This window comes from Gossypium arboreum, chromosome 2, assembly GCF_025698485.1.
Source record: "Gossypium arboreum isolate Shixiya-1 chromosome 2, ASM2569848v2, whole genome shotgun sequence".
NCBI classification, from domain to species: Eukaryota; Viridiplantae; Streptophyta; class Magnoliopsida; order Malvales; family Malvaceae; genus Gossypium; species Gossypium arboreum.
Window position 1 is genome coordinate 72,401,390 of NC_069071.1, and position 72,089 is coordinate 72,473,478.

Here is a 72,089-nt window from a genome sequence, read left to right on the forward strand (position 1 = left end):
TGTCCAATTTTTGTCCATAGACTTATAAATTGGTGAAATTGCTATTTAAGACCTCCTAATTAATATTTCAAAACAATTTCATACTAGAAACTTCTAGAATGCAAGTTTTGCAAATTATTCGATTTAGTCCCTAATTTCAATTTAAGCACTTTATGCATAAAATTTCTTCACGAAATTTTCACACAATCATGCAATCATATTATAGACCTTAAAATAATCATAAAATAATTATTTCTATCTCGGATTTTGTGGTCACGAAACCACTATTCCGACTAGGCCCAAAATCAGGATATTACAACTCTCCCCCTCTTCAGGGATTTTCGTCCCCGAAAATCTTACCAGAAAAGTGGTCTTCACTTTTAATCTCATATTCGGTGCTGAAGAACTTGCACTTAGATTGTACCTCTAATACATCTCTTCAATTTCTCATATGATCTAAAAGCTTATAGTCTCAACTCTCAACTGTTCTTAAATTTTCAACCCTTCTCAGTTTCCCATGATATCATGACATAAAACCCGGATCTTAACTTGATTTAATGGAGACCAGAATTCCAAGAAATCCAACAATCAAAGAGACCTGAAATTCCATGAATCTGATGAGTAGGAATTCATCCAATATAGATATGATTTATAGATCTCGCCTAACATTTAACAATAGGATACATCGCATTTTCCTCTTTCCGCCATAGAAATAATTCTGATATGGCCTCAAGAATAATCCTTCTCATTTCCATTCCAATATCAACACTGACAAGGATAATTTTGATAGATCCCAATGCTCGGCTTTAACCCCTTTAACAACTCTGATTTTATGTAACATCGGATGCTCAAAACTATCACATTACCTTACTGTCTTGAAACACATCACAATTCATACAACAATACATTACTGAAAGTCAGGAAGTCTTTGCTCAATGTAGACTAGTCTAGTTCTAACGCTTTGGTTACCAATATTCTCATCTATCCGAACTCTGTCAACATGTAATAAACTTTTCAGCTTTCAGAAGATGGAAACCTTATCATTCGTAGTGACTTAAACTAATATCCAACTCTTTCTAATAAATATACACTTCTCGTTCAAACTATTTACTCTTTTATCCATACAAAATGAAATTCTATTATCAGACTTGGGAAAAATAATCCTGACATAATTGTCACAAGAAATCTTTCAAATAAATAATTTACCATACCGACTGAAACTCGCTTTTATCACCTATGCCATTCTCGATGTCAAATCCTTACGAAATTAGAAAAATCCCAATACTAAAATCACCACATTACCAAGATCAAATTAGAAGTATAGGCATATTTGACATGATTATCACGAATGAAGAACCCACTTGAACATGAGTTGTAATTGAAAATTATGGAACAAAGATAACAAGAAAACCGAATAAAGAAATCCAAGATAGAGAAACCCAGAATAAAGAAATCCAGAATAAAGAGATCCAGGATAAAGAAACCCAAGATACGATACTATGCCGGAGAATCGAAAACCAAACTCATAGAGAAAATACAGAATACCCCGATAATTCTTCAAAGAAAGAAAGTCCAGAAGAAAACATCATTTAATCCCACTGAAATCAAATATAACAAGATCAATATATCTTCCCATACATATATATCAGATGAAGCATCAAGTAGAAGAAACAGAATCATAATATCATACGTATTCTCTCATCAATTCTTATCAGACGAAATGAAATAGAATACCCGATGAAATAGAGAAATAAAAAGTATAAACCAGTCAGACTACCACTGCTTTCATCCAACACCAGAATTAGAAGACATTCCCATATAACAAGAATTTTTCAGAAGATCAATAGCCATAGAAACACTTCTGAGAACGGGTAAACACATAGAACATCTCAAAAGAGACTGCTAAATCTGTCCAGTCATAACTGTCACACTCAAATAGTTCACATTTCAATTATCATTTCCCCAACTAGTTTTGCCGTCATAAATTTCATATTAAACCATTCACTAAAGAAGGCCAGTTCTGAATAAATTTCGATTTACACTTTTTTCGACCTTGCACCGAGTAATTCGGTTTACCAAGGAGAATTCCTTTTCTAACGGGACGATTGCATAACTCCAATAATTTTTACGTCAATCCGATATTTTCTGGCTCGACTTTACTTATCAGCTCATTTTCAATCTCTAATCATACTTATAATTATTCTATCTTTGTACTCTTTGGGTTCTCAACCGGAAACTTATTCAATACAAATCTCATGAAATTCCATTATAAGTACCACTTGATAAGGGGAGGGTTGTAGGACCTCGACTCGACTTTCTTATACATACACATATGACACAACTTCCATCATCATAGTAACATCATCAAAATCATGTCATTCATTCATGTTGGCTTACACCAATTTTCCTATTGTCCCATTTAGACAATATACTTATGCATACATTCTATGTTTTCTAGACAGCTTTACTTATCCATTCATTTAATTAAATTAATTCATGCTCATGACATTATATAAGGCCAAACAAACATAGATATTTGCATCACAATCACAAATTTCATTTTGTGCATCATCATATACATATCATTACAATCATATAATTCAGTCCAACAATTTAACATAGATAAGTTCATTTCATTATAATCCTTTATCTCATAAAAATTATATATCATTAACATTTATCAACATTCGACGTCCAAATCAAGACAAAGACATTTTCACTCGTATCATAATATTATGACCTTTATTCATACGTCTACTACTTTCTATTTATTCCGTTCATCTTATCAAGTAAGCCACATACTCTACATCATATGAGCATTAAGCAAATATGAACATTTATCACATATGTATAGCAAATCTTTATTCATACTTTTCTGAACCGAGACTTATCATAATCATAATTTTACTCAAATACCTTCACATAACATTGAACATGGTCGGTAGCAGCTCGGTTGGAGAGTACCTGCCTAAATAAGGCGGTACTCATACGCGTCGGAAGACATCACACTATCACGCATCGCTGGCATGTATAGCTAAACTTTTACACATGCTAGGTTAGTCGAGAACCGACTAAACCTACTCGATACCACTAAATGTAATGCCCGTGCACTGAGACCGTTTCGAGTCGAACACGAGGTGTTAACGGACTTAATTCATTACTTAAACATTTCATACAATTCATTTTAAAATTTCCGGACAAGCTGGCTAACTGCATCATAGTAGCTTTAAAATCATATCTCGAGTTTCAAAACTCGAAATCCAATTCCGTAAATTTTTCCTGAAACTAGACTCATATATCTATTTACTAATTGTTTTTTAGAATTTTTGGTTGGGTCAATTAGTACAGTTTATTAGTTAAAGTCTCCCCTATTTCAAGGTTTGACTACTCTGACCTCTGTGTATTACGAATCAGATATCTCCCTGTACAGAGCTTCAATGACTATGCCGTTTGTCTCTAATAAAACTAGACTCAATAATGAATCTGTAAATATAAATAATGACTTCTAATTATCTTTGTAAAATTTATGGTTAATTTTCAAATTTAGAACAGGGGATCTAGAAATCGCTGTGGCCCTGTTTCACAAAAATTTAACCATCTCATAAAATATAGCTCATATACCTGTTTCGCTTCTTCCATATGAAAACAGACTCATCAAGCTTCAATTCCATAACTTATTCATTATTTAATTCCATTTATACTATTTTTAGTGATTTTTCAAATTCACGTCACTACTGCTGTCTGAATCTATTTTATGGTAAATTTTACCTATTTCATGGTTTCCATGGATTAGCTAGTAATTTGACATCCATAACACCAAATATGATCATGATTAGCCATTCCAATGGCTAATCATTACCAAGCATTTCCATACCACTCAATAACCATATCATAAGACCATATATACAAAATGATTATAATGCTATACATGCTATACTCAAAATATACAAGCCATTATGCCAAGATGGTATACGGATAGTGTGAGCGTGCCTCCGACCGTTTCTAATTTTCGAGCTGGCTTGTCAACACTACAAGGAATGAAAATGAGGGAGTAAGCATAAATTCTTAGTAAGTTCACATGCAAATAGCAAGTAACATAACCATATAAGCAAACATAAAACATCATTTGCATAATCATCACCAAGACATTCATATCACATTTTCATTTATCATCTTACCATATTGTTGTTATATCGAGTTTTCAACGTGAGGGTTAAGTACATACCTGTTCAAAGTATTCATTTCACAACACTTACCAATACGTCCCTTTCATCTCGAGTATTCCTCCACTTGAGTAGAATTTTACCCGTTGAACACATCGGAATATAATTCGGATACATGGAAAGTTTGCACATAAGTGCTACATATGTAGCCAAGCTACCATGTAACCCGCCCATAAGTGAACTCGGACTCAACTCAACGACCTCAGGCGTTCGCATCCATAAGTGAACTCAGACTCAACTCAACGAGTTCGGATGCCTAGTTACATCTCACGAACTCGGACTCAACTCAACGAGTTCGAACATTCGCATCCATAAGTGAACTCGGACTCAACTCAACGAGCTCGGATGCCCAAATATCCCAGTGACATGTCACTTGTATCCTAATCCATTCCTAAGGTTCAACGGGACATTTTTTTCCTCGATCTCACATTTCCGTCTTCCATGGAATATCGAAACCGATACTCGGTAGCAATTCATATTTATCAAGTAGTAAACATAATTTGCATATTACTCAACATTAACCATAAAGCATAATATTTGACGATAAAAAAATCAACATATCATATAAATAACACCAATAACTTAAAAATAACAATTATGCTACATTATTTACACATGAACTTACCTCGTATGCGAAAATGTCTACTTTTACCATTTCGTCCACAACTTGGTATTTTCCCCATTTTAGCTCGAATTTCAGTTTTCCTTGCTCTATCAGTTAAAATATAGTCTAATTAGGACTCACATTATTCAAATTGACCCAAAATCATATTTTGGAAAAATTACAATTTTGCCCCTAAACTTTTGCATATTTACACTTTTGCCCCAAAGCTCGTAAATTAAACTTCGGCCTATTTTCTTATGTTTTATGACATGCTGATCATTTTTCCCTTCTATGGCAACATCAAATTCTCACTCTAACATGTACTTATGACTATTAGGTATTTTTACCGATTAAGCCCTTTGCTCGTTTTCACTTAAAACCGAGTAGCACAAGTTGTCTAACATAATTTAAAACCTCATATTCTATCATAAAACACCAAAATACACAAATTTCACCTATGGGTATTTTTCCAAATATAAACCCTAGGTTAAATTATTGCTAGCATAAGCTAAATCGAGCTACTTGGACTCCAAAAATGTAAAAATCATTAAAAACGAGGCTAGAACGGACTTACAATCGAGCTTGGAAGCTTGAAACCTTGCTATATTCAGCCATGGGGTTGAAGATGAGCAAAATTGGCTTTTAATTTTGTATTTTAATTCATTTTTACCCCTAAATGACCAAAATGCCCTTACTACTAAACTTTTCAAAAATTCCATCCATGTCCAATTTTTGTCCATAGACTTATAAATTGGTAAAATTGCTATTTAAGACCTCCTAATTAATATTTCAAAACAATTTCATACTAGAAACTTCTAGAATGCAAGTTTTGCAAATTATTCGATTTAGTCCCTAATTTCAATTTAAGCACTTTATGCATAAAATTTCTTCACGAAATTTTCAAACAATCATGCAATCATATTATAGACCTTAAAATAATCATAAAATAATTATTTCTATCTCGGATTTTGTGGTCACGAAACCACTATTCTGACTAGGCCCAAAATTAGGATATTACAAAGGGTATTCGGCCAAAGAGGTTTTCGGCCCCTTGAGATTTGTATGGCAAACAAAGGGTTATTCGACACCAAGGGAAAAGGAAGAAAGAATTGGCTAAACCAAAAGTGAAACAAAGAATATTGTGTAGAGGAAGGATAGAAATCAGTACAAAAAAAAAAGAAAGTAAAGCAAAGGGTTTTCGGCTTTTAGGGAAAAGGGTTTCTGGCAACAACTTGAAGGGAATTCGGCATTAGCCTGGCCACCTCCCATTCGGCACCTATTTATAGCCCCTATAGCCGAATTTCTCAAGCCCAAGTTCCCAATTCGGCCCCACCTCATCCTTACTCCTCATCTCCTTGTTTTTCTCCCTGATAACCCCTTGATCCTTTCCTCAAATTTCTCCTATTATCACTCCCTACAGAGTTCAATCCAACGCCACCTCTGTCCACCCTTTAAGAAAAAGTAAATCCATTATTTGAGCAAAGTGGGATTCGAGCCCCAGACCTCTGACACTAGCCACACGCCACTTATCCCCTGGGCCAGCAGGCTCTTTTCTGTCCAATTTTCCCTTCATTTATTCAAAAGCCCACCTACATACCATCAGGGTTCTTTTAATAATTTTTAATAATTAAACTATAATTTCTTTTACCCCAAGGTTTGAACTCAAACCTTGACCAAGACCTACCATCACATAATTAACACTTAACCGGAAATGCTAAGCACAGAAGAAAAATTCGAGATTTCAGGATTTTTGGGTTTCAGGATTTTTGGGGCGTTACACTTTTCATGTGTTCTTTAACTGTCTGAAAGTATAGGCTATTATCTTGCCTTACTGCATCAAAACATAATCTAATCCCATTCAATAATACATCACTGTAATAAAAAATTCCTTACCTGATTCAGGCTGAACATAATCAATATTTTGATCAATATAGCTTCCAACTGGTCAAAACTTTATTGATATTTATCGGTCCATTCAATTCTTACCTTTTTTCTATAATAACTGGGTTATCAATGTAGCTATTTCAATAATTAACATTGAGGCTTTAAGCTTTTCCAAACCCACAACAATTAGATAGATTTTAAACCATTGTGCAATAATATGACTGACATTTCAGCTGTATAGATAAAGCAACACTTCAACATCAATTGTAACGCCCCTTACCCGAGTCCGAAACCGGGACTGGGCACAAGGCATTACTTGACTTAAACTCATGCATACAATCATTTCAAATCATAAAATTTGATCAAATTTAAAACTTTTCAATCTAAGTCTAGAAATTCTTAATATGGGTCTACGAGGCCCAAATTGAGCTTTTGAAAATATCTAGAATTAATTCGAACACCTTTGAAAAATCTGAAAAAAAATGTCACTTAAAACAGGGCACACGCCCGTGTGCAAGGGCAACACTCTTGTGTGGCCCCGTTGACCTGGCCGTGCCAAAGGACCGTGTGGTTCACACGACCTAAGTATAAGGGGACACGCCGTGTCCCGAGCCCATGTGAATTAAATTCCAAATGCGATCCTACAGGGGTTTTCAAATTCGAGGTGCAGGGGACACATGGTCAAACAACACGCCCATGGGGTTGACTGTACATCACACATGGCCTAGACAAACGCCCATGTGTCTACCCTGTTGACGATATAAGGCTATTTACCAAGCACTTTGCCACTCTTAAACAAAATCTATCATACCTAAGTATATCACAACATGATTTTTCAACCAAGCAACCATAACTAAGGCCTATATACATTTCATACATATACAACCATGCCAACAATTTTCACATTCAAGAAAGACTTTCTTCCATTCATAAAACAACTTTCAATATTAGCCACTAAAAGTAATTCGGTATTTGAGGATAAGGCTTTCTTCCATATATACATACTGATCTTTGAGTTATACAAAACATATTTTGTCAACAGCCTAACCTATACATGCCATATCGAGACCAAAATATAATTGTACCAACAAGATCGATAATATGATGAACTACTGACGATCCCCGAGTCGGTGGTCAAAATCAACAATCTATAAAACAGAGAAATAAGAAACAGAGTAAGCTTTCGAGGCTTAGTAAGTTTTAAGCATTTCATACAATTAAAGCTTGTCATTTAAATCAAACATTGAGTATCACAAAACTCGTATTCTAATTGTAATTCACTTGGCCGAATATACACAAGTACACTAGTTATAAAACCTATTTGCCGAATATGTATATATGAATACACAAGAAAATTTCCAGCACATATTTCACTATCTACATGGCTTATACAATTACTTTTAGTCACATACTTTCATATAATGACCTACATTGACCGAATAGGTCATTGTCTTATCCTCAAATACCGAATTCATCCACACACACACACATATATATATATATCGTTCTTTGATACTAATAATTCACTTTGAAATCAATTCACATATGAGTACATAATACGTACCTTAACATGTAAAATATAAATATTACTTACTCGACGATGGTTACCACGGACATTCAATGTCGTGATCTTACTTATCTTACTGGCATCGGTCCTGTCCAGTCTTAGAACTCGAAACACATTTCTAGCACAAGCCCGCGGGTCATTTAACCCGGATTCCATTCTAGCATGTAGCTTGCGGACTTCAAGTCCGGATATATTTCTAGCATATAGCCTGCAGACCTCATGTCTGGATATATTTCCAGCATATAGCCTGCGGACCTCATGTCCGGGCATATTCCCAGCATATAGTCTGCGGACCTCATGTCCGGATATATTCCCAATATCATGCATACTTAATCATACTTCAACACATCTCATTCGACCTATCACTTTAGTAGTCATTTACTACATTCGGATATAAGCTCAATATGCACATCATCATTCATGTTTCGGCTCAAGAGTTATACTTAATATCACCCATTCATTTCATCATTCAAGCTTAAGCCCAAAGTGACCATTATACTATGAATCGTATACATGCACTATTTATTATACAACTACATTCAGTTACAACCCAAACTCGCAATTCACTAAATATATTCTTATAAAGCATCATCAATTACATACTAAAGGAAACTACTCAAAACTTACCTCGGATATACTTGAACGGTTGTGAAATGGCTACTCGGTTACTTTCTCTTTTCCCTTATCCGAAATTGCCCCCTATGCTCTTGAGCTTTAATTCAACAAATTTTAAACTAGTCATTATTCAACTATTCAAGTATTATTTTCAGAATATAATACATATATATTCGACATTCACACATACAGATTATAGTAAGCTTATAAGAAATCAATAAGCAAGTCATTAGTAAATTTTTATAAATGTTTACAATATAATCACAATTCCACTATAAGCTGACTTCCTGAGCAACAGTCACTAAATTATTTATAACTGGAGCTACGAAACTCCAAATTAATTTCCGTAAATTTTCCCCGAAAATAGACTCATTTATATTTTATCCATAAAATTTTCATAATTTTTAATTTATCCAATCAATACCAGATTTTTCCTAAACTTTCCCTTGTTTCACTGTTTGACTAATCTGACCACTCTTCACTACGAAATAAATTTCTCATTGTACAGAATTCAAAATATGTTCTTGTTTATTTCTTTTGAAACTAGACTAATTAAGGAGTTTAAGCATATAAATTTTATTATATTAATATTTTTATACATTTTATAATGATTTTATAAATACAGAACAGGGGATTTAAAAGTCATTTTGACTATGTCCCACATTACTGCAAATATCCCATTATCAGCAATTCTATTACGAAACTAGACTCATCAAGCTTTAATTACATAATTTATTCAGCTTCTAACTCAACTCCCACAATTTATGGTGATTTTCCAAAATTACCTTCTCGTCATTGTCCCAAACAGATTATTACCAATTCACTCTTTCACACATTCTTTGCATACATATTATTTAAACATGTATATCACCAATCAATTTCATCATATATATCTATAATTTCACTTAAGCATAATATCAATACAACACATTGTGCTCAAATCATTATTCAAGTTCAAATTCGGCTAACAAACCTATAAACACTAGCAACTAAATATTAACATTTGCATTTCACCATAATAGCCAATTGCCATTAAGAAATTAAGCCACAATTATTCAATTTTACGAAGCTTCAACTTAATTTAACTTATAATAGTTCATAACACATTTAAAGCACATACATTACTAAAATTTATCCAAGTCCACAATTGGCCATAGTACACCCAACATATTAGCCAATTTCCTACTTAGCATCTAATGCACATATATGCTTACTTTGTTTAGCTCAACCTCACCTATCTAACATTATTCATCAAAAGAACATGAAACAACAACCATTTCCTTCATTTCAATCAAGAACAAATGCTCACAACACAACCAAAAACCAAAATGTATTTCATGGGTTAAGGTAGATTCAAGAAAGGAACTCATAAACATCAAAATAGAAGCAAACTACCATGAATTTACCTTAGATTTTTCTTCCCCAAATGACCGAACATTCATGAGCTTCCCTTCCCCAATTTGTTTTCTTACATTCGGCTATGAAGAACAAAAGATGGACAAGCTTTGTTCTTTTCACCATTTTGTTATTTTACTATTTTTTTAATATAATGCCATTACCTATTAAAATGCTTAAATAAAATATAAATTATCTATCAACCATCACTATGGCCGGCCACTAAACTAAAATTGGTCCATTTGACATGCAAGTCCCCCATGTCACAATTCATGCATTATTTGGCACTTTAAAATTTACTTATGACATTTTCAAGTTTTATCACATGGGTCCTATCTTATAAATTTCACATACAAATGACAAAATTAAAGCATGAAACTTTCACACATGCATGTACACACACAATAAGCATAGAATATAACGGTTAATTATTTTTATGACTCGGTCTTGTGGTCTCGAAACCACTTCCTGACTAGGGTCAAAATAGGGCTGTCACAACTCTCCCCCCCTTTAGGGATTTTCGTCCCCGGAAATCTTACCAGTAAATAGATTAGGATATCGATCCTTCATAGAGTCTCCAGTTCCCAAGTAGCTTCTTCAACCCCATGCTTAAGCCACAGTACTTTCACTAATGATATTTTCTTATTTCGTAGTTCTTTTACCTCACGAGCCAAAATATGAACCGGTTCTTCTTCGTAACTCAAATCAGATCGAATCTCAACCTTTGATGGATTAATTACATGCGATGGATCAAATCTATACCGTTGAAGCATCGAAACATGAAAAACATTGTGAATCATTTCAAGTTCAGGGGGCAAAATCAATTTGTAAGCTACCAGCCTACTCGTTCGGATATTTCATACGGCCCAATGAACCTCGGACTCAATTTGCCCTTACGGCCAAATCTGAGCACCTTTTTCCAAGGTGAAACTTTAAGAAAAACTTTGTCTCCGACTTGATATTCAATATCTTTTCGTTTTAAATCCGTATATGACTTCTGACGATCTGAAGCTGCTTTCAAACTTTCACGGATTACTTTTACTTTCTGCTCAGCATCTTTAATCAAATCAACCCCGAAGATTTTACTTTTACTAAGCTCGGTCTAAAACAACGGTGTACGGCATTTACGATCGTACAAAGCCTCGTAAGGTGCCATCTTAATGCTTGATTGAAAACTATTGTTGTAAGCGAATTCAATCAAAGGCAAATATCGTTCCCATGAATCGCAAAACTCAAGGATGCAACATCTCAACATATCCTCGAGTATCTGAATTATCCGCTCGGATTGACCATCAGTCTGGGGATGAAAAGCGGTGCTAAAATGCAACTTGGTACCCAATGCTTCTTGCAATTTCTTCCAAAATCGCGATGTGAATCTCGGGTCTTTATCCGACACAATAGAAATAGGTACCTCGTGTAACCTTACAATCTGAGAAACATACAATTCAGCTAGCTTGTCAAGTGAATAATCGTACGTACGAAAATAAAATGACCCAACTTTGTCAGTCTATCAACAACAACCCATATCACATCTTTCTTGTTTGACGACAATGGCAACCCAGATACAAAATCCATCGTGACACGATCCCATTTCCATTCGGGTATCACGATTGGCTGAAGTAACCCTGAAGGCACTTGATGTTCCGCTTTCACTTATTGACATATCAAACACTTTGAAAAAAAGTCATAAATGTCTCGTTTCATACCAGGCCACCAAAACTGACGCCTCAGATCGTTGTACATTTTCGTACTACCCGGGTGGATTGACATTCGGCTACTATGAGCCTCACTCAAAATCATTGAAATAAGTTTTGAATTTCTTGGAACACACAATCGACTTCTAAACCTCAAACAATCGTTGTTGTCTATTCGAAATTCTGATTCCACATTAGAAGCACATTCAGCTTGTTTAGCAACTAGTTCATCGTCGACTTTCTAAGATTCACGTATTTGATGAATCAATAATGGTTTGGCATTCAATTCTGCTACTAACATATTATTGGATGAAACAGACAGGTGTACATTCATCGCTTGCAAAGTAAACAGTGACTTGCGACTTAAAGCATCGTCAACCACGTTAGCCTTTCCCGGGTGATAGTCAATGACAAGCTCGTAATCTTTCAACAACTCAAGCCAACGGCTTTGTCGCAGATTCAAATCTCTGTGAGTCATCAAATATTTGAGGCTTTTGTGATCCGAATATACATGACACTTCTTTCCAAACAAGTAGCGCCGCCATATTTTCAAAGCGAATACAATGGCCGCTAATTCGAGATAATGGGTCGGATAGTTTTTCTCATGTGGCTTCAATTGCCTCTACGAGTAAGCTACAACTCGACCTTCTTGCATCAATACACAACCTAGCCCAAGTAAGGATACATCACTGTAAATGACAAACTCTTTAACGGATTTAGGTTGTACTAGCACTGGAGCTTCAGTCAAGTAAGTTTTCAATTGATCGAAACTTTTCTGACATTTTTCTGACCATTCAAACTTAACATCTTTTTGAAGTAGTTTCGTCATTGGTGTGGCTATCATCGAGAAACACTTTACATGTGACAGCCCTAATGTGACCCTAGTCGGGAAGTGGTTTCGGGACCACAAAACCGAGTCATAAAAATAATTAGCTGTCATATTTGATGCTTATTATATGTATATATGCATGTGTGAAAATTTCATATTTGAATTTTGTTAATTGTAGGTGAATTTTAGTAAATAGGACTTATGTGAGAAAATTTAGAAATGTGCTAGGCAAATGTAAAGTGGCCTATTAATGCATGTTATAGAAATGATGGGTTTGCATGTCAAATTGCCCAAATTTTGAGCTAGTGGCCGGCCATGCTATGGGTCATAGCATATTTTAAGCATGGTGTGTTAATGTTTCATGTTGGAAAGAATAAAATAAAAGAGTTAGAAATAAAATAAGGGGATGAAGGGTGAAGAAAAGAAAAAAAGGGTATCAGCTTGTTCTTCTTAGCCGTACAAGAAGAAGAAAAAGAGGGGGGCATTCGGCCTTTTGAATGAAGAGAAGGTTAGTAAATTTTGTTAATCCTTCTTTTGAAATCTTAGTTTGTTCAGGTTAATCATCATGTTTTTCTTACCTAGCCATACTAAAATTTTGAATTTAGAGGGTTAGATGGAACTTTCGGTTATGGTATGTGTGAGACGAACTTGATTTTTTTTTCTTTCTTACCCTTAAGTTTTGTTGGATAAAGAAACAAAAAGATTGTTAATGAAAGAAATCAATCTTGTTAAAACTTTAAACTAATAACACCCATGTGTGTGATAGCCGAACATAGACTTTGTTTAAAGTCTTGATCAAAGGCCGGTTAAGTGTTTTGAAATGGATATCTAAGGTGTTAAATAATAAAACTCTTGATGACTTGGGTTAAATAGCATTCGGTCATCTTAGGTTGATATTAAGGTAAGGAGCTTATACAGGTGATAGCCGAATTAAAGAATGCTTGATGTCATGAGTAAATGTTGTTCATGTTATTTGGATGAGAAATGGTAGTTAGGTGAAGTAGAGTCTAGCAAATGAGCACATATGTGCATTAGTTGCTAAATGGAGAAAAATCGGCTAACAAGTGTGTACTAAGGCCGAATATGACTTGGAATATTATTGAGTGATGTATGTGTTTTGAATTGATGGAATGGAGAGGATGCTTTAATTGTGTTATGAACAATTATATGTTAAACTAAGGTTTGCTAAGCTAGCTATTAAGGTGAAGTGCAAATGTTAGTATTTGATTACTAGTGTATATATATGTGTATTCACGAGTTTTGAACTTGAAACAAAATGGTATTTAGTCAATACAAGTAACCATATTTGTGGAATGTATTAAGTAAATAATCGGCCTCAACATAGACATGCATATTCGGCCACATGAATGAATACATAGATTGATGTTGTACGTTCGGCTATAGGTAAGCATAATGATGGCCTTATCTTGACTTAAAAAATCGGCTAAAGGAGAATATTGGCTAAAATGTTGAATTTGATTCATGATTTCATACATATATGACTCTAATGCCTAATATATATATATGGGCTAAGTACCTTAAATTCCTCCTTGATGTTCAAAATGATTAAATCAATTTATTTGTTAAATTAAGCTCAAGAGCAAAGGGGGACTAAATTTGATAAAGGAAAGGAAAAGGTGATCGAATAGCCGTTAAAATCGTTCGACAGTATCCGAGGTAAGTTTTCGAGTAATGGAACTTAGATTATGACTCGATTAGATCATGTTATATAGCGAATCAAAACCATGCTCTTTGTATATGGCTATTGAGCCGAAAATGGTAATGGTAGATAAGTGCCTTGTGTCTGAGTTCTAGTAATGATAACGAAATAAAAATGTGTTATGATTTGTGGACATATGTGCATGATTATTCGGATGATAACCGGGCTAAGACCCAAGGCATTTGTGCGAAGTTGCTATATCCTGCTAAGACCCAAAGGCATTTGTGCGAGTTGCTATATCCTGCTAAGACCAAGGCATTTGTGCGAAGTTCAGATCCGGGCTAGGACCAAGGCATTTGTGCGAGTTGTTATATCCGCTAAACTCAAGATACTTGGGTTTGGAAGTGAGCGATCTTGCTGTAATAATTTCAATTAATACGCTCATAAAATCCAAACGATAAGGTATGTTTCGTACATGCATCGGAAAAGTCGATTCGTTTTAAATAGTATCTGTTAAATTGATTAACGAATTTTCGGCCTTTAGATAGGTTTGATACCTTGTGTTTGAATATATTGGTTGAAGTGTAAAGTAAGTATGATTATGAAAATGTGCATATATGAAGTTATTCATTTAGCTATATGAATGTTATACCTTAGCCGAAACTAATTTCATTATTCAAAACTTACTAAGCATTAAATGCTTATTCCGTTTCTTTGATTCTCTGTTTCATAGATTTTGGTTCGTCAGCTATCGGACTCGGGATTGTCAAAGTCGAAGTCGTCTACACTATCAAAGTCCTTGTGGTACTCTTTTAGTTGAACTCTGCTAATGGCATGTATAGGACTACCCTTTTGTTGTTAGTCAAGTACTTTGGTGTTGTATATATTTGGATAGCCATGCGAAAATGGCTTATATATTTTGAGCATAGTGTTATAATCATTTTGTATGTATATGGTTAATGAGAGGTGTGGATATGCTTGGCAATGATTTTCCATTGGAATGGTTAATCATGATCATATTTTGTGCTATATATGCTAAAGGGCTAGTTGAATCATGGAAACTATGAAATAGGTAAAGTCTACCTTAAAGGCGGATGTTGTGAGAGTGAGAAAGTAAATTTGAAAAATCACTAAAAATAGTAGGAATGGAATTAAATAGTGAATAAATTATGTAATCGAACCTTGATGAATCTACCCTAAACCCTAAGACCCGAAGGCATTTGTGCGAGTTGCTATATCCGTGCTAAGACCCGAAGGCATTTGTGCGAAGTTGTCAGATCCTGCTAGGACCAAGGCATTTGTGCGAGTTGTTATATCCGCTAAACTCAAGATACTTGGGTTTGGAAGTGAGCGATCTTGCTGTAATAATTTCAATTAATACGCTCATAAAATCCAAACGATAAGGTATGTTTCGTACATGCATCGGAAAAGTCGATTCGTTTTAAATAGTATCATTAAATTGATTAACTAATTTTCGGCCTTTAGATAGGTTTGATACCTTGTGTTTGAATATATTGGTTGAAGTGTAAAGTAAGTATGATTATGAAAATGTGCATATATGAAGTTATTCATTTAGCTATATGAATGTTATACCTTAGCGAAACTAATTTCATTATTCAAAACTTACTAAGCATTAAATGCTTATTCCGTTTCTTTGATTCTCTGTTTCATAGATTTTGGTTCGTCACCATCGGACTCGGGATTGTCAAAGTCAAGTCGTCTACACTATCAAAGTCCTTGTGGTACTCTTTTAGTTGAACTCGCTAATGGCATGTATAGGACTACCCTTTTGTTGTTAGTCAAGTACTTTGGTGTTGTATATATTTGGATAGCCATGCGAAAATGGCTTATATATTTTGAGCATAGTGTTATAATCATTTTGTATGTATATGGTTAATGAGAGGTGTGGATATGCTTGGCAATGATTTTCCATTGGAATGGTTAATCATGATCATATTTTGTGCTATATATGCTAAAGGGCTAGTTGAATCATGGAAACTATGAAATAGGTAAAGTCTACCTTAAAGGCGATGTTGTGATGAGCAGTAAAGTAAATTTGAAAAATCACTAAAAATAGTAGGAATGGAATTAAATAGTGAATAAATTATGTAATCGAACCTTGATGAATCTACTTTCATATGGAGAAACATTTGTGCGATCATATGAGTCGTATTTTAAGTGATATCTAAGTTTTCATGGAGCAGGTTATAGCAATTTCAAGATACCCCGATGTGAATTTGCTGAAATTCACTATAAATTAACCAGAGATAATTATAAGTCATTCCATATATTTATAGATTCCTTTCTGAGTCTAGTTTCCTTAGAAACAAACGGCATAAGTATTGAAGTGTAAAGTAAGGAGATATATAAGTCGTAATGCATGAAGGTATTCATTTAGCTATATGAATGTTAAACAGGGAGACTTTAACTAATAAACTGTACTAAATTAAATGACCAAAAATTCTTCATAAATTTTTTTAGATGGACTTATGGGTATAGTTTCATAAAAACTCTTTTTAGTTGAACTCGCTTATATATTTTGAGCATAGTGTTATAATCATTTTGTATGTATATGGTTAATGAGAGGTGTGGATATGCTTGGCAATGATTTTCCATTGGAATGGTTAATCATGATCATATTTTGTGCTATATATGCTAAAGGGCTAGTTGAATCATGGAAACTATGAAATAGGTAAAGTCTACCTTAAAGGCAGATGTTGACAGTAGCAGTAAAGTAAATTTGAAAAATCACTAAAAATAGTAGGAATGGAATTAAATAGTGAATAAATTATGTAATCGAACCTTGATGAATCTACTTTCATATGGAGAAACAAAACGATCATATGAGTCGTATTTTAAGTGATATCTAAGTTTTCATGGAACAGGGCCAGAGCAATTTCTGGATCCCCTGATGTGAATTTGGAAATTCACTATAAATTAACCAGAGATAATTATAAGTCATTCCATATATTTATAGATTCCTTTCTGAGTCTAGTTTCCTTAGAAACAAACGGCATAAGTATTGAAGCCCTGTACAGGGAGATATATAAGTCGTAATGCATGAAGGTCAGAGCAGTCGAACCCTGAAACAGGGGAGACTTTAACTAATAAACTGTACTAATTGGCCAGACCAAAAATTCTAGAAAAAAATTTTTAGATGGACTTATGGGTATAGTTTCATAAAAAATTTACGGAACTGGTTTTCGAGTTTTGGAACTCGAGATATGATTTTTAAGGTGACAGTGACGTAGTTAGCCAGCTTGTCTGAAAATTTTAAATGAACTGTGTTTTACAATGAAATAAGTCTGTTAACACCTCGTGTTCGACTCCGGCAACGGTCTCGGGCACGGGGCGTTACAATTTTATTGGTATCAGAGCTACGGTTTAGTCGACTCTAGGACTACCGTAATACGTTTTGGGTCTAGCTATACATGCCATTATGTGATTATTTGATAGTGTGGTGATTTCGACAATTGAAAATGTGTTTATTTATAGTAATGGATCCCGATCCCAACCGAAGCGGTAGCCGATGATCTTGAGAGTGTAGCGCTGCCCAAGACAAGGGACATGCGGCGGACTCTCAACCTATTGCTAGCAATCCGAATGATGAAGCTAGACAAGCTTTTTATAGCGTGATGAATGATTGGTTCAACCAATACATTCGAACTAATACGGCTGTTCCACAACCTCCATTCCCGACTAATACCACCCCCGCACCTACAATACCTCCGTGAATCGACCAAATAAGGTCAAATAAGCCCTAGTTGACAAAATCTGAAAACATGTACTATGAATTTAAAGCTACGGACAGCGATGATGTCGAGCAAGCTGAATTTTGGTTGACAACACTATTCGCACTGATGAACTATCTTGCACACCGATGAATGCCTAAAGTGTACTATCTCCTTGCTACATGATTACGCCTACTATTGGTGGAATACGTTGATTTCACAGCCCAGAGAGCAAGTAACTTGGGAGTTTTTCCAAACCGAAGTTTGGAAAAAGTATATCGTCGAGATTCATCGATCAAAAACGGAAGGAATTTCTTGAACTTAAACAAGGTTCCATGTCGCCATCGATTATGAACGAAAGTTTGTAAGGCTTAGCCGGTACGCTCGAGAATGCATTTCTTCAGAAGCTGTGATGTGTAAACGTTTCGAGGATGGACTGAACGATGATATAAAGCTGTATGTTGGCATTTTAGAAATCCGAGAATTTGTGGTACTTGTCGAGCGAGCTTGCAAAGCCGAGGAGCTCAGTATGGAGAAAAGAAAAGCTGATATGGGAGCAAAGGAGTTTCGTAAGAGATCTTCGGGAAAGCCCTTTCAATAGTCATCGAAGAAATTTAGAGATGATTTAGGCCGATCTAGAGACACTTCGGGCTTTTCTAGACGAGATCGTGATCGACCCCCTGTGAGTGCACGAGTCACTTCGGTCGCTAGTGTTAGAAATGATCGTCGAGACAGAACGGAGTGCCAGTATTGTGGTAAATGGCATTTGGGGAGTTGTAGATTCCCATGACCGCTCCTGTTACAAGTGTGGATCAGCTGACCACTTTATTAAAGATCGCCCGAGATTGTCCGAATGAATGTAGATCGAGTGGGAAACCGGTGCTACTACCGCCGGTAGACCATCTAGAAATACGAGCAATGCTAGTGGCGGTCAGAGAGGATCTAGAGATGCTACAACCAGATCTGAGGCTCGTGCTCCTGCTAGAGCTTATGCTATACGCGCACGCGAGGATGTTTCCTCGCCAGATGTTATTACCGTACTTTTACTTTCTTTGATACTAATGTGATTAATTTGATTGACCCTGGTTCTACTCATTCTTATATATGTGAAACCTTAGCATCCAAAGAAGACTTTACTGTTGAGTCTCATCGAGTTCGTAATTCGGGTGTCAAATCCCTTGGGTCATTATGTGCTTGTCGACAAGGTGTGTAAGAAATGCCCCTTAACAATCCGAGGCTCCTGTTTTCCGGCTGACCTGATGCTTTTACCGTTTGATGAATTTGATGTTATCCTCGGTATGGATTGGTTGACCGTACATGATGCAATTGTAAATTGCAAAAGAAAAACCATTGATTTGAGGTGTGTAAATAACGAGATAATCTGAGTTGAGTTTACTGACTTGAATGGGTTGCCAGCTGTAATATCATCGATGTTGGCTCAGAAATATGTAAGAAAGGGGTGTGAAGCATACCTTGCGTATGTACTTGATGACAAAGAGTTCGAAAAGAAACCTGAATCTGTGCTGATGGTTTGTGAATACCCGGATGTTTTTCCCGAAGAATTACCGGGTTTACCACCTGTTCGGGAAGTAGAGTTTGGTATTGAGCTTGTACCTGGGACTACACCAATTTCGATAGCTCCGTATTGTATGGCACCAACAGTAATTAAAGGAATTGAAAGCTCGCTTGCAAGAGTTGACGGATAGAGGTTTCGCTCGACCAAGTTTCTCACCTTGGGGTGCACCAAGATTGTTTGTAAAAAGAAGGACGGAACCATGAGGTTGTGCATCGACTATCGTCGGTGAATAAGGTGACAATAAAGAATAAATACCGATACCGCACATTGACAATTTGTTTGATCAACTAAAGGGAGCCTCGGTGTTTTCAAAGATAGATTTGAGATCGGGTTATTATCGATTCTAATTCGAGATTCGGATATACCCAAAACAATTTTCGAATCGAGATACGGTCACTACGAGTTCTTAGTGATGCCGTTTGGGCTCGAGAATGCCCTCGCGGTATTTATGGATCTGATGAATTGGGTCTTCAGACAGTATCTAGACCGGTTTGTAGTTGTGTTTATTGATGACGTCTTGGTCTACTCAAGAGATGAAACTGAGCATGTTGAGCACCTGAGATTAGTGTTGCAGATTTTACGAGATAAGCGTTATATGCTAAGTTCAAGAAGTGTGAGTTCGTTAAGAGAGGTGAGCTTCTTGGGTCATGTGGTATCCGTGATCGGTATTCGAGTTGATCCAAGCAAAATTTTAGCCATACTTAATCGGAAGCCTCCGAGAAATATTCGAGGTTCGAGCTTTTGGGACTTGCCGCCATTACTATCGACGGTTTGTAAAAGGTTTCTCGATGATAGCCACACCAATGACGAAAATACTTCGGAAAGATGTTAAGTTTGAATGGATGAAAACGCGTCGAAAAGTTTCGATCAATTGAAAGCTCATTTGACGGAAGCTCCAAGATTAGTGCACCTTAATCGTGCAAGGAGTTCGCTCATTTACAAGTGATGCATCCTTACTTGGGTTGGGTTGTGTATTGATGCAAGTAGGTCGAGTTGTAGCTTATGCGCCGAGGCAACTGAAGCCACATGAGAAAAATTATCCAACCCATGATCTCGAATCGGCCGCCATCGTATTCGCTTTGGAAAATATGGCGACATTACTTATTTGGTGAGAAGTGCCATGTATATTCGGATCACAAAAGTCTCAAATATTTGATGACTCAAAGGGACTTGAATCTGTGACAAAGACGTTGGCTTGAGTTGTTAAAAGATTATAAGCTTGTCATTGACTATCACCCAGGAAAGGCCAATGTGGTTGCGGATGCTTTGAGTCGTAAATCACTGTTTGCTTTACGAGCGATGAATGTACACTTGTTTGTTCTATCTGACAATGTGTTAGTAGCAGAATTAAAGGCTAGACCATTGTTGATTCATCAAATTCGTGAAGCTCAGAAAGTCGATGATGAATTGGTTGCAAAACGGGCTGAATGTGTTTCGGATAGGGAATCAGAGTTTCAAATTGATGACGGCGATTGTTTGAGGTTCAGAAGTCGTTTGTGTGTTCTAAGAAATTCAGAACTTATTTCGATGATTCTGAACGAAGCTCATAGTAGCCGAATGTCAATTCACCCGGGGAGCACGAAAATGTACAACGATCCGAGACGCCGCTTTTGGTGGCATGGTATGAGACGAGACATTTCCGATTTTGTTTCGAAGTGTTTAATATGCCAACAAGTGAAAGCGGAACATCAAGTGCCTACGGGTTTACTCCAGCCGATCATGATACCTGAATGGAAATGGGATTGAGTCACGAGGGATTTTGTGTCTGGGTTGCCATTGTCGACAAGTAAGAAAGATGCGATTTGGGTTGTTATTGATAGACTGACTAAGTCGGCTCATTTTATTCCCTGCACGCACGGATTATTCATCGGATAAACTAGCTGAATTGTATGTTTCTCAGATTGTGAGATTACACGGGGTACCCATTTCTATTGTGTCGGATAGAGATCCGAGATTCACCTCGCAATTTTGGAAGAAATTGCAAGAAGCTTTGGGTACCAAGTTGCACTTTAGCACCGCTTTTCATCCCCAAACCGATGGTCAATCTGAGCGGATAATTCAGATACTCGAGGATATGTTAAGATGTTGCATCCTTGAGTTTAGTGGTTCATGGGAACGTTATTTACCTTTGATTGAATTCGCTTACAATAATAGTTTTCAATCAAGTATTAAGATGGCACCTTACGAGGTTTTATACGGTCGTAAATGCTGTACACAATTGTTTTGGACCGAGCTCTGTGAAAGTAAAATTTTCGGAGTTGATTTGATTAAAGATGCTGAGCAGAAAGTAAAAATAATTCGTGAAAGTCTGAAGGCAGCATCCGATCGTCAGAAGTCGTACGCGGATTTAAAACGAAGAGATATTGAGTATCAGGTGGGAGACAAAGTGTTTCTTAAGGTTTCACCTTGGAAAAAGATACTCAGATTTGGCAGTAAGGGTAAACTGAGTCCGAGATTCATTGGCCCATATGAAATCTCCGAACGAGTTGGTCCAGTTGCATATAGGTTGCTTTTACCCCCTGAACTTGAAAGGATTCACAACGTTTTTCATGTTTCGATGCTTCGACGTTACAAATCTGATCCTTCGCACATAATTAGTCCATCAGAGGTTGAAATTCAATCTGACTTGAGTTATGAAGAAGAACCGATTCGTATCCTAGCTCGTGAAGTGAAAGAGTTGCGAAACAAAAGGGTTCCGTTAGTAAAGGTGTTATGGCTCAAACACGGAATCGAAGAAGCTACTTGGGAAACCGAGAACTCTATGAAAGAACGATACCCAAGCCTATTTCTCGGTAAGATTTTCGGGGACGAAAATTTCTTAAGTGGGGGAGAGTTGTGACAGCCCTAATGTGACCCTAGTCGGGAAGTGGTTTCGGGACCACAAAACCGAGTCATAAAAATAATTAGCTGTCATATTTGATGCTTATTACATCTATATATGCATGTGTGAAAATTTCATATTTGAATTTTGTTAATTGTAGGTGAATTTTAGTAAATAGGACTTATGTGAGAAAATTTAGAAATGTGCTAGGCAAATGTAAAGTGGCCTATTAATGCATGTTATAGAAATGATGGGTTTGCACGTCAAATTGCCCAAAATTTGAGCTAGTGGCCGACCATGCTATGGGTCATAGCATATTTTAAGCATGGTGTGTTAATGTTTCATGTTGGAAAGAATAGAATAAAAGAGTTAGTAATAAAATAAGGGGATGAAGGGTGAAGAAAAGAAAAAAAGGGTATCACCTTGTTCTTCTTAGCCGTACAAGAAGAAGAAAAAGAGGGGGGGCATTCGGCCTTTTGAATGAAGAGAAGGTTAGTAAATTTTGTTAATCCTTCTTTTGAAATCTTAGTTTGTTCAGGTTAATCATCATGTTTTTCTTTCCTAGACATACTAAAATTTTGAATTTAGAGGGTTGGATGGAACTTTCGGTTATGGTATGTGTGAGAAGAACTTGATTTTTTTTTCTTTCTTACCCTTAAGTTTTGATGGATAAAGAAACAAAAAGATTGTTGATGAAAGAAATTAATCTTGTTAAAACTTTAAACTAATAACACCCATGTGTGTGATAGCCGAACATAGACTTTGTTTAAAGTCTTGATCAAAGGCCGGTTAAGTGTTTTGAAATGGATATGTAAGGTGTTAAATAATAAAACTCTTGATGACTTAGGTTAAATAGCATTTGGTCATCTTAGGTTGATATTAAGGTAAGGAGCTTATACTGGTGATAGCCGAATTAAAGAATGCTTGATGTCATGAGTAAATGTTGTTCATGTTATTTGGATGAGAAATGGTAGTTAGGTGAAGTAGAGTCTAGCAAATGAGCACATATGTGAATTAGTTGCTAAATGGAGAAAAATCGGCTAAGAAGTGTGTACTAAGGCCGAATATGACTTGGAATATTATTGAGTGATGTATGTGTTTTGAATTGATGGAATGGAGAGGATGCTTTAATTGTGTTATGAACAATTATATGTTAAACTAAGGTTTGCTAAGCTAGCTATTAAGGTGAAGTGCAAATGTTAGTATTTGATTACTAGTGTATATATATGTGTATTCGCCGAGTTTTGAACTTGAAACAAAATGGTATTTAGTCAATACAAGTAACCATATTTGTGGAATGTATTAAGTAAATAATCGGCCTCAACATAGACATGCATATTCGGCCACATGAATGAATACATAGATTGATGTTGTACATTCGGCTATAGGTAAGCATAATGATGGCCTTATCTTGACTTAGAAAATCGGCTAAAGGAGAATATTGGCTAAAATGTTGAATTTGATTCATGATTTCATACATATATGACTCTAATGCCTAATATATATATATGGGCTAAGTACCTTAAATTCCTCCTTGATGTTCAAAATGATTAAATCAATTTATTTGTTAAATTAAGCTCAAGAGCAAAGGGGGACTAAATTTGATAAAGGAAAGGAAAAGGTGATCGAATAGCCGTTGAAATCGTTCGACAGCATCCGAGGTAAGTTTTCGAGTAATGGAACTTAGATTATGACTCGATTAGATCATGTTATATAGCAAATCAAAACCATGCTATTTGTATGTGGCTATTGAGCCGAAAATGGTAATGGTAGCTAAGTGCCTTGTGTCTGAGTTCTAGTAATGATAACGAAATAAAAATGTGTTATGATTTGTGGACATATGTGCATGATTATTCGGATGATAACCGGCTAAGACCAAGGCATTTGTGCGAAGTTGCTATATCCGGCTAAGACCCAAAGGCATTTGTGCGAAGTTGCTATATCCTGCTAAGACCAAGGCATTTGTGCGAAGTTATATCCTGCTAAGACCAAGGCATTTGTGAGAGTTGTTGATCCTGCTAGGACCAAGGCATTTGTGCGAAGTTGTTATATCCGCTAAATCTCGAAGATACTTGGGTTTGGAAGTGAGCGATCTTGCTATAATAATTTCAATAATACGCTCATAAAATCCAAACGATAATGTATGTTTCGTACATGCATCGGAAAAGTCGATTCGTTTTAAATAGTATCCGTTAAATTGATTAACGAATTTTCGGCCTTTAGATAGGTTTGATACCTTGTGTATGAATATATTGGTTGAAGTGTAAATTAAGTATGATTATGAAAATGTGCATATATGAAGTTATTCATTTAGCTATATGAATGTTATACCTTAGTCGAAACTAATTTCATTATTCAAAACTTACTAAGCATTAAATGCTTATTCCGTTTCTTTGATTCTCTGTTTCATAGATTTTGGTTCGTCAGCTATCGGACTCGGGATTGTCAAAGTCGAAGTCGTCTACACTATCAAAGTCCTTGTGGTACTCTTTTAGTTGAACTCGCTAATGGCATGTATAGGACTACCCTTTTGTTGTTAGTCAAGTACTTTGGTGTTGTATATATTTGGATAGCCATGCGAAAATGGCTTATATATTTTGAGCATAGTGTTATAATCATTTTGTATGTATATGGTTAATGAGAGGTGTGGATATGCTTGGCAATGATTGGCCATTGGAATGGTTAATCATGATCATATTTTGTGCTATATATGCTAAAGGGCTAGTTGAATCATGGAAACTATGAAATAGGTAAAGTCTACCTTAAAGGCGTATGTTGACAAAGAGCAGTATGTAAATTTGAAAATCACTAAAAATAGTAGGAATGGAATTAAATAGTGAATAAATTATTTAATCGAACCTTGATGAATCTACTTTCATATGGAAGAAACGAAACGATCATATGAGTCGTATTTTAAGAGATATTTAAGTTTTCATGGAACAGGGCCAGAGCGATTTCTAGAGCCCCTGATCTGACTTGGGAAATTCACTATAAATTAACCAGAGATAATTAGAAGTCATGCCATATATGTATAGATTCTTTTTTAAGTCTAGTTTCCTTAGAAACAAACGGCATAAGTATTGAAGCCCTGTACAGGGAGATATATAAGTCGTGACGCAGTTAGCCAGCTTGTCTGGAAATTTTAAATGAACTGTGTTTTACAATGAAATAAGTCTGTTAACACCTCGTGTTCGACTCCGGCAACGGTCTCAGGCACGGGACGTTACATTACAAACTGTCTGTAGTTCCAGCAAGTCCCAAAAAGCTCCGAACTTCAGTAATATTTCTTAGAGGCTTCTAATCGAGTATGGCTGAAATTTTGCTCGGATCAACTCTAATACCCGATGCAGATACCACGTGTCCCAAAAAGCTAACTTCTCTCAACTACAACTCACATTTACTGAACTTAGCATATAACTGTTTATCCCGTAAAATCTGCAACACTAATCTCAGGTGCTTGACATGTTCGGTTTCATCGCGTGAATAAATCAAGATGTCATCATAAACACAACTACAAACCAGTCCAAATACTGTCTGAAAATTCAATTCATCAAGTCCATAAATACTGCAGGGGCATTAGTGAGCCCAAACGGCATCACTAAGAACTCGTAGTGACCGTATTTCGTTCTGAAAGCAGTTTTGGGTATATCTAAGTCTTGAACTCGCAACTGATAATAACCTGATCTCAAATCTATCTTTGAAAACACTGAGTCTCTCTTCAGCTGATCAAACAAATCATCTATACGTGGTAATGGATATTTATTCTTTATGGTCACTTTATTCAATTGACGATAGTCTATGCACATTCTCATGGTTCTGTCTTTCTTTTTCACAAACAATACTGGTGCACCCTAAGGTTAGAAACTCGGTCGAGCGAAACCTCTACCTGTCAACTCTTGCAGCTGACTTTTCAATTCTTTCAATTCCGTTGGTGCCATATGGTACGAAGTTATCGAAATTGGTGTAGTCCCAGGTACAAGTTTGATGCCAAATTCTACCTCTCGAACGGGTGGTAATCCCGTACCACTGGCACTGATTCGAGTTTCATTTTTGATTCTTTACTATCAAGTACGCATGCAAGATATGCTTCACACCCCTTTCTCATATATTTCTGAGCCAACATCGAGGATATTATTGCTGGCAATCCGTTCAAGTCAGTAGACTCAACTCGGATTATCTCATTATTTGCACATCTCAAATCAATGGTCTTTCTTTTGCAATTCACAACTGCATCATGTACGGTCAACCAATCCATACCGAGAATAACATCAAATTCATCAAACGGTAAAAACATCAAATCAGCCGGACAATAGGAACCTCAGATTATTAGGGGGCATTTCTTACACACCTTGTTGACAAGCACATATCGACCCAAGGGATTCGACACTCGAATTACGAACTCAGTAGACTCAACAGGTAAAATCTTACTGGATGCTAAAGTCTCACATACATATGAATGAGTAAAACCAGGGTCAATCAATGCAATCACATTAGTATCAAAGAGAGTGAAAGTACCGGTAATAACATCTGGTGAAGAAGCATCCTCGCATGCGCGTATAGCATAAGCTCTAGCAGGAGCACGAGCCTCAGATCTAGTCGTAGCATCTTTAGACCCTCTCTGACCACCACTAGCATTTCCCGCATTTCTAGAGAGTCTACCTCGAGCTGTAGTAGTATCCGGTTTCCCACTCTGATTCATATTCTATTCAGACAGTCTCGGGCAATCCTTGATAAAGTGGTCAGCTGATCCACACTTATAACAGGAGCGGTCATGAAATCTACAACTTTCTGAATGCCATTCCCCATAATACTTGCACTCAGTTCTATCCCGACGATCGTTTCGAACACTGGAAACTGAAGTGACTCGCGTACTCATAGGGGGTCGATCATGGTCTCATCTGGAAAAGCCCGAAGTGTCTTTAGATCGACCTGAATCCTCTCTAAATTTCTTCGGTGATTGCTGAAAGGGCTTTCCCGAAGATCTCTTACGGAACTCTCTTGCTCCCACTTCAGCTTTTCTTTTCTCTTTACTGAGCTCTTCGACTTTACAAGCTCGCTCGACAAGTATTACAAATTCTCTGATTTCAAGAATGCCAACATACAATTTTATATCTTCGTTCAATCCATCTTCAAAACATTTACACATTATAGCTTTTGAAGAAACACATTCTCGGGCATACCGGCTAAGCCTCACAAATTTTCGTTCATAATCAGTAACCGACATGGAACCTTGTTTAAGTTCAAGAAATTCTTTCCGTTTCTGATCAATGAATCTCTGGCTGATATATTTTTTCTGAAACTCGGTTTGGAAGAACTCCCAACCCACTCGCTCTCTGGGCACAACAGAAATCAACATATTCCACCAATAGTAGGCAGATCACGTAGCAAAGATATAACATATTTTAAGCATTCATCGGGTGTGCAGGACAGTTCATCAAACACTCCGATAGTGTTGTCCAACCAAAATTCAGCTTGCTCAGCATCATCGCTATCTGTAGCCTTAAATTCAGTAGCCCCATGCTTTCGGATTCTGTCTACCAGGGGCTTATTTAACCTCGTCTAATCAGTTACTGGAGGTATCGTAGGTGCAGGGGGTGTATTATTCGGGAGTAGGGGTTGTGGAACAGCCGTATTAGTTCGAATGTATTGGTTGAATCAATCATTCATCACACTATAAAAAGCCTGTCTAGCATCATCGTTCTGATTGCTTGCGATAGGTTAAGAGTCCATCGGCACTGTCCCATGCGCAGGAGCAGGCGCTACAGTCTCAACATCATCAGCTATCGCTCGATTGGGATCAGGATCCATTACTATACGAAAACACATTTTTAATAGTCAGAATTCATCATACTATCGTATTAATACTATATGGCATGTATAGCTAGACTCAAACACTCTATGTTAGTCCTAGAATCGACTAAATCGTAGCTCTGATACCAATAAAATGTAACACCCTTAGCCCGAGTCCGATCACCTGTTTAGGCTATGAGGTATTTCTGAGCTAAACATTTAATTTCATTCACATAATCTATCAACTAAAATAGAAATCGAGCTGAATACATACTGATCTTTTAGTTATACATATATATATGCCATTTTCACATGACCAAAATATTTACAATTACAAAACATATTTTGTCAATAGCCTAACCTATACATGCCATATCGAGACCAAAATATAACTGTACCAACAAGATCGATAATATGATGAACTGCTGACGATCCCCGAGTCAGTGGTCAAAATCAACAATCTATAAAACAGAGAAATAAGAAACAGAGTAAGCTTTCGAGGCTTAGTAAGTTTTAAGCATTTCATACAATTAAAGGTTGTCATTTAAATCGAGCATTGAGTATCACAAAACTCGTATTCTAATTGTAATTCACTTGGCCGAATATACACAAGTACACTAGTTATAAAACCTATTTGCCGAATATGTATATATGAATACACAAGAAAATTTCCAGCACATATTTCACTATCTACATGGCTTATACAATTACTTTTAGTCACATACTTTCATATAATGACCTACATTGACTGAATAGGTCATTGTCTTATCCTCAAATACCGAATTCATCCACACACACACACATATATATATATATATATATATATCGTTCTTTGATACTAATAATTCACTTTGAAATCAATTCACATATGAGTACATAATACGTACCTTAACATGTAAAATATATATATTACTTACTCGACGATGGTTACCACGGACATTCAATGTCGTGATCTTACTTATCTTACTGGCATCGGTCTTGTCCAGTCTTAGAACTCGAAACACATTTCTTGCACAAGCCCGCGGGTCATTTAACCCGGATTCCATTCTAGCACGTAGCCTGCGGACTTCAAGTTCGGATATATTTCTAGCATATAGCCTGCGGACCTCATGTCTCGGCATATTCCCAGCATATAGCCTGCGGACCTCATGTCCGGATATATTCCCAATATCATGCATACTTAATCATACTTCAACACATCTCATTCGATCTATCACTTTAGTAGTCATTTACTACATTCGGATATAAGCTCAATATGCACATCATCATTCACATTTCGGCTCAAGAGTTATACTTAATATCACCCATTCATTTCATCATTCATGCTTAAGCCCAAAGTGACCATTTTACTATGAATCATATACATGCACTATTTATTATACAACTACATTCAAGTACAACCCAAACTCGCAATTCACTAAATATATTCTTATAAAGCATCATCAATTACACACTAAAGGAAAATACTCAAAACTTACCTCGGATAAACTTGAACGGTTGCGAAATGGCTACTCGGTTACTTTCTCTTTTCCCTGATCCGAAATTGCCCCCTATGCTCTTGAGCTTTAATTCAACAAATTTTAAACTAGTCATTATTCGACTATTCAGGTATTACTTTCAGAACATAATACATATATATTCGACATTGACACATACAGATTATAGTAAGCTTATAAGAAATCAATAAGCAATTCGTTAGCAAATTTTTATCAATGTTTACAATATAATCACAATTCCACTATAAGCTGACTTCCTGAGAAATAGTCACTAAATTATTTATAACTGGAGCTACGAAACTCCAAATCAATTTCTGTAAATTTTCCCCAAAAATAGACTCATTTATATTTTATCCATAAAATTTTCATAATTTTTAATTTATCCAATAAATACCAGATTTTTCCTAAAGTTTCCATTGTTTCACTGTTTGACTAATCTGACCACTCTTCACTACGAAATAAATTTCTCATTGTACAGAATTCAAAATATGTTCTCGTTTATTTCATTTGAAACTAGACGCATTAAGGAATCTAAGCATATAAATTTTATTATATTACTATTTTTATACATTTTATAATGATTTTATAAATACAAAACAGGGATCTAAAAGTTATTTTGACTATGTCCCACATTACTACAAATATATCATTATTGGAAATTCTTTTACTTTTAAAGTTTCTTTTATAAGAAACTAGACTCATCAAGCTTTAATTACATAATTTATTCAGCTTCTAACTCAACTCCCACAATTTATGGTGATTTTCCAAAATCACCTTACTGCTGCTGTCCCAAACAGATTATTACCAATTCACTCTTTCACACATTCTTTGCATACATATTATTTAAATATGTATATCACCAATCAATTTCATCATATATATCTATAATTTCACTTAAGCATAATATCAATACAACACATTGTGCTCAAATCATTATTCAAGTTCAAATTCGGCTAACACACCTATAAACACTAGCAACTAAATATTAGATTTGCATTTCACCATAATAGCCAATTGCCATTAAGAAATTAAGCCACAATTATTCAATTTTACCAAGCTTTAACTTAATTTAACTTATAATAGTTCATAACACATTTAAAGCACATACATTACTAAAATTTATCCATGTCCACAATCGGCCATAGTACACCCAACATATTAGCCGATTTCCTACTTAGCATCTAATGCACATATATGCTTACTTTGTTTAGCTCAACCTCACCTATCTAACATTATTCATCAAAATAACATGAAACAACAACCATTTCCTTCATTTCAATCAAGAACAAATGCTCACAACACAACCAAAAACCAAAATATATTTCATGGGTTAAGGTAGATTCAAGAAAGGAACTCATAAACATCAAAATAGAAGCAAACTACCATGAATTTACCTTAGATTTTTCTTCCCCAAATGACCGAACATTTATGAGCTTCCCTTCCCCACTTTGTTTTCTTACATTCGGCTATGAAGAACAAGGATGGACAAGCTTTGTTCTTTTCACCATTTTGTTATTTTATTATTTTTTTTAATATAATGCCATTACCTATTAAAATGCTTAAATAAAATATAAATTATCTATCAACCATCACTATGGCCGGCCACTAAACTAAAATTGGTCCATTTGACATGCAAGTCCCCCATGTCACAATCCATGCATTATTTGGCACTTTAAAATTTACTTATGACATTTTCAAGTTTTATCACATGGGTCCTATCTTATAAATTTCACATACAAATGACAAAATTAAAGCATGAAACTTTCACACATGCATGTACACACACAATAAGCATAGAATATAACGGTTAATTATTTTTATGACTCGATTTTGTGGTCCCAAAACCACTTCCCGACTAGGGTCAAAATAAGGCTGTCACAGATAGTGTGATTGGTTTCTCCGACGTAGGCGATGATCCATAAGCTACTTTGGCAGCATTATAAGAAAATGGAAAGGAAATGGTGTAAGCATAAAGTTCAGTAAGTTGCATGAAAATAAACGTCAACTAATTATCATAAAATAATATGCTCATAACCTTTCATAGCTTGTTCATGATTTCCATAAATGGATATAAGCACAACTTACTTATCACCATCCAATACAATTCATATGGCATATATTGAGCCCACATCTCATACATTTCAAATAGGTACCTGTACCACTCACCACATGGCCATAACTTTTATCATTTCGATATAAATAAAAAATCTTTTGTTGAACCATTTGGAATACTACCGGATACTCAATGGCCCAAAACATGGGATATAATACTGATGCTATGTCCCAAACATGGTCTTACACAGGCTAGCACATTAAAGTCGATGCCGTGTCCCATACAAGTCTTAAAATGACTTTCATATATCGAGGCTAACGCCATGTCCAAGACAGGTTTTACACTGGCTCTCATTTATCGGTGTCGATGCCATGTACCAGACGACTGATACACAACAAGCTGACGCCATGTGCTAGATAGGTTTTACACTAGCTTCTATATCCTGAGGCCGATACATGTCCCAGACATGTCTTACACTGGCACTCATGATGTGGCCGATGCATGTCCTAGACATGTCTTACACTAGCTCACATACCTTCTGTAACATCCCGAAATATGGTCTAGTCGGAATAATGGTTTTGAGACCATAAACCTGATGTTAAAATATTTAGATTTTGACCATTATGAGATTTAGAATATAAGATAATGCATGTGGTAAAGTTTAATGAGGAAATTTTAAGAATAAAGTGTCCAATTACAAAATAAGGACTAAATTGAATATGATGCAAAACTTGGGTTTTAGGTGCAATTTGTGAGAAATTATTTTGAAATATGAATTAGAAGATCCTAAAGAGCAATTTGCCCAATTTCTAAATTTTTGGACAAATATGGACATTTATGGAAATTTTTGTAAGTTTAGTGAGTAAAGGCATTTTGGTCATTTGGATATTAAATGAATTAAAAAGGGAAAAAGAGCTAAAAATCAGCTCATTTTTCTCATGTTGCTGCTGAAAATTCAAAGGTACCATAGCTAGGGTTTGTTCAACTTTCAAGCTTGATAGTAAGTAAATCCTAGCCCCGTTTTTAATGTTCTTCGTATTTTTGACATCCTTGCAACTTGCTCTCTTCATTTCTACCCATATTTCATGCTAGGGTTTATTTTTAGAAAATTACCCATGCATGAGTTAGATGTATTTTGGTGAATTATGGAAGAATATGATAGTTTAAGGTATGGAGAACAACTTTTGTTAAGAGATTTTGCATGAAAACCCTAAAAAGGACTTATTTGTAAAAGTTATGAAAATGGGTAGAAAAGTGTGAAATGAAGGAAAGTATGGGCTACTTTAAGTATAAGAGGTATTCGGCTAGGCATGGGTAACCGAAAAATCACTTGCATTTCTTCATACGAGCCTAAAGACTAATTTGTGAATAAGTGAAAGTTTAGGGGTAAAAAGGGTAATTTTATCAAAGCATGAATTTAGGGTCGATTTGAGTAATCTATGAAGTTGATGAGCTAAATTTGCTATGATAGATTAAGAAAGACGAGAACCGAGTCTTGATAAAGGCAAGAACAAAGTGTACGAGGCATAGGCACTATTTCGAATATTTTGTACCGAGGTAAGTACATGTACAAATAAATAGCTTAATTAATGTTTTAAATGTTTAAATAACATATGGATAATTAATATATTATTTGGTTACCTTGTTTCTATAATATGTTTTGATGTGTTATTCTTAAGTTACGGGTGTTGCCATGTTAGGACTTGTATATGATAATGTCATATGTTATAAGGCCAACATTTCGAGAATGTTCGACAAAGAGACGTAAGTCTGAAAATCCCGTTTGAACTTAGGAATAGGTAAGGATACAAGTGACATGACACTAGGATAACTATGCATGTATGAGCTCGTTTGATGACATGATTGATGCTAGGTCCAAGAGCTTGTGTAGCCCCATTGAAAGGCATGTAATTATGTGGTACACGCTAGGTCCGGGAGCTTATGTAGCCTTGTTGAGAGGCGTGGTAATGTGATGCATGCTAGGTCTGGGTGCTCATATGTAGCCCTATTGAAAGGCGTGCTATGTCATGATTATGGCATTTTGGTGCGTTTATATCCGAGTATCCTATCCGTTATTCCAAATGTTCAGCGGGTAATGCATACGAGGTTCAGACGTAAACTAAGTAAAATGGATATGTGTATAGTGGAGCAAAGGTATGTGTTTAATCTGTGTACTTCTATGATTATGATCATCCATGGCAATATATATTTTTATGTATTATGCTTATAAAGAAAATTTAGATCACATGTTTGATGAAAGGTATGAAAAAGTGACAAAGGTGTAAATAATATTCTATGCTTTAATTAAGATTTACTTTATTTGTAGGTGTACTTACTAAGCTTCATAGCGTACTCCTCCCTTTTCTATTTCTTTTAGATTCATCAATCTAGCTTAAAGGATCGAGAACGCCGGAGCTCGTGTCACACTATCAACTAAACTTTGGGTATAATACATTTGATTATTTTGAGTCATGGCATGCATAGATGATTGTTATTTTGTATATGTGTCTTGTCATGTGGCTAGCCCAAGGTAGTGGTCCCCTAATTGGTATGATTATTTTGTATATGGCCAAGTGAATTGGTCTATATAGTTAATTGGAGTGTTTTCTTATAATTATCTCTTGATTGCATGCCAAATTATGTATGTGATTGTGGTCTATGCTAGATAATATGATATTAAGCATGTTGGAGTACATGAGGGTTCTTGGGTGACCAATGGCTTGGAAGATAGCCTCCAAATGGTCCACATGAATAGACATATGAATAGGTGTCTAAACCGTGTGTGACACACGGACAGCCCACACGGGGGAGTTGTTCAGCCGTGTGTGCCCTGCACCCAAAAAATTTCCATGTTGCATGCTTTGTAGTAACTAAACGGGTTGGAGATAGGGCCGTGTGTCTCATCTGTGTGTGACTCACGGGCAGGCCACACGGGCGTGTGCTTTGGCTGTGTGTCCCTAAATGAATGATGACGTCATAAATAGAATGTCCAGATTTTTGTACACGGGCGTGTCTAAGCCGTGTGAGGGACACGGGCCGAGGACACAAGCGTGTGTCTAGGTCGTGTGAAAACCATTGCACCTTGAACTAAATTAAATAAATTTCAAGATCCCGCACGGTCTAAGGGTAAGGGCGTGTGGTGTGCCTCTACACGGGCGTGTGAGGTCAGAGCACAAAAATTTTCTTAAGTTTTTCATACGTTCTCGGTTCAGTCCCGGACCACTTCAAATGTATGCTTCGGGCCTCGTAAGCCCATATAAGGGACAAAATGATGGAACTGAAATTTTATAACCCGCAATTTTGTTGGACATCTAGTAATGCCTCATACCTTATCCTGGTCTCGGGTACCGGTAAGGGGTGTTACATTTATTGGTATCAGAGCTACGATTTAGTCAGTTCTCGGACTACGTAGCATGTGTTTGAGTCTAGCTATACATGCCATGAATACATTTGTGATTGTGTGACAACTCTTGACGATATAAATTGTATTTTTCTTATAGTATGGATCCTGATCGAGCTGTGGCCGACGATGTTGAGAGTACTGCACCAGCCCATGCTCAAGGGACAGTGCCAGAGGGGGATAGACCCGATACAGTTAGCCAAGGGGGGAGGCTAGGGAGGCTTTCGTCCAAATGATGAATAACTAGTACACCGAGTCTATGAGAGCGAACCCTAATGCTCAAGCCCTACCTCCTCCACCCCCTTTGAACCCTCAACCCGTGCCTATGATGCCTCGAAACATGGATTTCATGAGATTTTTTAGGACCTCCGTAGATAAGATTAGAAAACAAATGGCTGAAGAATTTAGAGCAAATACCGATGACGATGCTGAGAGAGCCGAGTTTTGGCTTGAGAATTCGATCCGTGTATTTGAGGAGCTATCTTGCACGCCCAAGGAGTGCCTTAAGTGTGCCATTTCTCTACTAAGGGATGATGCTTATCATTGGTAGAAGACTTTGATCTCGGTAGTGCCTAAAGTGGCTGTCACTTGGGAGTTTTATCAGGAGGAATTCCAAAAGAAGTATGTCAGCGAAAGGTTTATTGATTAGAAACGAAAGGAATTCCTCAAGCTTAAGCAAGGACGTATGTCAGTGATAGAATATGATATGAAAGATATGAAAGAAATGACCTTTGATGATTAGAGGTCTTTGCCTTCTGGCCAATTTGATGTTGTTACCGTTTGACGAATTTGATATTATTTTGGGTATGAACTAGTTGACACTTCACGGTGCTATAGTGGATTGTAGACGGAAAGTTATTGAATTAAGACATAAAAGCGGTGAGATCCTCCGGGTAGAGTCCAATGAGTCTAATGGGTCACCGATTGTAATTTCTACAATATATGCCCAGAAATGTTTAAAAAAGGGGTAGGAAGCTTATTTGGCTTATGTGATGAATTCAAAGGAACCTGAGTTGGAGGTTGAATCAGTACCTATAGTACGTGATTTTGTAAATGTGTTTCTGGAGGAATTGCTAGGTTTGTCCCTGGTTAGAGACATTGAATTCGGCATTGAGTTGATACCAGGGACTGCTCCATATAGAATGGCTCCAATGGAACTGAAAGAGTTAAAGTCTCAACTACAAGAACTAGATGACAAGGGATTTGTAAGACCAAGCTTTTCACCATGGGGTGTTCCCATGTTGTTTGTGAAGAAGAAGGATGATTCCATGGGATTATTTATCGATTACCGACAATTAAATAAGGTAACGATCAAGAAAAAGTATCCACTCCTAAGAATTGACGATTTGTTTGATCAGTTAAAAGGGGCAACATGGTTTTCCAAGATTGATTGAGGTCCGGCTATTATCAACTTTGAGTTAAGGAAGCAGACGTGCCTAAGGCTGCTTTTAGGACTAGGTACGATCACTATGAATTTCTAGTTATGCCATTTGGATTAACAAATGCTCTAGCCATATTTATGGATTTAATGAATAGAAATTTTCAGCCCTATTTGGATAAATTTGTCATAGTGTTTATTGATGATATTTTAATCTACTCGAGAGATGAGACAGAGTACGCCAAGCAATTGTATGCTAAGTTCAGTAAGAGTGAGTTTTGCCTTCGGGAAGTTGGATTCCTAGGCCACATCATTTCAGGCGATGGTATTCGAGTTGATCCCAGTAAGATTTCTGCCATTGTTGAACGGAAGCCTCCAAAGAATGTAACCGAAGTTAGGAGCTTTTTAGGATTAGCGGGTTACTACCGAAGGTTCGTAAAGGGATTTTCTATGATAGCCACCCTTATAACGAGACTACTGTAAAAAGATGTCAAGTTCGAGTGGACGGAAAAATGTCAACAAAATTTTGAGAAATTGAAAATGTTACTGACGGAGGCACCAATGCTAGTACAACCTGAATCAGGAAAGGAATTTATAATATTTAATAATGCATCTTTGAATGGATTGGGTTGTGTGCTTATGGAAGAAGGTAAAGTTGTGGCTTATGCTTCTAGACAGTTAAAGCCTCATGAGAAGAATTATCTGACGCACGATCTAGAATTAGCCGCGATTGTGTTTGCTTTGAAGATATGGCGTCATTACTTGTTCGGTGAGAAATGCCATGTCTACACCGACCATAAAAGTCTTAAGTATTTAATGACTCAGAAGGACTTGAATTTAAGACAACGGAGATGTCTAGAATTGTTGAAAGACTATGAACTCGTGATTGATTACCATCCAGAAAAGGCAAACGTGGTTGCTGATGCTTTGAGCAGAAAGTCTTTGTTCGCTTTGAGGGCTATGAAAACTTAGATGATTTTATGTGATGATGGTTCTATTTTGGCCGAATTGAGAGCTAGGCCAACTCTTCTTCATCAGATTTGCAAGACTCAAAAAGTTGATAAAGAATTACAAGGTAAGAAAATTCAGTGCGAGTCCTCCTATGAATCTGATTTCCAGGTAGACTCCGATGGATGTTTGAGATTCAGGGGTAGAATCTGTGTTCCTAGATATGCCAGACTGATTCAGAATATTTTGCAAGAAGCACATGATAGTAGTATATCTATTCACCCGGGGAGTATAAAGATGTACAACGACTTGAAGAAAACTTATTGGTGGAACGACATGAAAAGAGAGACATATCTGAATTTGTATCAAGACGTCTGATTTGTCAACAAGTCAAAGCTGAACATCAAGTGCCTTCTGTATTACTTCATCCCATTAGGATCCCAGAATGGAAATGGGATCGAGTTACTATGGATTTTGTAACCGGATTACCAATGACTCCGAAAAAAAAGGACGCTATCTAGGTAATAGTCGACAGATTGACTTAGTCGGCTCATTTTATACCAGTACGCACTGACTTTTCTCTTGGCAAGTTAGGTAATTTGTACGTCTCAGAGATTGTTAGACTTCATAGTGTATCTTTGTTGATCATTTTAGATAGAGACCTGAGGTTCACATCTTAATTTTAGAAAAAGTTGCAAGTGGCTTTGGGTACGAAACTGAATTTTAGTACTGCTTTCCACCCTCAGACTGATAAACAATACGAGAGAATAATTCAGACACTTGAGGATATGCTTCGATGCTGTGTTCTTGAGTTTAGAGGTAGTTGGGAAGCTTATTTGCCTTTGGTTGAGTTCGCTTACAACAACAACTATCAGTCTAGTTTGAAGATGGTTTCTTACGAAGCCTTGTATGGACGAATATGCCAAACTCGCTTGTATTGGATAGAGCTCAAGGAAAGCAATATTTACAGAGTTGATTTGATTAAAGAAATCGAGGATAAGTTTAAAGTGATTCGAGGTTGTTTAAAAGCAGCATCAGGTAGACAAAAATCGTATGCGGGTTTAAAAAGGAAAGTGATCGAATATCAAGTGGGCGACAAGGTATTTTTGAAAGTGTCGCCATGGAAAAAGGTTCTAAGATTTGGTACGAAAGGCAAGTTAAGCCCTCGTTTTATAGGACCTTACGAGATCACTGAAAGAATTGGGCCGATTGCCTAACGCATAGCCTTGCCATCATAGTTGGAAAGAATTGACAACGTGTTCTATGTGTCCATGTTACGTCGATATCAATCAGACCCCACGCATGTGATTACTCCAATTGAGGTTGAGATCCAACCGGATATGACTTATGGTGAAGAACCGGTTAAGATTTTGGCAAGAGAATTTAAACAATTGAGGAATAAAAGTGTGGCTTCTATAAAGGTACTTTGGCATCAACATGGAGTTGAAGAGGCCACTTGGGAACCGGAGGAGACTATGAGAAGTCAGTATCTGAATTTGTTTCCAAGTAAGACTTTCGAGGACGAAAGTCCCTTAAGGGGGGAGAATTGTAACATCCCAAAATATTGTCTAGTCGGAATAATGGTTTCGAGACTATAAATCCATCGTTAAAATATTTAGATTTTGATCATTATGAGATTTAAAATATAAGATTATGCATGTGGTAAAGTTTCATGAGGAAATTTTAAGAATAAAGTGTCCAATTACAAAATAAGGACTAAATTGAATAAGATGCAAAACTTGGGTTTTAGGTTCAATTTGTGAGAAATTGTTTTGAAATATGAATTACAAGGTCCTAAAGAGGAATTTTCCCAATTTCTAAATTTTTGGACAAATATGGACATCTTTGGAAATTTTTGTAAGTTTAGTGAGTAAGGGCATTTTGGTCATTTGGATATTAAATAAATTAAAAAGGGAAAAAGAGCTAAAAATCAGCTCATCTTTCTCATGTTGCTAGTGAAAATTCAAAGGTACCATAGCTAGGGTTTCTTCAACTTTCAAGCTTGATAGTAAGTCAATCCTAGCCCCGTTTTTAATGTTCTTCGTATATTTGACATCCTTGCAACTTGCTCTCTTCATTTCTACCCATATTTCATGCTAGGGTTTATTTTTAGAAAATTACCCATGCATGAGTTAGATGTATTTTGGTGAATTATGGAAGAATATGATAGTTTAAGGTATGAAGACAACTTTTGTTAAGATATTTTGCATGGGAACCCTAAAAATGACTTATTTGTAAAAGTTATGAAAATGGGTAGAAAAGTGTGAAATGAAGGAAAGTATGGGCTACTTTAAGTACAAGAGGTATTCGGCTAGGCTTGGGTAACCGAAAAATCACTTGCATTTCTTCATACGAGCCTAAGGACTAATTTGTGAATAAATGAAAGTTTAAGGGTAAAAAGGGTAATTTTATCAAAGCATGAATTTAGGGTCGATTTGAGTAATCTATGAAGTTAATGAGCTAAATTTGCTATGATAGATCAAGAAAGACGAGAACCGAGTCTTTGTAAAGGCAAGAACAAAGTGTACGAGGCATAGACACTATTTCAAATATTTTGTACCGAGGTAAGTACATGTACAAATAAATAGCTTAATTAATGTTTTAAATGTTTAAATAACATATGGATAATTAATATATTATTTGGTTACCTTGTTGCTATAATATGTTTTGATGTGTTATTCTTAAGTTACAGGTGTTGCCATGTTAGCACTTGTATATGATAATGTCATATGTTATAAGGCCAACATTCCGAGAATGTTCGACAAAGAGACGTAAGTCCGAAAATCCCGTTTGAACTTAGGAATAGGTAAGGATACAAGTGACATGTCACTAAGATAGCTATGTATGTATGAGCTCGTTTGATGACATGATACATGCTAGGTCCGAGAGCTTGTGTAGCCCCGTTGAGAGGCATGTAATTATGCGGTAAACCTAGGTTCGGGAGCTTATGTAGCCCTGCTGAGTGGCGCGGTAATGTGATGCATGCTAGGTCCAGGTGCTCATATGTAGCCTGTTGAGAGGCGTGCTATGTCATGATTATGGCACTTCGGTGGTTTTATATCCGAGTATCCTATCCGTTATTCCAAATGTTCAGCGGCTAATGTATACGAGGTTCGAACGTAAACTAAGTAAAATGGATATGTGTATAGGGGAGCAAAGGTATGTGTTTAATCTGTGTACTTCTATGACTAAGGTCATCCATGGCAATATATTTTTTTATATATTATGCTTATAAAGAAAATTTAGATCACATGTTTGATGAAAGGTATGAAAAAGTGACAAAGGTGTAAATAATATTCTATGCTTTAATTAAGATTTACTTTATTTGTAAGTGTACTTACTAAGCTTCATAGCATACTCCTCCCTTTTTTATTTCTTTTAGATTCATCAAGCTAGCTCAAAGGATCGAGAACGTCGGAGCTCGGGTCACACTATCAACTAAACTTTGGGTATAATACATTTGATTATTTTGAGTCATGGCATGTATAGGTGATTGTTATTTTGTATATGTGTCATGTCATGTGGCTAGCCCAAAGTAATGGTTCCCTAATTGGTATGATTATTTTGTATATGGCCAAGTGAATTGGTCCATATAGTTAATTGGAGTGTTTTCTTATAATTATCTCTTGATTGCATGCCAAACTATGTATGTGATTCTTATAATTCACTCATTTAATCACCATATTAATAAAATCATTGACAATATATAATTTGACAAAATTAACCATTTTGCCCTTAAACTTTCACAAAAATTATGATTTCACCCTTGTGCTCGTAAATCGATTTTTATCAAATTTGTTCAACCCTTAAGCTTTGCTGAACCCTTTTTACTATTATAGTGACCCAAAATTCCTATTATTTCACAACATTATCATCCATTTTACAAACTTTACAAAATGACCCTTTTAGTGTGTTCATGAGAAGTTCTTTCACAAAAGTTATTTACTACACAACTAAGATTCATTTTCTTCCATAAAAACTCAACAAACATCATAAATCCTTTCATGGAAAATCCCTAGACTATCAACTATTTTGCAAAATGGTCCCCCCATTAGCTAGCTCATGCTATAAAGGTTCCAAAAATACCAAAACTTTCAAAAATGAGCATCAAAATCACTTACTTGAGAGAGAGATGAATGGCTAAAAGTTCAAGCTTCCAAAACCCTTATAACCGCTGAAAATTTTGGTGGAGAAAGGAGAATGAAAAAGATGAAGGCTAGGCTCTTAGGGTATTATTTTATCATACATTAGGTCATCAATTTACTGAACCAATTGACCCATTTATTTTCTTGTCCTTATGGCCGGCCATGCCCCTTTAAGGGGGTCTAATTGCACTTTAAAGGCTTCCAATTATGGCTCTCTACCTATTAAACACCCTTTGCTAGCAGATCACAACTTTTCTCTATTATGTAATTTATTCCTTTTTCAAAATTAAGCTCACAAATGTTCAAATCACCTTACCAAATTTTTCATGCACTAACGTCATCATGTATAACATCAAAATAATAATAATAAAAATAATTTCTCTGAATTCAGATTCATGGTCTCGAAACCACTGTTCTAACTCAGCCCAAAATCTAACTGTTACAATTTTCCCCCTTAGGGATTTTTATTCCCGAAAATCTTACCGGTGAATAGATTCGGGTATTGGTCTCTCATGGACTACTCAGGTTCCCACGTGGCTTTTTCGACTCCATGTCTATACCACAAAACTTTCACAAGTGCTATACTTTTATTCCTCAACTGTTTAACCTCTCGAGCCAAAATCTTAACTGGCTCTTGACAATAAGTTATATCCGGCTAAATCTCAACCTCAGCTGGCGTGATCACATGTGAAGGATCCGATCTATATCTACGTAACATGGACACATGAAACACGTCGTGAATCTTTTCCAACTCTAAGGGCAAAGCTAATCGGTAGGCAACAGGCCCTACTCTCTCGGTAATCTCATAAGGGCCTATGAAATGAGGACTCAGCTTGCCTTTTCTACCGAATCTGAGGGCTTTCCTCCACGGGGATACTTTCAAAAACACCTTATCACTGACTTGAAACTCAATTTCCTTTCGTTTCAAATCCGTATAGGTTTTCTGTCTATTCGAAGCAGCTCTCAAGCAATCGCGAATCACTTTAACCTTCTGTTCGGTCTCTTTGACTAAATCGACCCCGTGAATCTGACTCTCTCTAAGTTCTATCCAATATAAGGGCATTTGACACTTGCATCCATACAAGGCTTCATAAGGCACCATTTTCAAACTCGACTGATAGCTATTGTTGTCGGTGAATTCAACTAGCGGTAAATACCTTTCCCAATCACCTTGAAACTCGAGGACACAACACCATAACATTTCTTCCAAAATCTGAATTACTCTTTTCGACTGACCGTCAGTTTGCGAGTGAAAAGTGGTGCTAAAATTTAATTTCGCCCCTAACGGATATTGTAAATTTTTCCAAAACCGCGAGGTAAATCTCGGATCTCTATCCGAAATAATTGACAAGGGCACTCCGTGAAGTTTCATGATCTCAGAAACATATAGATTGGCCAATTTCTCAAGGGAGTAGTCTATACGCACCGGTATAAACTTTGTCGACTTTGTAAGCCTATCAACAACCATCCAAACAATATCTTTTTTCCTTGGCGTCAAAGGCAATCCCGATACAAAATCCATGGTGACACGGTTCTATTTCGACTTAGGAACCATTACGGGTTGAAGCAAACCCAAGGGTACTTGGTGTTCAGCCTTGACTTGCTGACAAACTAGACACTTAGAAACAAACTTAGAAATGTCTCTTTTCATCCCCGACCACCAGTACATTTTCTTCAAGTCATTATACATTCTTACACTACCCGGATGGGTAGACAAGCAACCACTATGTGCCTCTCGTAAAATCCTCTGTATGAGCTCATTATCCTTGGGCACACAAATTCTATCTCGGTATATCATACATCTGTCGGTACCAATACGAAATTCTGATTCATTTCCCGTCTCACACTTAGCCATCTTAGTTTGCAAGTCCTTATCACCTTTCTGAGCTTCACAAATCTCTTGAAGGAACATTGATCTAGCTCTCATCTTGGCTAGGATTGATTTATCATCAATCACGGTTAATTGGGTATTCATAGCCTTCAACGCGAACAATGATTTCCTACTCAAAGCATCGGTGACTAGATTCGCCTTTTAGGGGTGGTAGTTAATTGGCTGCTCGTAATCCTTTATCAACTCCTACCATCTTCGTTGCCATAAATTCAGCTCATTTTGAGTTATCAAATACTTTAAACTCTTATGATCAGTAAATACCCGGCATCTGTCGCTATACAAATGGTGTCTCTAAATTTTCAAAGCAAACGTAATGGCGGCCAACTCTAAATCCTGCGTTGGGTAGTTTTTGTCATGTGGCTTCAGTTTTCTCGAAGCGAATGCTATCACTTTGCCTTCTTGCATGAGCACGCACCCTAATCCATTCAAGGATTTTTCACTATACACTGCAAACTTTTTTCCTGATTCCAGTTGCACTAAAACTGGGGCTTCGGTCAACAAAGCTTTTAACTTTTCAAAATTATGTTGGCACTTTTCTGTCCATTTGAACTTGATCTCTTTTTGTAGTAAACTCGTTATCGAAGTAGCTATCATGGAGAATCCTTTAACAAATCGTCTGTAGTAACCCGCTAGGCCTAAAAAGCTTCTAATCTCGGACATATTTCTTAGCAGTTTCCACTCAATACTGGCCGATATCTTACTAGGGTCAACTCTAATTTCATCACCTGACACAATATGTCCTAAGAATCTGACCTCTCGTAGCCAAAATTCGCTTTTACTAAACTTGGCATACAACTGCTTATCTCTTAAGGTTTGTAAAACTGTCCTCAAATGTTCCGCGTGCTCACTCTCATCACACGAATAAATCAATATGTCATCGATAAAAATGACGATGAACTTATCCAAATATGGTTGGGAAATGCAGTTCATTAAGTCCATAAATACCACCGAGGAATTCGTTAAACCAAAAGGCATGATGAGGAACTCATAATGCCCACACCTTGTTCTGAACGTGGTTTTCAGTACATCTTGCTCCTTTACTCTAAGCTGGTAATAACTAGACCTCAAGTCTATCTTGGAAAACACAGCGGCTCCTTTCAATTGGTCAAAAAAATGATCGATCCTTGGCAAGGGGTACTTGTTTTTCACTGTCACTTTGTTGAGTTGTCTGTAGTCTATACATAACCTCATCAACCTGTCTTTCTTTTTCTTAAAGAGTATCGGAGCACCCCACAGAGAGTAGCTCGGTCTTACAAAACCTTTATCTGTTAACTCCTGTAACTGAGCTTTCAATTCTTTTAACTCCGTTGGAGCTATCCTATACGGAGCAATTGAGATAGGTGCCGTACCAGGGACTAACTCAATTCCAAATTCAACTTTTCTCACTAGGGGCAGTATCGACAATTCCTTTGGAAATACATCTATGAACTTACAAACCACTGGTACTGAATCAATCATCAATTCAGATACTTGAGTATTCAATACAAAACTGAGATAAGCTTCATATCCTTTTCTCAAATATCTCACTGCTGACATGGACGATATCTGTGACATCCCAAAATTGACCATAGTCGGGAAGTGGTTTCGGGACCGCCAAACCGAGTCACCGACATGTTCGAACGTAATATTTATTTTCTAGAATATGTGAAAATGCACGTGTGAATTTTGAATTCTTTGATTTAGTTAATTTGATTGTGAATTGAAAGAAAAGGACTCATGTGAAAGGATTTAAATAGATGTGGCTAATTTTAAGAGATTAATAAAAGGATGAAGTAAAATAAATGGACTTGCATGTCAAATAGCCCATTCCTAAGGGTAGTGGCCAGCCATGTCAAGAGTGATGGGCAAGGAAAACATGTTTCAAACATGTTTAGCTAATGGATTATGCTTGAAAGAATAAAGAAATGAAATTGAAAAAAAATAGGGATATGATGAAAACAAAAGAAAAAAAAGTGTTCATTCTCTCATTTTCTCCTTGCTTGGCGGATATACTAAGAAGAAAGGGGAAAAAGCTTGAGAAAATCAGCCATGGGAGCTTACTAGACTAAGGTGTTTTGATACAAGAAGGTATGTTTTATGCCACTCTTGAAAATGCATGCATGATTTGGAGGATTGGTTCAAAATTTTCCTTGAATCTCAAATCGAAACTAAGTTGTTAGGTGAGTTAAATTTCTACCATGCATGTTGTTTTCCTTGGTGAGTGTTTTGATGTTGTTGTGATGAAAGCATGGAGATGAGTGAGTTCGAATGTTTAACAAAAGGAAATTTTGTGCCATTGAGTTCTTGTTGTTATGTGTGTGTGTGTGCATGAGTATTCGGCCATGCTATAGAATTTATGTTGCAAAATGATTAATGCTTAATGAGATGTATAATAGTACTTGTGAATGAGCTTGAGAGTATTTAAACAATTAGACATGAAAAGGGTGGTAATGAGGCTGAAAAATTGTTGGATGGTTAATTGGGTAAGGAATGAAGCATTCGGCCATATGGGGTATAAATGGGCATAGGTGTTAAATACCTTGTATTGGAAACTTTGATAAATAAGTAGCAATAAATTAAGATGAGATTGAGTAAATTTTCAGCTTAGTTGTGTTAAGTATTCGCAATAACCATAATAATGCATGTGAATGCCGTATGTTTGTGTTTGATGGAGAGGTAAATTGTTTGATTTAGCTCAAGAGCAAAGGGAACTAGATTGGACAAAGGAAAGGAGAAAGCAAACGAGTAGCCGATTTGGAACCGTTCTACCCCAAACAAAGTAAGTCATTAAGCACATATGTTTGATATTGCTTAAATGATTGGAAAATCTATGCAATTGTGTTTAATGGAATGCTATATATGTATAAATGAAATTGTATGTGTATGGAGTGAGGATAATTGTTGAATGTAAAAGAAATAGTGGAATGTGTAGAAAGTTTGCTTTCGGCACTATGTGTCTTGGGCAATACGTGTGTATGGTGACGAGATTGGCACTAAGTGTGCGTCTTGGAAATATATGGCACTAAGTGTGCGTGCTAGAAATATATGGCACTAAGTGTGCATGCTGGAAAAATATGACACTATGTGTGCAAGCTGGAAAAATACTGACCTTTGGGTGTGCGAGCTCAAGGGTATGGCTTGTGTGTAAAAGGGCTTAAATTGCGTGGCACTAGGTGTGCGAAATCGAGTAGTAAGCCTGTGTGTGCGTACTCTATATATATGGAGGTGTGTCTCCATCGAATTGAGTATGGACAGCGGATCGGGTAAGTACCTCGAGCTCATGACGAATAGAGAATACGTTCATGCTTGGGGTTGAATTTGGTAAGCCTTAAATCTATGTGATGATTGAAATTGTATGGTTGTGGTGGAAAATGAGTTAATGTGTAAAATGCTTGATTATCTTGTTGTGTAGAATATGAAATGTGGATGTATGACTTGGTACGAGATTGGACCGAAAGGTCCGAGGTATTATGGTATAGATTCGATATGGATGAGTACCTAGCCTCGTTTGTTGTTCATGTTGTAGTAACTTTATCGATGGATTGATGAATGCTTATGACTTCTTGAGTTGTAAACTCACTCGGTGTTTTTCTTGTCACCCATTTTAGGTCTCTCGGACTCGTATTGTTTGCGTGATCGGGACCGTCGTTGAAGTCATCACACCGGCTGAAATCTTGTGGTATTGTCTTCGTTGTTGAAGAACATTTGGCATGTATAGGCTATTATATTTTGTCGAACTGTGGGTTGTAAACTTTAAGCCATGTGAAAATGGCCTATGTGGTCGCCGAGTGGGATGCTAGAACCTATAGCCACGAGTCTTAGAAACTCTAATTTTGATAAGGTGACCATAATTTGTGTCATGTATGATGGATGATTAAGGCCAAGGAAAGATTCATGAAATTGGCATAGTCTACTGCAGTAACTGTTGCGGACAGCAGCAGTGAGATGAGATTGAAAAATCACTAAAAATAGTAGAAGTAGAATTAAATAGTGAGTAAATTATGAAATTTAACCTTGATGAATCTATTTTTATATGGACGAAACGAAACGACCATATGAGCAGTATACTGAGAAATATTAAAGTTCTCGTGAGACAGGGCCAGAACGGTTTCTGGGTCCCCTATCGCGACTTAGAAAATTTACCATAAATTATCCAGAAAGAATTAGGAGTCATGCCTTATATGTACAGATTCCATTTTGAGTATAGTTTCATTAGAAGCAAACGACACCAGTATTAAAGCCCTGTACAGAGAGATATTCAAGTTGTAATGCGCGAAGGTCAGAGCAGTCGATCCCTGTAATATGGGTGACTTTAACTAATAAACTGTACCAATTTTCCGGACCAAAAATTCTAGAAATAAATCCATGGATGGGTATGTGAGTCCAAATTCAGGGAAAATTTACGAAACCAGTTTCTGAGTTTTGAAACTTGAGATATGATTTTTAAGGCGACGGTGACGCAGTTTTCCAGCCTGACTGGAAATGTCAAATTGGTTGGTACCTTGAGAGGATTTGGCCGTTAACCCCTCGTGTCCGACACCGGCGACGGTCACGAGTTCGGGGTGTTACAATATCACCACTGGTAAGTTATTCGTTCTACCCGGTTCAACCCGAAGAACATCCCTATTTTCACACTTTAATTCAATAACTTTTCTTCCACAATCTACCACAACAGCATGAGAAGTTAACCAATCCATCCTAAGGATTACATCAAATTCATTAAACGGAAATAACATCAAGTTAGCTAGAAATCAATGACCTCTAATTGTCAAAGGACAATTTCTACACACTCGATCAACTAATACATGTCTGCCTAAAGCATTGGACACTTTATCACAAATTCAGTGGACTCGACTAGCATGTTCATAGGGGGTATCAGTTCCATACAAATATAAGAGTGGGTAGATCCTAGGTCAATCAAAGCAACAACAGATATATCATGGATAGAAAAGGTACCCATAATCACATCAAGAGACTCTGCCTCTTCACGGGCACGTATAGCATAAGTCCTTGCAGGCACTCTACCCTTGGACCTCACAACAGCATCTCTAGGCATGCCCCTACTGCTAGCCCCACTTCCCGGGTTCTTATGTGGTCTACCCCTGGAAGGAGCATTACGCAATCTCACACTTTGATCCTCATTTTCCTCGACCATCTCGAGACAGCTACGAATAAAATGGTCCAACGACTCACATTTAAAGCAGCCTCTTTCATTACCTCAGTACTCACCGAAATGACTTTTACCGCACTGTGAACATTTGGTCTATTCGGGCGAGTACTACAAACACTTGCGATAGAAGTGGTTTGGGCTTTTGTCACCGCATACTACTTATTCTTACTCTTGCTCGAGAACCCCACTTGTAACATCCTGAAATAGGGCCTAGTTAGAATAGTGGTTTTGGGACCACAAATCTAACGTTAAAATATTTGTTTTATGATTATTATGAGTTCTAGGATATGAAAATAAAGATGTGTTAAAGTTTCATGAAGAAATTCTAAGTATAAGGTGTCCAATTGCAAAATTAGGGACCAAATAGAATAAATTGCAAAATTTGGGTTCTAGAAGCAATTAGTATGAAATTGCTATGGATTATTAATTAGGATGCCTTAAATAGAAATTTTTCCAATTTTTAAGTTTTTGGACAAAAATGGGCATACATGAAAAATTTTGAAAAGTTAGTAAGGAAGGGCATTTTGGTCATTTGGTAATAAAATCAATAAAAAGGGAAAAACGAAGCAAAATTCAGCCATATTCTTCTCCATGGCTGCCAAAAATTGAAGGGTCTCCATAGCTAAGATTTTCAACATTTTCAGGCTCAATAGTAAGTGCTCTCTAACCCTATTTTTAACATTCTTTGTATTTTTGAGATCCTCGTAACATGCTCTTTCTATTTTTACCCCTATTTCAAGCTAGGGTTCATGTTAGAAATTTGACCCATACATGATATGGTTGTTCTTTGATGATTTATGGAGGGTTATAAAAGTTAGATGTTAGATAAACATCCTTTGCTAAGTGATTTTTCATTAAACCCCCAAAAAAGGGACCTAATTGTAAAAGGCATAAAATGTGGGTAGAAATGTGAAATAGAAGAAAATATAGGCTGGCATAAGCATGAAAAATATTCAACTAGGCTTGGGTATTCAAGAAATTTCATGCATTTCATTATACGAGCCTAGGGACTAATTTGTAAAAGTGTAAAAAGTTAAGGGCAAAATGGTTAATTTGCCCTAGGATGAGTTTTAGGCCAGAAATGAACAATGTCAAGTATTAATAATTCATTATTACTGATATAGACCCCGAGGAATCGATTCCGGAGATCGACTGTGGAAAACGAAAGGTTTCGGAATAACCAAAATACGAAACCGAAGCAATCACCAGGTAAGTTCGTGTAACTTGAAGGAAACTTTAAATATACTTGAAAATTTATATTCTTCAATGTGAATTTAGATATTGATTGTATGACAATCCATGAAATGTGATAGTGCAAAATGAAAAAGATGACAATTGTCCCGGTTGAATGATAAAGAGAGACTCGATGGGTAAATTCTTGTTTACATGACATGAGATCCTGCATGCGTTGCAGAAAGAGATTTAACCTGGATGGGTAATCTGATGGTCTCAGTATAGTAAGGATCCAACCCAGACGGGTGTTCCTTAAGTGATCGAACCTATCGATGAATATTGTGGATTTAGCCTGGATGGGTAATACGATTAAAGACTGAAATTAGTTTGGACTGGCATTTTAGATCCGAGCGTATTGGAGTAATTATCGTTATAAGGGATTTAGCCTGGAATGGTAATCTCGACAATACTCATTGAATTTATGTTATGAGGGATTTAACCTAAATTGGTAATCTCGCCGTAAGAGTGAGGTTCACGGGAGTGAATATTTGAAATGGTCACTAGCATGACTTGACGGTTAATGGGATACCCATCGAGATTTCAAAGAAACTCAATAGGACTATAATGAGAAACGATAATGGAAATGCTTGAATTGATGAGCTCGCCTAAGATTAATGTTATATTGCTTGAGAGGAAACTAACTTGATGGTTGAATGTATGTGATACGGGATTTATACTACGCATGTTTGGCATGAATATCTTTTATGGTTGTATGCTAAATAATCGGTAAGTTTACCTTCTTGTTATCCGAACTTACTAAGCATGTTAATGCTTACCCCCTTTTCTTTTCTGGTTTTACAGAGCTCGTGGACTTGTGAAGATTGGAAGACGATTGGATTATCATCTTATCTTACCTTGGTATATAGATACCTTTATTTTGTTTCAATGGCATGTATAGGTTTTTGGTTATTTTGTTATAAGTGTCATTGGTTAGCCAATGCAAGAGCTTGAATGATATACCTATTCATTTAGTATATGGCCATAAGACATGGCTCATTTTGATGTAGGTTGTAACTTACTAATTGTGCATGTTGGTGTTTATATGTTCATGAGATGGTTAAATGTGGTATATCATGAACAGACATGTGAAATGTGACCAAATCACTTGGAGATTGCTAGGTCATAATTGGAAATGAGTTATAAAATGAGCCAAGTTTAAATGAGTTCGATGATATGGTAATCCTTAATACAAAGAGGATTATCTAGCATGTATAAAACCAATGAGATGAGGTTAACATGCAATAGACCATTGAAGGTAGTCATTGGGCATATTTAGGACCTGTTAAATACTATAGAAGTTCACAGATGTGTGTGGATGGTGAGGGTGACCTTTGGATTGGATTGGAGCCTCTAAAAAGGTCCACACGGGTAGACACACAAGAATGTGTCTAGGTCGTGTGTGACACACGATCAATTCCATGGGCATGTGGTACGGCCGTGCGTCCCCTGCACCTAAAATTTTTAGGTCAGTATGCATGGTAGTAAATGCACGAGCAGAGACACAGCCATGTGTCTCAACTGTGTGGAGGACACAGCCTAACACACGGACGGGTGTCTTCGCCATGTGCCCCTAAATGCATGGTGACGTCATAAATAGAATGCTCAGGTTTTTGGACACGGGCAACGAGACGTGCGTGTCTAGGCTGTGTGAAGGACACGGGCGTGTGCTCAGCCGTGTGAAAACCCCTGTAGGTTCGAAATGGAAAATAAATTCAATTAATTCCACACGGGTAAGGGACACGGGCGTGTGCATTACCTCTACACGGGCATGTGAGGCTTAAACCCAGAAATATTCCTAAGATTTTCTTAAGCGCTCGGTTTAGCCCTGAACCATTCTTAATGCATGGTTTGGGTCTCGTAGGCCCATAACAGATACACTATGAATATGTTTGATTGGTTTTAATTTAGAACGAAATTCTATAGCCTGTGATTTTCTGGAAATGTCATGTTTGTGTACGGTAATGCCCCGTACCTTCTCTTGGTCTTGGGTACGGGTAAGGGGTGTTACACCACTAACGCGTTTGATCAAGTAGGAAACTCTCTCGATCTCTTGGATAAAGTTTGATGTGATTTCCCCATCTGTCTTTTCTTTGAGTCACGAGACTCAATGTCAACTTTTCTCTTCTATTTGGCCAATTCTTTGGCCTTGCAAGCTCTCTCGACAAGTAACACAAACTTCCTCAACTCTAAAACACCAACTAATAAACGGATGTCTTCGTTCAAACCATCTCCAAACCTCTTGCACATAATGGCTTCTGTAGATACGCACTCTCGCACATATTTACTGAGCCTTACAAACTCAAGCTCGTACTCAGTCACCGTCATACAACCTAGCTTCAGCTTAAGGAATTCTTTCCTCTTTTGATCTATGAACCTTTGACTAATGTACTTTTTACGGAACTCCTCCTGGAAGAAAACCCAAGTTACTCTCTCTCTCGATACCACTGACACGAGAGTATTCCACCATTGATAGGTCGAATCTTGTAGGAGTGACACTACACACTTCATACACTCCTCTGGAGTACATGATAATTCATCAAATACCCTGATAGTACTTTTCAACCAAAACTCGAGCCTCTCTGGGTCAACATTGATATTTGCCCGAAATTCTTTGGCCTCGTGCTTTCTAATTCTATCCACTGGAGGTTTCTCTCTTCTAGCCATTTCTACTCCTTGAGGAGTTATATGAATGGGTTGAGGAATTGGGGGAGGTGGGGGAGGTGGAGTAGTCAGATTCGCACGAATAAACTCCGAGTACCACACGTCCGTCATATGGAGGTAAGCTTCTCTATCCCCTCCGGCCTGACACATTGTCACATGCCCACTATCAATTGCCACGATCCCTTCAGCGGGAGCCAGCGCATTACTTTCCACGTCATTCGCCATAGCCACGTTAGGATCTATTTACTATATATAAAAACACAATTTATTTTGTTAGGAGTCACCACACTATCAATATACAATTATGGCATGTATACTCCTCACACTAGGTTAGTCCTAGAATTGACTAAACCATAGCTCTAATAACATTAAATGTAACACCCCTTACCCGAGTCCAAAATCAAGACCGGGCAAGAGGCATTACTTGACTTAAACTCATGCATATGAGGCACAAATTGAGTTTTAGAAACTATGTAACACCCCGTACCCGAGACCGTTGCCGGAGTCGGACACGAGGGGTTAACGGGCTTAATCCACTTATTTTCACAGTCCATTTGAAAATTTTCCAGACAACTGGCTAACTGCGTCATTATCACCTTAAAAATCATAACTTGAGTTCCACAACTGAAAATCAGTTTTGTAATTTTTCCCTGAAACTAGACTCATATATCCATCCAAAAATTTTTTTCTAGAATTTTTGGTCGAGCCAATTAGTACAGTTTTTTAGTTAAAGTCTCCCCTGTTACAGGGTTTGACTACTCTGACCTTCCTACAATACGACTTGGATAACTCCTTGTACAGGGCTTCAATACTTATGCCGTTTGTTTCTAATGAAACTAGACTCAAAAAGGAATCTATACATAAATGGTATGACTTCTAATTATCTCTGGTTAATTTATAGAGAATTTCCAAAGCCAGATCAGGGGATCCAGAAACAGTTCTGGCCCTGTCTCACGAAAACTTTAACATCTCACAATATACTGTTCATATGAAAGTTTCGTTACTTTCCTATGGAAATAGATTCATCAAGGTTCGATTACATAATTTATTCACTATTCAATTCCATTCCTACTATTTTTAGTGATTTTTCACATCCACATCACTGCTGCTGCCAGCATCTATTTTTAAGGTAAACTTTACCTATTTCATGATCCTCCATGGATCAACTAGAGTTTGTCATACATATACCAAAAGTGATCATGAATAACCATTCCCATGGCTAACCGTTACCAACATTTCCATACCTCTCGACGGACAACATACAAAACGATTATAATGCTATGATCAAAGTATATTTAAGCCATTTTCGCATGGCTATCCAAATTTACACAAAACTGAAGGGTACATGACCAACAACAAAAGGGTAGTCCTATACATGCCATTTCAAAGTTCAACCAAAAGTATACCAAAAGGAGCTTTGATAGTGTGGGCGACTTCGACTTCAAAATCCAGTCGATAGTGAAGAACCAAAATCTATAAAGCAGAGAATCAAAGAAACGGAGTAAGCATTAAATGCTTAGTAAGTTTTGAGCAAAGAATTTAAGCACATCAAGTATAGCATTCATATAACTAAAGCGGATAATTCCATATATACATATTCTCAAATCATTCCTACTTCACATTCCAACCCCTATATTCATACATAAGGGATCATCTTAGCCAAATCGAAAGCTCATTACTCGATCGAGTGAATATTATTCAAGGAATCAACTATTCTAATGCACATACTGAAACATACCTCATTGTTGGGATTTTACAAGCGTATTAACTGAAATTTTTACAGCAAGATCGCTCATTCCCGAATCACGTACCTTGAATTTATCCGGATATAGCTACTCGTTCAAATGCCTTGGGACATAGCCGGTTATAGTAACTCGCACAAATGCCTTCGGGACTTAACCCGGATTTAGTAACTCGCACAAATGCCTTCGGGACTTAACCTGGATTTAGTAACTCGCACCAATGCCTTCGGGCTTAGCCCGGAATTAGTAACTCGCACAAATGCCTTCGGATCTTAGTCCGGATATAGTCACTTAGCACAAAGCCTTCTGGACTTAGCCCGGACATCATTCGAATAACCATGCACATTTATCAATAAATCATGACACATCCGTATTTCATTTTCATTACCAAAGCTCAAACACAAGACACTTATCACACTTGAAATTTCGGCTCAATAGCCACATACAAAGAGCATGATTTTGATTTGCTTAAAACATGATCTAGTCAAATCATAATCTAAGTTCTATTACTCGAAAACTTACCTCGGATGTGGTCGAACGATTTCGGCGGCTATTCGATAACTTTTTCCTTCCCCTTATCCAACTGTGGTCCTCTAAGCTCTTGAGCTAATTCAAACAAATTTAACTTATTAAAGTCTCATTATGCTAGCTTATGGCCGAATATGACAAGGAGTTTAATAGGTCATTTGGCCACCCTTTAGCTCAAATACACAATGGTCATGCGCATTTTTAATCACATTAAGCAATTTAACACAATTCATTTGAACATCAAAAGAGAACCTCAAGGTACTTAGTCCATATATACATTAGACATTAGAGTCACATATGTACGAAATCACGAATCGAATTCAACATATTAGCTAATATTCAGCTTAGCCGAATTTTCTAAGTCAAGATAAAGCCATCAATATGCTTACCTTTGGCCGAACATACACATCAACTTATGTACTCATTCATGTGGCCGAACATACACATCTATGCTAAGGCCGATTGCAACACTTAATACATTCTACAAGTATGGTCACTTGTATTGACTAAACACCATTTTGTTTCAAGTTCAAAACTTGGCTAATACACATATATATACACTAGTAAAGCATCTTCTCCCTTTCCATCAATTCAACACATGCATTACTTATTAATATACAAAATTATATTCGGCCTTAGCACACAACTTGCTAGCCGATTCTTCTCCATCTAGCAACTAATGCACATGTGTGCTCATTTGTTAGACTCCACTTCATCTAACAACAACCATATTTCCCTTCTACTTCCTACCATGGCCGAATGCATCACAACACCATACCATTTCAATTTTGGTCATGGTTAAACAAAGAACTTAATTTCTCACTCAAAAATGCTAAAAAGAAGATTCAAGAGTCATCAATCCACCATCACATGCATCATTACAAAGCTTCACTTTTAGCATGCAAATGACATCAACACAAATCCACCTTAGCCGAATATCATCTCCATGACATAGTAAAGATTTGAACCATGGGCTAGTTAGAACTCAAACTAACAACTAAAAGCATGCATGAATCTCATGGACAACATCAAACATACCTTAGTCTAGCAACCAACCATAGCCGATTTTCTCAAAGCTCTTCCCCCTTCTTCTCTTTCTCCCATTCGGCCAAGAACAACATGAGAACTTCTTTCCTTTTTTTTTCAATTCACGGCAATGGGGGCAACCACATACATTTTTTGTCATCATTTACCTTCCCATTATTATTTTATTGCCCATACTCCTTATTTTATTTTTTTTCTAACACAAACCATTATCACAACATGTTTTATGACATGTTTTGCCCATCACCCTTTGTCATGGCTGGCCACTAGTAATTAGGGGGGAAAATTGACATGCAAGTCCTCCCTTTTGATTACATGCACTTTTAGATCCTTATAGATTAGCCTATCACATTTCGAAAGTGTCACACAAGTCCTATGTACTCCATTCACATGCAATTAACTAAATCGAAGCTTAAAAATTTTTGCACATTCATATTCACATATTTTAGACAATAAATATCACATTCAAATAATTTGGTGACTCGGTTTAGCGGTCCCGAAACCGCTTGCCGACTAGGGTCACTTTAGGGCTGTCACAAACTATCTAGAATTAATTCGAACATCTTTGAAAACTTTGAAAAAAAAATGTCACTTAAAATAGGGCACACTCCTGTGTGGCCCCGTTGACCTGGTCGTGCCCAAGGCCCATGTGGTTCACACGGCCTAAGCATAAGGGGACACGCCGTGTCCCGAGCCCGTGTGAATTAAATTCCAAATGCGAACCTATAGGGGTTTACACATGGCCTGACACACGCCCGTGTCTTAGCCTGTGTCTAAAAGCCTTGACATTCTGTTCCTGACGTCAACAACAAACTAGAGGCACATGGTCAAGGCACACGCCTGTGGCCAGAGACCATGTCCTCCACATGGCTAAGACACATGGTCGTGTCTCTGCCCGTGTGTTTACTACCATGCATGCTGATTCACAAATTCAAGGAGCAGGGGACACACGGTCAAACAACACGCCCATGGGGCTGACCATGCGTCACACATGACCTAGACACAGGCCCGTGTTTTTACCTATGTGGACGATATAAGGTTATCTACCAAGCCCTTTGTCTCCCTAAAACAAAATCTATCATACCCAAGTCTATCAGAACATGATTTCTCAACCAAGCAACCATAACTAAGGCCTATATACATTTCATACATATACAACCATGCCAACAATTTTCACATTCATGAAAGACTTTCTTCCATTCATAAAACAACTTTCAATATTAGCCATTATTCATGGCCTTATACAAATGAGTCAAGTACTAAATTAAGCAAACACATTTGGCCAAAACAATGAGACACTTTAACAAAATCAAAGGATCCTATACATGCCATAATCAGAGTAAAGGAACTAACTATACCAAGTGCTTCAAAATGATAGTGTGACTGGTTTTTCTGACGTAGGCAATGATCCACGAGCTACTTTGGCAGCACTATAAGAAAATGGAATGGAAATGGGGTAAGCATAAAGCTTATAAGTTGTTTGAAAATAAACTTCAACTAATTATCATAGAATAATATGCTCATAAGCTTTCATAGCTTGTTCATGAATTTCATAAATGGATATAAGCACTACTGACTCATTACCATCCAATACAATTCATATGGCATATATTGAACCCAAATCTCATACATTTCAAATAGGTACCTGTACCACTCACCACAAGGTCATAACTTTTCTCATTTCGATATAAATCATAAATATTTCATTGAACCATTTGGAATATTACCGGATACTCAATAGCCTCGAACAAAGGATATAATGCCGACGCCATGTCCCAGACATGGTCTTACACTGGCTAGTACATTAAAGTCGATGCCGTGTCCCAGACAAGTCTTATACTGACTTTCATATATCAAGGTCGATGCCATGTGCCAGAAAGGTCTTACACTGGCTCTCATTTATCGGTGTCGATGCCATGTCCCAGACAGGTCTTATATTGACACACAACAAGTTGACGCCATGTCCCAGACAGATCTTACACTAGCTTGTATATCCCAAGGCTGATGCATGTTTCAGACATGTCTTACACTAGCTCTCGTCTTAATGCCAATGCTTGTCCCAGACATGTCTTACACTGGCAGTCATGATGTGGCTGATGCATGTCCCAGACATGTCATACACTAGCTCACATACCACTCAATGTCATGGTATGAATATCCAAGTCTATTCCAAATGTTCAACCGGAAATCTTTACTACATTAATTTCTCAACATGCATTCTCATATTCACAATCATGACAGTTTATGCAATATTAATTCAATCATACATCATAACAATATAGTTGCATTATTGGCATACAACTTACCTCGGATTACAAATTGTAGGGGATTAGACGATTTACTCTGCTTGCTTGGCCTTCCCCCGATCCAAGTCTGGTTTTCGTCTTTCTTGGTCTAAGATGAAAAAAATTCACTCATTTAATCACCATATTAATAAAAATCATCGACAATATATAATTTGACAAAATTGACCAATTTGCCCTTAAACTTTCACAAAAATTGTGATTTTACCCTTGGGCTCGTAAATATATTTTTATCAAATTTCTTCAAACCTTAGGCTGATTCGAACCCTTTTTACTCTTATAGTGACCTAAAATTCCCATTATTTCACAACATTACTATCCATTTTACAAACTTTACAAAATGGCCCTTTTAGGGTTTTCATGAGAAGTTCTTTCACAAAAGTTGTTTACGACACAACTAAGATTCATTTTCTTCCTTAAAAACTCAGAAAACATCATAAATCCTTTCATGGCAAATCCCTAGACTATCGACCATTTTGCAAAATGGTCCCCCCATTAGCTAGCTCATGCTATAAAGGTTCCAAAAGTACCAAAATTATAAAAAATGGGCATCTAAATCACTTACTTGAGATAGATGAATGGCTGATAGTTCAAGCTTCCAAAACCCTTAGAATGGCTGAAAATTTTGGTGGAGGAGAAAAGAGAATGAAAAAGATGATGGCTTGACTCTTAGTGTAACACCCCTAACCCGAATCTGTCATCGGAATAGAGTTACGGAGTATTACCGAAGTTACCGATTCATTTATCAGATATTTCATTAATCCGATATCTTTTCTTTTCCACGTTCAAGTCTCGTATTCAAGTCATCCAGATCTTGATAAAGAAATTTGATCGTCGTTTTCATTTATTTCCTGTTATAATACATTCAACTAATGCTCTAAACAAAATTATCATTTTACCCCTAAACTTTTAATTAATGAAGATTTCATTCTTAGGTTAAAATAAAATAAAATTATTGCAATTTAATCCTTATTTCCAGCCGTTATTCTCACACAAATTGATAACAACCTATGAATTCTATAAAATGTCAGAATTTTCCATAATTTCAACACTTTTCAATTTAATCCTTAAAACATGTTTTTCCCCGATCTTGAGCTAAATTAATAATTTCATTCAATTTTTAATTTAAATAATAAAATAATCCATTTCATGCAAATTGATCATTTCTAACTTTTTTTTTACAAAATTGCCCATAAAAATTTACTTTTATTCAATTTAGTCCATGAGACTAAAACATACAAATTAGCCATGCTAGCTGAATATTCATACATATTTTCCTCCTCCTCCTCTCCATTCCACATCCTTAATTTATATAACATGCAACAAGTAACATTATCAATAATTTCACTATTTACTTATGTATATTCAAAACTGTCCATTTACGTCATAGTCACTAAATTATTTATATCTTAAGCTACAGAACTCGAAATTAAGATCCGCTAATTTTCTCTGAAACTAGACTTACTTATCTTATTACCATAAAATTTTCAGAATTTTTTGTTTAACTAATAAGTACGGTTTATTCTTTAAAGTTGCCACTGTTCTGTTGTCTGACAGTTCTCGTACGAGATTTAGATGATGTTCCCGCTTATTTCTATTGAAAATAGACTATTTAAGGATTTTAAACATATAAATTTAATCCCTTAGTTATTTTTCTCCAATTTTTGATGATTTTCAAAGTCAAAACAGGGGAACCCAAAATCATTCTGACATTGTCTCACAAAACTTATTATATCTCATGATTTACAATTCTATTGGTTACACCGTTTCTTCTATAAGAAACTAGACTCAATAAGCTTTAATTTCATATTTTATTCATCCTCTAATTAGATTTCTGCAATTTTTGTAGATTTTTCAAAGTTAGACTATTGCTGCTGTCCAAAACTATTTTAGTACAAAATGTTGATTTTTATTTTGCCCCAAATTTCACATTATAAGTTATTTCATAACTATTGAAATTTAGAATTTCCACATAAAACTCTAACTTCAAACTCTTTTACAATTTTGGTCCCAAACATTCACTTTCTATTCAATTCTTTCAATAAAATCAGCATATAAACAATTTAAAGCTCTAATTCTATGTCAAATCATCATATACTTCCAGCACATATTCATAGAAACTTTCAATTTCTTTCATAGAATCAAGAACTAATGAATTCAACAAATGGACCTAGTTGTAAAAGTCACAAAAACACAAAAATTTCAAGAAATAATCAAGAATTGAACTTGCTTGCAGTAAAAATATGAAAAACCAATTTAAGGGAACTCTTCCATGGTATTTTTGCTGATGAGAATGCAGAAAAATAAAGAGAAATCTAGATAATTCCACTTTAGTCCTTGCTTTATTAAGTAAATTTTGCAATTTTCCAATTTTACCCTTAGTTCCCCTTATTTTCTTGGTGATTTCATGCTCTTGCCGTCCAGCCCAAATAGACCTTGGGTCTATTTGCCTTTTAAACCCTCTCTCTTTTATCATTTAAGCTATTTAATCATTTCCCACAATTTTGCATTTGATACAATTTAGTCCTTTTTGTTCAATTAGCTATTAGTACTTTAAAATTTCTTGACGAAACTTTAATACTATCTTATTAACACTCCATAAATATTTATAAAAATATTTATGGTTCGATTTTAAGATTCCTGAGGTCTCGATACCTCGTTTTCAATTTTAATTATTTTAATATATATATATATTTTTATTACATTTCACTATTTCAAATTTTTTCCTAACTTCACATTTAACTTATACTCACTAAATTAATAATATTTCCTACTCATTTGTCGGATTTAGTGATCTCGAATCACTGTTCCGACACCACTGAAAATTAGGCTATCACAACTCTCCCTCCCCTTTAGGGATTTTCGTCCTCGAAAATCTTACCAGAAGAAGTTGCTTTCAACACTCATAAAACACCTTTACTAACTTCTCAGAATCACAATTTGATTTAACCTCGAATATCTTTTTTCCATTCACCTTTGAACTCTAGAACACAATGTTGGAACATACTATCAAAATTCTAAATTACCCTCTCAGGGATACATATATTTAGCTGATCTGTCAAATGAAAACTCTGCACCTACTGAAATGATCATACAGATCCTTTCTTTGTCAAATGAACAACCTAAACTAAATAACATTTTCCTTTCCGATGTTAATGACAATCCCAATTCGAAATCTATAGTCATTCTATCTCATAACACACTAGTATTATCATTGACTGCAATAATCCTAAATGTTCTTAATGTTCGGCTTACTTGCTAACAAATAGACATTTGAATATGAACTCAAAGATATTATGTAACGCTCGTGCAATCACTAGTACATCTAATTCACAAGAAGATAATAAAGATCTTGATAATTTCTCAAAGAAAGCCAGAAGAAAAACACTTCTTACCGACTCTGGACTTCCATCATAACAGAGATAATATATTTCCTGCATGTATAAAACAAAATCATAATCAGTAGAAACATAAGTATAGTCTCACATAAATTTTTACCATTAACTTCATTTCCAACATATTAAAATAGAATTCCAAGAAGATGAAGAAATGACGATCGTAAACCGACCAGACCAATAAGGCTTTCGTCTAACATCATAATTAAGTAGCATTCTCAAAACATCAGAACTCCACCAGAGACTGAACAACCACGCACATATCTCTGAGGATAAAAGAATATATAGAATACCCAGAAAAGATGATCATATTCGTTTCAACTGTAACTATCACACACAGACATCTTTACTACTCAATTATCATTTTTTTCTTTTTTTTTTCTAATTCTGTCATCATGAACCCCGCATCATTCCATTCACTAACGAAAACCAATTCGGGAAAAATTTCTGCAAACACATACTTCAGACATCGTATCTGAATAAGTCGACTAGCCGAGGTTAACTTTTTCTTTAACCGTGACATTACGTAATCTGAATGATCTTTAGAATAATCTGATATCTTTTTTTTTTCAAAACTGTATTCACTTGTCAAACTATTTTCAACTCCGTCTGTATTATTAATTATTCCATTACTGTACTCATTAGTTTCAAATTTGTGAACTTATTCAACATTTTTTTTTTGTAAATTTTCATTATAAAATACTACATTGGTAAGAGGGTGAGGTCGTAAAGCCTCTAACTGAGTTCTCATAAATACACACATATAACTTAGCGTTTATCATCAACATCATATCATCACAATTACATAATTCACTTCAAGCAAATTAACATACATGATTATGTTACACGAACTTTTCAATTATCCATTTCAAACTAGTGTACTTAAACATACATTCCATGAATTTTGAGTAAATTTACTCATAGCATTTACTTAACCAAACAAGTCAGACACATAATATCATATGAATGCCACACAAACATAGATAAGTTTATCACAATATAAACTTTCATTTCATTCACGTTTCATCATTTCTCAACTTTTGATTATCTCATTTCGTACATTGTCACATACATATCATGAACTTCTATTCTTACATTTCTAAGTTCCTTTTCGTCATAAACACATTTGAAATATCTCAATATCACTAACTCATACTTCTCTTACCATATACATAATTTAAATTTAACGAGTTAATAATAAATAATTTGAATTATAGTAATACAATCGACGTTGAGTATGTTTGTACTCAGTGGTATTACCATAATTCAAATTATAAATACTATAATAAATAATAAACATCAAACATGTAACAATATAAGTCATATGTGTTAATTATGCTTTAATTTCATATCTCGATAATAGTTTTTCATCTAATGGCATCATATATCATCTATATTATCTTTAATCAATTCATGAACCTTTGGTTCAAGCTTTCAATCTCATATCTCTATTTCAATTCACAATTCACATTTCCTTTCATAATTCTACTTTTTCACACTTTCAATAGTTTAATCGATCAAATTCATTCGATTTTCTCATTTCATTTACTCAACCCTATTAACATAACTCGGACTCAGACGGATACACGGATCCAACCAAACACACCAGTAAGGCACATTGTGCCTAAAACGGTACATAGTACCTGATCAGAATATGACACATAAGTGCCTGAAACGACACACAAGGTGCCTGCTGCGACACACAAGGTGCCTGAAATACGACACATAAAGTGCCTGATCAGTAAAGCCGACAAATCCCATACACTTCCAGTTCCTATGGCATGCCAATTATATCCGACTAGTCCGACAAGTTAATAGGGAATTCAATTCTCATTTCAATTTCACTTAATATTCATATTTACCCCTATTAATAAGACTTGGACTTTGGCGGATACACGGATTCCATCCAAACACACCAAAATGTCCAACCAAAACACACCAGTATAATCCTCCAAAACACACCAGTATCGTATAATCCTCCCAAACACACCAGAATAATATAATCCATCCAAAACACACCAGAATAGCATAAAGTGCCTCTTCGGATAAATCCGAAGGATATAAACATCAGCATATCCAAATCTCATCTCCAAATCCCTTCTCAAAATCCTATGGCATGCCAACTATATCCGACTTAGTCCGGTACAGTTAATAGGGTATTCAATTCACTTTCCAGTTTCCAATCAATACACATTTCAATTAATCACATATTCATATCAATTTCATCACGTTCCCAATCAATAAAATTTTCAAATATAACATATATCCAAAATTCTATTTCCACATCAATCACATATATCCATACAAATTTAATTCAATATTGATACTTACCTTAAAATTTTACTTCATATACACATAAATTTAAATATAACATTTATTCATACCTTTATGAGTTCCGACTCATCATAATCTACTTTTGCTCATATATTTGAGTATCACTTTCAACATTATCGTAATTAGCTCGGTTGGGAAAGTATCTCTATCTTTAAGTAAAATAAATCTCATCAGAGCTGGAAGATATTAAATTATCTTATCACAAGTTATATAATGGCATGTATTTCTAGACTTCACATATGCTATGCTCGATCCGAGAACCGACTAAACCTTAGCTCTAATACCAATAAATGTAACGCCCATAACCCGAATCTGTCACCGGAATAGAGTTACGGAGTATTACCGGAGTTACTGATTCATTTATCAGATATTTCATTAATCCGACATCTTTTCTTTTCCACGTTCAAGTCTCGTATTCAAGTCATCCGGATCTTTATAAAGAAACTTGATCGTCGTTTTCATTTATTTCATGTTATAATACATTCAACTAAGGCTCTAAACAAAATTATCATTTTACCCCTAAACTTTTAATTAATGACGATTTCATCCTTAGGTTAAAATAAAATAAAATTATTGCAATTTAATCCTTATTTCCAGCTGTTATTCTCACACAAATTGATAACAATCTATGAATTCTATAAAATGTCAGAATTTTTCATAATTTCAACACTTTTCAATTTAATCCTTAAAACATGTTTTTCCCTGATCTTGAGCTAAATTAATAATTTCATTCAATTTTGTAATTTAAATAATAAAATAATCCATTTCATGCAAATTGGTCATTTCTAACATTTTTTTTACAAAATTGCCCATAAAATTTTACTTTTATTCAATTTAGTCCATGAGCCTAAAACATACAAATTAGCCATGCTAGCTGAATATTCATACATATTTTCCTCCTCCTCCTTTCCATTCCACATCCTTCATTTATATAACATGGAAAAAATAACATTATCAATAATTTCACTATTTACTTATGTATATTCAAAACTGTCCATTTGCGTCATAGTCACTAAATTATTTATATCTTAAGCTACAAAACTCAAAATTAAGATCCACTAATTTTACCTGAAACTAGACTTACTTATCTTATTACCATAAAATTTTAAGAATTTTTGGTTTAACTAATAAGTACAATTTATTCTTTAAAGTTGCCCCTATTCTGCTTCTGACAGTTCCGACCCTTCTTCACTAAGAATTAATTATCTCATCGTACAAGATTCGGATGATGTTCCCGCTGATTTCTATTGGAAATAGACTATTTAAGGATTTTAAACATATAAATTTAATCCCTTAGTTATTTTTCTCCAATTTTTGATGATTTTCAAAGTCAAAACATGGGAACCCAAAATCATTCTGACATTGTCTCACAAAACTTATTATATCTCATGATTTACAATTCTATTGGTTACACCGTTTCTTCTATAAGAAACTAGACTCAATAAGCTTTAATTTCATATTTTATTCATCCTCTAATTAGATTTCTGCAATTTTTGTAGATTTTTCAAAGTTAGACTATTGCTGCTGTCCAAAACTATTTTAGTGCAAAATGTTGATTTTTATTTTGCCCCAAATTTCACAGTTCATACAATTCAGTCCTTACTTAATTAACCCCTCAATTAAACTAATTTTCCCAATTAATACTTTTCCTAGACATTATAAGTTATTTCATAACTATTGAAATTTAGAATTTCCACATAAAACTCTAACTTCAAACTCTTTTACAATTTTGGTCCCAAACATTCACTTTCTATTCAATTCTTTCAATAAAATCAGCATATAAACAATTTAAAGCTCTAATTCTATGTCAAATCATCATATACTTCCAGCACATATTCATAGAAACTTTCAATTTCTTTCATAGAATCAAGAACTAATGAATTCAACAAATGGACCTAGTTGTAAAAGTCACAAAAACACAAAAATTTCAAGAAATAATCAAGAATTGAACTTACTTGCAGTAAAAATATGAAAAACCAACTTAGGGGAACTCTTCCATGGTGTTTTTGCTGATGAGAATGCAGAAAAATAAAGAGAAATCTAGATAATTCCACTTTAGTCCTAGCTTTATTAAGTAAATTTTGCAATTTTCTAATTTTTCCCTTAATTCCCCTTATTTTCTTGGTGATTTCATGCTCTTGCCATCCAGCCCAAATAGGCCTTGGGTCTATTTGCCTTTTAAACCCTCTTTCTTTTATCATTTAAGCTATTTAATCATTTCCCACAATTTTGCATTTGATACAATTTAGTCCTTTTTGTTCAATTAGCTATCAGTACTTTAAAATTTCTTGACGAAACTTTAATACTAACTTATTAAAACTCCATAAATATTTATAAAAATATTTATGGCTCGATTTAAAATTCCCGAGGTCTCGATACCTCGTTTTCAATTTTAATTATTTTAACATATATATTTTTTTAGTACATTTAACTATTTCAAAATTTTTCCTAACTTCACATTTAACTTATACTCACTAAACTAATAATATTTCCTACTCATTTTTCGAATTTAGTGATTTCGAATCACTGTTCCGACACCACTGAAAATTAGGTTGTTACACTTAGGATATTATTTTATCATGCATTAGGTCATCAATTTACCTAACCAAATGACCCATTGATTTTCTTGTCCTTATGACTGGCCATAACTCTTTAAGGGGGTCTAATTACACTTTAAAGGCCTCCAATTATGGTTCTCTACCTATTAAACACCCTTGGCTAGCAGATCACAACTTTTCCCCTTTATACGATTTAGTCATTTTTCAAAATTAAGCTCACAAATGCTAAAATCACCTTACCAAATTTTTCATGCACTAATGTAATCATGTATAACATCAAAATAATAATAAAAATAATTTCTCTAACTTCGAATTTGTGGTCTCGAAACCACTGTTCTGACTCAGCCCACACTGGACTGTTACACCAATAGTGCACATCAATTTAAAAGAGGGAGAACCGAAAGTGGCCCCAATAATAACCAATGCAGTAATAAAGTTTCTATAATCTGTGATCTCTATCATCCTACCTCATGATCGAATCTATATTTATAACGATAATAAATATAATTACCTCTGATCAAAAAATATCTTTCACAGATAACCTATGTTTACGTAATAAAAAGATTAATGATATCTCAGAGAAAATTCAGTAGAGTAATATCACGCATACTCAATAGAAACAACAGTGATAAAGAATATAACTTGCACATTCATAATTTAGGGCTTCAATCAGTAGAAGTAGAAAACATCATCATATGAATCTTATCATCATATCTTATATCAATCATGATGAATTAGAAAAAACAATTAAGGTAGAGCAATACCACTCATAAATTAACCAGACTTTCAGTAATTCCATCTATCCTAATTTACTAGCCTTTCAATACGATAAATATTGCATCTGTACATGCACAATTTCATATGCCTCCAAGAATAACAGAACATATAAAATACCCAGAAGAGATTGTTCTAACATAATCAATTATAACAGTTGTATTCACATATCATTGCAATTTCATTGCTATTCTACTGACTAATAAAGTCATCAATTATTTTACATTATTCAGTTCACTGAAAGAGTCAATTCGAAATTTTTTTGTCTAATCCGTTCTGTAAATATCATATCTGAATAAGTTGATTACTCATGAATAATCTTCTTCCTTAACAATAACATCACATATTCAGAATAATCTTCGAAAAAATCTGACATCACTTTTAATACCGTCTTTACTTACTAACCTATTCTCAATTCTGACTACATCGTTAATCATTCAGCCTTTGAACTCTTCTCTCACAATTATGGGCTTAATCCATATATAAATCTTATGAATTTCATCGTATAAAATTGTACTGGTAAGGGGTTGGAAATCGTAAGCCTCACAATTTAGTTTTCATGTATATACTCATATAACATAACATTCATCATTCTCATGTACTATAAAACATTTATCCGTACCTTTTCGAATTCTATTTCATCATGAGTAACGTTTTTACTCAAACTCATGAGTATCACTTACAGTAGTATTAGAATTAGCTTGATTGGAAAGCATCTCTATCTATTTACAAAATAATTTTCATCAGATTCGGGAGATATCACACTATCACAGGTTATAAAATGGCATGTATTTCTAGACTTCACATATGCTACTTTCAGTCCGAGAACCGACTAAATCGTACCTCTGATACCACTAAATGTAACACCTTCAAACTGTATCTATCGTCGGAACAAAATTACAGAGTGTTACCGAAAACTCTCAGAACATTTTCAGCTAATTCATGTAAATTAATATTTATTAACCAAGATCATTCATAACGTCCCTTAAATAGACCCTCGAGATCCAATACGAGTATTAGAATCGAGTTAGGACTTAATCGAAAACTCTAAGAATTTTTTGCAACATTTCAAAATTTTCAAAGTTACAGGGCTCACACGCCCGTGTGACCCTGGGACACGGCCATGTTAGAGGCCGTGTTTGACCCCGTGTAACTCTCTGACTTGCACACACGGCCATGCCACATGCCATTGTGCTAGGTCGTGTGGTTAATTAATTCAATTCTAAGTTAGGTGCAGGCTTCACACAGCCAATACACATGTTCGTGTTCAAGGCCGTGTGGCACACATGGCTGAGACGCACACCCGTGTCTCTGTCCTATGCCCAATTTTGAGCATTCTGTTTTCTTGAATTCAAAGTGCAGGGGACACACGACCTAACTACACGCCCATGTACTTAGCCTTGTGTCACACATGGTCTAGACACACGCCCGTGTGTCTACCCTTATAGACAAAATAAATCCATTTTCTAGCCTTATTTGTCACCCAAATTCACCATTTTCTTGCAGCAAAACATACCAAGTACAATCCAACCATTCCAAGCATTCAAATTAATCAATTTCTATCTTTCAAAATGGTATACCATTACAAGCATTCATGTTTACAATCTTACTCTTTTATAAACATACTTGTTTACCCCTTCTTAATCAAACAATATATAGCACTTATGTTATCACCATGACATGAACTTAAATACATATATATACATGTACCAAAACATAACCATCACTAGCCATTCCAATGGCCAGATTATAATATTTATTTACATTTTCATGCCAATATAACCAACATAACCTATTCATGCCGGTACAACCATAATTGATTTACCATATATACCGATATTGGTGGATGGATAGTGTGAGTGATCTCCGCCATACTTCCAATCCAACGAGCTTTCGATTTACTCTAAGTAGGGAAATAAAACTAAGTAAGCATAAAATTCTTAGTAAGTTCGTATAACATGGTACTTAACTTACCGTTCAATTTATTTTGAGGTAACTATGTAAGATATATTCACTTAATTTGACCTCAAGCCCTACATATATCCTCATTACCCTTGTTAGTCATATATTCCAAAATAACATCAAAACATGTATGAGATCAACAACAATCAGGTTTCCATGCACATCTGCTTTCCACAACATGTATAAATCACATTGTTATAGCTCAAGCATATTTTCGTATAACTCATCTCGAGTTCAGATTATTTCATATTAGAACTTTACTCATAATATTCGTAATATCAATGTCACATGAGTAGTGGTACACTTGAAGTGTACGTGTTTATAACCAAGGATGAACATTTTTATCTAATGAATTCCATATTCAAATATCATCATCACATGATCTCATATGTCAATTGTTATGTACCCTCATTTTCATGGATTTCAGACAACTATGTATAATAACTCATTTCTAATTATGTCCTTTCATGTCAAGATTGTTACCTGTTATTTTTATTCAGAATATCGATGGGTACACAGGTAGTACCCCCCAAGTCTACAAATCAAAATCCATCAATTCATGTCCAATTGTACCCATAAGGTACAATTTCAAAGAGTATACTCTTGAGCCACACATGTATACAACAGGATTACCAATCCAGGCTAAATTCTTTTTATGACACATGCTCTAGAGAGTTTGATCTGGAATACCCGTCTGGGCTAAATCCAATCCATAATATATGCTAGAGAGAACTTATATTAGGATTACCCATCCAGCCTAAATCCTTTTTATAATGAAGTTATTAGGATTACTCGTCCGAGCTAAATCCATGCTGCAACTAATGCAGGACCTCAATCATTTCGGCAATTATATTTAACCATCAATTTTCATTTATTCAAACGGGATTTAATATTTTCAAGAATTTCCCAGTATGTAATAATTTAATACAACTATAATATATCGGTATAATTCAAGTGATCACATTCCACATCCATTCCGAGCATAAAGGTAACATTTTCATCATTTATCCTTTATCATCTGTCGGGCATTATCATTTAATTTGAACATTTTTATTTGTCGGGCTTGATCGGATATGTAATCATTTTACATATATATGACATTTATACAATTTACATAATCACAATCAAAACAAGCATGTAAATAAACATAATTTAGTTACACGAACTTACCTCGACAAAGGTTTGTGTACAAACATCTTCTAATCTGACATTTACCTTGTTCTAACTCCGAATTCGGTCTATCTAGATCTATAGAGTAAATTTAACATCAATTTATTACATTTCATATTTATGTGGACTCAATTTATGTCCTAGGAAAAATTACCATTTTACCCCTAACTTTTTCATAAATTTTGATTTCATCTCTAGGCCCGAAAAATTACAAATTACTCCTTATTCCAAGCCTAACCAAAGCCTCATTACAAATTTTACAGCACATGTATTCATAAAATTTTAGAATTTTTCATCAAATTTTACAACTTTTCATTTTAGTCCCTAAATCATGTTTTTATCAAAAATCACTTTGGAAAAGTTGTTTATCTATCAATAATCTTTCATTTTCTACCATAAGTTTCTAATTTTCAGCATATACATCCATGACCCATTTTCCATACTTTGATAACTTTTCAAATTAATCCCTAGATTAGACTATCTCGGTTTCAAAAATATTAAAATTACTAAAAAGGAGGCTTGAATACTTACCCAATTTGGCCAAGAAAGTTTCTTCTCTCTCTCCTAGGGTTTTCATGTATTATTTTTGGGAAGTAGATGAGAAAAATGATTTTTATTGCTATTTAGTAATTTATCATCTTTTAATAATTTTGATTTCCAATTTAGTCCTTAGAAATTTTCTCATTTTCCATGGATGAGTCATCCAAAAATATCTACTAACTTTTCATTAATGGTCTAATTACCATATAAGGACCTTAAGTTTTGAATTCCTTAGCTATTTGATCCTTCTAGCTACTAGAATCTAACTTTTGCATTTTATGCGATTTAGTCATTCTCGTAATTAAGCACATAATGAGTAAAATTTTCTTATCAAAATTTTCACATGACATTTCTAATATAATATGAATCATATACTAAAATAAAAATAAACTTTATTTTAGGCTCAGATTTTTGGTCTTGAGACCACTGTTCCAATTTCACCGAAATTGGGCTGTTACATTGTGTAAGTTATTGTGTGTATGTGCTTGAAGAAAAAGTAGGTTGTATGTGTGCGCACAATATTGTGTGAGATTTTACCATTGTCTGTTGGTTGATTTATGGTAGATAGTTGATGGTAGACAATTTGGCGTGATATATGTTTAAGGATAAATTGTCTGATATGCTTGAGTAATGTATGCATAATGCGAAGGGAAATCATTAATGAGTTAGATGAAGTTGGGATTTGGGAAAAGAGGATTTGTTTTAGATACTGTCGTATAGTGTTGTTGAGTGTAAATCATGATGTGTGAAGCTTCAGGCCTTGCGAAGGAGACATTGTTGTATTCGAGCATTAAAGTTAGGAACAAAAAAATAGAGGAATGGGTGAATAGATAGGGAAAATAGAATTTCGTTAAGATACCACCACATAGTGTTGTTGAGGGCAAACTGTGATGTGTAAAACTCTAGGCCTTGCGGAGGGGATAGTGTAGCGTTCAAGCATCAAGGTTAGATATGAGTTGAATCGATATCGACTGTTATTAGGTTCCATAGAGAAACACCTCAACAGTAGTCAGTAAG